A 70,192-nucleotide genomic window follows, 5' to 3' on the forward strand; every position below is an offset into this window, starting at 1 on the left:
CTGGGCTATAAGAGACACAACAACTAAGCAGAATTCAGCCTTAAGCCGCCACCTGGCTTCGGTAGGACTGCCTCGCACTAGTTAATGATGTCGATCCCCCAATGTCTCCGATTGAAGCTGCCTTAAAACCTTGTAGCAGTAGCAATGACGGATTTTCGTAGTTCCATCACGTCGGGCGACTAGCCATGATCATTATCTACATAGAGATGATGGTTGACGAAGAGACTAGCGGACGGGGCAATCCGGGAGACGATTAAGCTATATGGATACGATTTTTAAATTGAAACTAATTAAAAGCACATATTCTTATAAGATTCGACATGTACATAAATGTAGGTGGAGCAAAAAATATAGGCAACTTCAAACGCTATAGGATAATAAAATCCATATGTGACTGAACATACTGCCGCACTGGATGAAGGTATAATAAATGTTCCTGTTGTCCACATCGCTGCTTGAAACGCTATACTTCATATTAAGCGCTATGAAGGTCTAATTATGACGATGACGACGTAAAATCGCTTGACAGATGTCCAACTGAGTGAGAGACGGGTGACTACGAAAGCTCTAAAATTAAATAGGGCTTGGAAAAAATACAATAAATTGTTGTAAAGTACAGCAACCTTGAAAAGCCTTCTCATCTCAATGTTTATATATTTACTTATAGACTCTAGCAGACAAATAGCTGCCGAATCCTAGAATACCAATAGATGTTTGCTGCGCTGAACCTATGAGATTATTATGTTATGTCACTTTGGCCTGTTCATATTCATTCAGCTCTAATGTTCTATCTTATTTTTTGTTTTCCTATACGATTATAGCTATGCAAGGGGAGGAGCTTTGGCATTATTAAGTTGGGTGCGCGAAAAAAAACATATTTGACTGGTCTCAGACGTTTCAAGTACGTTGCACTGCATTACCAATTGGAGTTTACTAACCGTTTGTGTTTCTTTGTTTCGTTGCGGGAAGCTAGCGTACACGAAGCCTGTAAAAGCTACTACAAGTATTCTAAAAGGGCCAACCTGAGCCTTGATGTGTGTCTTCTCCTGCTACGGAAAAGGTCCTTGGTTGGGTCCTGCAGTCGTAAGCTCGCAGCGTGACGGTAGCCGTACTACGTCCAGCTGAAATGACTCGGATGAACTCACTATGGCCCTTGAAAGAACGCTACTGTTCCATCATTGTCCCTAGAATGCAGAGACAAATCAACATTCTGGTCACGTATAATATTACCTGATTTCTAGTTTCACTTTTATATGAGTTCGCCATCAACCTAGCGGTTCTCTGTAGGTTCGTATAGACATACGCTCTCAATCGCTAGTATTTTTCTATTTCTAATTAAGCTTTTCTCAAATCCAAGATTATAGTCTCGTTGCGAACAACAACCGGCCCAGATCACATGCCCACTGTTTAATCAAAGAGAACATGGGAATTTATTGCATGCTCATTGTTTTGGGAATCTCTAATAGCGTAACTATACGTTTCAAACTATGTGTAATGTAAAAATTCAAGATAAGGCTGCAAAAAAGTAAACTAAATAAACTGTTCCACAATGATATCACATCTAAACGAAAAATTGGGTTGGGAAAACAGGTTAGGGCAACAATAAATGAACTTGGAGAAAAGGCGCCGATTGTTTCTCTTCTATGGATGCCATTTATTGCCTGCGTACATGATTAGATAATAAATCGGGTTGTGTGTTGCAGCAATTCATTGAATACAAATCGCTACGCAATACGATCATTTTAATTTCCTTTCTGTACATGTTTATGATGAGCCCATCTATAAATTCCGCAATCTCTTGTTGATGATGTGCCTGTCATCTAGCGGTAGCGTAGAACGACTATCAAACCGAACGAACATCTAGTAGAGCTTCCAATAGGTAAAACGTTGCGACATCTGCTATTTTCCAAACGCAGGGTGTTCACATGTCAGAGTCAAATGCATTCCACGTAGTGGCACAAAACTCAACTGGATTCCAGATGGAGCCATTGGTGAACGGGCGAGCGGAAAAGCCTTAGCAGAGGGGCCATTTCTGCGCGGTCGGAGCATGAGATCAGCGAGTACTGCGAACGAGTACTTCAGCGACTGCTGCGAAAGAAGGTGGGCAAACGCGCTGACTGTGCAGGAGCTTCAGCTGCGTTGGGGAGTCTATGGGGGAGGTGTGGTGTGTGCATAGGTCTCTCGCATGCGCCTCCCACTGGAACCGTGACCGAGTAGGGCGAGAGTTCCGGCGGTGGGTGGTGAGGCTCGAGGTGCTGGAGACAGGGCCTTTCGTGGAGCGGCGCTCAGACTCCAATTGTAGGATGGGGGTGGGGGGTGGGGGGAGGGTAACCCCATTCAAAATCATCGAAATTCAGCCCTTATCATCGCCATCATCATTGTCGTTAGAACTGCCAACTATCTCTGAACGACCAGTCGATAATACCGAACCGTTAGCGCATGGCAACAGCAGAAGCAGCAATAATGCGGGCGCGGTCGTGGCGGCAGCAGCTATTTCTGATGTTGATCATTTTAGTGAGGCAACAGAAACAACAAATTGTTTGCAAAGCAATGTCGGCATTGAAACCGCTCGTGGAACTTCATTGATTTTCGCCAACATTGGGTTCACAGTGCGCTTGGCGACTGCATAGCACCCGATCAGAGAAGTGGATCCAATCGGTTCTTGAGATTACGACGATAGATCGGTAAAGGCAGTCAGCGCCATCGTCGTACGCGAACATTCGAATATATGGCAGAAGCTGCATGATCCTGAATCGATGCCAGACAGCCAGACGTTCAGACTCCAAAGTCGTCGAAAGCATGCGGTTCCAAGCGGACTCGGCCAAGATACTTTGCAAAATGTGTAGCAGGCTTAAGCGTGGTCCCATATCAATGCTTGTTTCTAGTCAGGAATGAGCTGAACGGGTAGGATCAACCAACTAAGACTGAAAAAAAACTGTTAATTCATAAAGGTCAAGCGGGTGGAGGTTTAGATATGCGAAGGCTCTTGGTAGATTAGTGTTTATAGTGAGAGTTCCTTCGTGTGTTTTCCGTCCTCTATCTATTACCGTATTCGTATCCCCCTAGGAAGTAATATTTAGAATGAAGAGAAACGAACCTGAACAGACCGTCCAATTTACTACGGGCAGAGAGATCAACGATTCTACTTCAGGGAACAGTCTCTCTGTAGCCTAATACCCATGCGAAATATCTGTGAATCCAAACATTTTATATATAAATTGTTACGGTCCAGTATTAAATTATTTAGCGTACGTACATTTTTACCGCTGGCTGGCTGGCTGGCTATTGAAAAGCTGATAATGTTATTAGACATATTTCAAATTAAGCAGAAACGTATACGATGACTGATGCTTATTCATATCTTGAAACGTTAAAGGCAACACTTTAATCATTCGATGAGTAATATACTATTAAGTACATTATTTAGTAACTAAACTTCTAATTCACTAACTTTCGTTGTATATTCGACACACCGTTTTCAGCTTTTACCTTTACACTTCATACTCCGTATTGAAAAGTGCAAAGGGTCGGCCAGCGGCATTCTGCCATACGAGTAGTCTAGATAATTTGCCTATTACATTTAATGGTATTTACTTGTGCCGACCCGGCAGCATTACGGGGTTCCGAGCTTGTTTAGAGAACGACCATTGCCACTGGCACCTCGGCAACGGCGATCATCCTAGGAAACCGGAGCAGTTTATCAGAATGGCCTAAAACGTTTCTCACATCGAATATTCCTGCGGTAACGCACGCTTGAGGTCTTACATCGAAACGCTTGAATACTTAGCTTGCTCTAGCTACTGCCTACTAAACTATTATAAACGTAACTTTATGTAATTGGCGCTCTCGCTCTAAAAAGTATCTTCATCAGAAGCATTGTCTTTAGTTGTTTGCCTGATTGTCTTCATGCCATATATCTAATAACAAATCTCGTGGCGGCAGACGTCGCCGAACGGAAATACATAGAAAGCTCATCACTACTATTAGCAAAGTAGCTATATATGTTAAACAATGAAACATACACGTGATATGAACGATGAGTCCTTCCTGAAGGTCGTTCTGTTCACACACGCAAAAACTGGCAACATAGAAATGTGCTAACGGGCTTTAGCTTATTCATTCCTTAACCAATCCAACTTTTACCGACTATAACGTATCGTCGGTGAATATGGGCGTCCTATAAAGAAATGCAGATCCGTACAGACACACAAAGGCCACCAATTGCAACGGGTAACTTTAGTCTAAATACAACCCAGATCGTAGCAGAACTCTAAATAGTAGTAAAGGTAATGGCGGCAGCAGCAGCAGCAACGGTCTGTCCTTAGGTTATTTTCCCTAGAAATCGAAAATCTCCATCTTCCATCCAATGTCTCGACATTGGAGTCGACTGAGTAAGCAACCAGTCAGCGTCGACGAACTGCTCCTCCTACCGTTATCCACTATAATACCAGCAACGACTTCTCAATCCTGACTACTGCCTAATTACAGCATCTCTCTCGATTTGGTAGATTTCGAATTTTTAGGTACGTTCGTCTGGAACTGCCCGTTGGTTGGTTTGGGCAAGCGCATTGGCTCTCCGTTTTCTGAGCTCGAGTCAGCCGATGCAAGCGAAACTAGCGGGGCCGATTTGTTAAATCAGAACGTCAATTTCGCCGGCGGGAGTCAACGCTCCTTGGGGAAGCTTCCAAAGAACTAGATATCCTTGGGGACAATCAGTGTCCTGTTCCTTGCCTCACTATTACCGTACCTTCCGCCTCCCCCTTACGGATGAGCACAGCCACGCCGATAAGGCTTGAGTTGGTTTGGGAACTTTAGCCTGGGAGTTTGGGGCTGAGGCGGTCGCTTGCACCAGAAAAGAACGCAGGCCTTTCCTTTTCCGGATTAATCAGAGAATGCGGCCGAGTTGAACGGTGGCGCTAGCCATTTTAATGAGAAATTGACTCAACGAAAAGCAAAAGTCGCGGCTAAACGTTTCGTTTTTGCTAGCAGTGCACAGAAGAGACTATAGGTGAGGAACGTGAACGGTAGAAGGTCTTGACGTGAAGGCCGTGTTGCGATGTTTCGCAATACTAACTGTTTATTCGATTAGGCATGCGTATTTACTTAGGTATTGGGGTGCTCTCATTTATCCCGGACCTTCATCAACAACCTAAGGACCTCAAAACAGGACACTACAGCGAAGCTGCTAACGCGTAAGTGATCTAAACATAGGTTACGAAAAACAGATGTCCTAGGCGAACCTTTAAAGAAATTGTTTAAAGTTAAGAGGTTTAGTCAGATCCTTATTCACTGGGCTGTCGTTTTTAATAAATCTTGTTCTGGCAACCCGGTCGACCAAATCAGCTCGAGGTTTTATATATATATATATATATATATATATATATATATATATATATATATATATAGAATGGCGGAGCACTTTTGGCTATTGACAGTCGGTCGAGTTGCGTAATTGTAGAACAACCGCTGTTAATCCCATGTGATTTTATTAAGCTTTAAGGGAAATGTCGTACTAGGTTTTACAGAACTAGCTTGCAGACCTGTCAAAAATTTCTGACAAGTTCTAACAGTCAACGAGGTTCGAGTTCCCCTTTGATTGAGAAACGGATCCAGATAAATATAATGGCAGCGGTGGCAGAAACGCAAACAAGAATGTACTCTAGTGTTCGTATATTTACTGTTTTTCATGTTAGTATATCAGTGTGGCCTTATGACCATACGGTGGTGTTAAGCACGGCCTAGTATTAAATTAACAGTGGTTTCGGTATTTTGTTAAGGAACATTCTTTAATCCGCAACCTATCCTGTAGAGGTAGAATCCCTCTGCTGGTGTGCGGAATACTGCTGCTGGAAGCATAATCGATTGTGTACCTGACAATTCCAATCTATACTATACTCTACAGGGTATCGTAACCCTTGAAAATTCATGGTCCTTAGGACGCTTTGCAATTTTTCCTGCACATCTATGAATATCTATTGCTCACTGAAAGAGCAAGCCAAGTAAACATTTTCCGATGTATTGCTGTCATTCTTAGATATTCTTACGGTATTCTTATGACTGATAAATGGATATACATTTTTTAATCTAAACGACTATAAGTAATTATCAGATCAATAAATGGATGTGTTTTTTTTTTTATCTATAGGTTTCAATTCGAAATCAAATCGCGTTCAGGACCTTGTACAAATATTTCGTTTGGTATCTTTGAACGCCTTGTTAACAATGGCAAAAGCGACCGATCTTATCGTTTACAATCCAACAGATCCAAATTTAGCCTGCAAAGCAGTGACAAGTCTGCGTTTAGCCAGTCCTATACACCTTGAAAGCCGGTTCGCCAGATAGATAAATGTCCTACTGCACGATACAGTGGATATCCAGGATTTTATCGCAGTTTTCTGAGTGTCCAAAGAAACCTCTTTGGTAAACGATACGCCTTTCTAAAAAAATATATGGCAATGCGATGCCTCTGTATTCTGACCGATGGCGCTAGCTGGACATTTGGTACTACTTGTAACAGGGGCACTTCCCAGATTACAAGTAACTCAGCGGTTGCTTCTATGGCGAATATACTCTCACTGCTGAAAAATCTAAAATTACCTTTTGAGAATTCAGAAGAAAACACCGATTAGGTCAATTGGCTTTACTTTACTGGGGAAATTTCAATAAGATGAAGCTTACATTTGAGGCTTTCGTAAGCAACGTGAAGCCTCGTATGCACTGCCATGTTGAGTTCGGCGCGATGAAACAACGGTATCGTCTCGACTGTACTTTTTGCAGGCTTTTGAATTAGCTATGTAGTTCTTGAAGACGGCTTCCTGTCATGTTTTGCCCATTCCATCTGGTTCTGTCTTTTCGGCAGATCGCAGTAATTTTCATGCTATAAACAATTTATCTCGTATGATGCGGGAAGTTAATCCAGCGCGAAGGGATTAATAGCAAATTAACGCTTGCTTTCAGCTACAAACAACTTACCAAACTGCATTTAAATATATAGAAAATCCTCTGTATACATTATATAAATAGAACTTTAGATGCGTTTTTATCCTTTAACAGTAGTCGTGTACAGCCATATGGTTAATTGAGTCTGCCGGTAGGCCTAATCCATATTTTTGGGTCGCCCCTCCTTCACTAGCGTGATAATTATCTATTAGACTTTTGCTTGCATGACCTTTCTGACCAGGGACCATGACGCATATTTAGGTGGCTGAACAAAGCTAAGTCGAATTGGAGGCAACATCATCAACGTTTCCCTTATTGTTTTAAAGGGCACATTCTATTTCTTCCACTCTTTGGCTTCTCGTCTCATCGGCACCTTGTCGAAGACCATGAACTGTTGCAAAAGGTGCCTCACTCGAAACATTAGTACTCGACAATCCGACGATCCTTCACCCCTTTGTCTTTGGGTAGGCCCTTAATTACCCACCACGTACGAGGCCCAATCGAACCGCGGGATTGCCGGTTAACGATAGTAATCACGCACACCCTCAATCTCGACTCAGTTTCGTATGACGACGTTTTACTAGGCGGCGACTGCTCCAGTTACAGCAATAACAGAAAAAGCGACTGGACGAATGAAACAGGGTTGTACGAGCTTCTGGCCGTGCATTCAGAGGCCGGCGTGCACCGAAGATCATCGTTGGTTCCTATGTGTGTGAGTATGTGCTTGAACCTGAACATTGTAAGGCGGGGGCGTTACTTTAGAAAAACAGCAGCTGCAGATGAAATAACTTTTCGTTGACAGCTTGGCGAACTCGCATGCGAGTGCAGTGCGGAGACAAGATAATTAGGTGCAAACACAGATGTCGATGCAGTAGCAACGAGTACGCGATATTGTAGTTACGTCTCGCCATCGTAGCATTACCTCAGCGTTTTCCCCAAATCCCATTTATTTGATAAAACCTCCCTTCGCGCTCTATGCCGAGCTAAACTGAAGAATGTTGTGAAGTTTATTGTCACTTGTAACCTATGCGACCATCAGTCGTTTAACTACTTAAATATCCTGTGTTTTTCAGTAAGGTTACAGAGACCGCTCTTCGATTAAATTAGGTCTCTCTGGGAACAGGCTGGTCGCATAAAAACGGGTTAATAAATGAATAGGTACTATTATTTAATAGAAAGCTGGATAACACGATTACCAATGTACCGGATACTGTAATTTAATGAAGTATAAAACATATTTAATTTAGAAGTAAACCTATTAAAAACTATAACGCAAATATCTCATTATCCCTTTCTTGTCGATCCAAATAGGAGGCGACATACACCCCGAGCTACGTAGCCTTTAAGTTGCCAAGACTATACAAATATTAAAAATAGCCGTTACAACTATAGTAGGCCGCACACCCGATCGGCAATAATAATTGCTTGACGTTTAACATCGCCATGCGTAACCATAATAACAACAGCACCGATTACAAGAAAGTAATTGCAGAGAACTGCAACCCCATGTGTGAAAATGGTACCACAGGTTTCGGAACTAACCGCTTTGCAATAGACGTTGGAATTAGCACGCAATACATTTACACAACGTCAAAGGCTTTGCCGACTTGTCCTGTTTAGATATTGGGGGTCAATTAATATTGTCCCCGTCCAACAACTCTCGGACTCCCGACAAGCGCATTCTCTCACAGTCATTCCATTTTATCAGACAACGTTGGCCCGTTGATCAAAAACTCCTAGACGTAGAGCTAAGGAATTCGTGCAGAACGTCCCCTTGGCCCTCGAAGCGGAAATGACGGTGCGGCTTGTACCGGATATGATCAAGCTTTGCGCCTAACCTATGCTGCCTTGCAGCAGCCATACGCCTTTAGATGGAAAGCGGTGACGTTGGTTGCTATGGCATTGAGATATTGGCATCGCATGGGTGAAATGATAATGTAAGAAACACAACACAGTCGATCGTATATATAATACTTAAACCAAGGTAACACGACAAGGATCGTTTGAAACACGCTTAAAGCCTAAGTTTGGGTCAAAGATGAGTTAAGGGTAAACGTGAACATTAGAAAGATCATGCGAATGAGAGGTTTTCCAAATGAAAGGCAGGCATATTGGTGACATTATAAATAGATATATGCCTTACTTGTATCAATCATGTCAGCATGTCTGTGTTTGCTGTCGCTGCTATCACACAGAGCAGCATTGTGACCTGACTTAAGACCGATTCAAGGGCATCCAAATTTTGGTTTTCCATGGACGCTAAAATAGCGGAGTTTTTCCTGGGAAGATTATTGGAGTAAAATTGAAGAACAAGGTCTAAATTTGGAGATAGACATCGGGTGTATTTTTCCTGCGGATACTTTCTATGTTCACTTCGATGGGGAACATTGCGCGGGTTGGACTATTTCACCAAGGTAGCATAATCAAAGCGGATCGAGGGGGTGCGCAGAACATCTAAAAATAGATGCATTTGTAAAATTTATTTTTCTATTGTATTTTAGAAAGGAAGTGGGAATAAAATTGAATTGCTTTTGTCCTTTTATGCGTTTGCCACAATAGTCAAAAGCATACTTGCGTTTATGTTCATGCATGCCCCGGGCAAAATGTAACCCTAACTTACATGAATAGTAATATTTAGAAAGCCTTAAAATAACTTGCGTGGGTTTTTTATTTACACCAAATAGCAAAAAAAAAAAAACTCAACGAAGAAATTTGGTAAACTCTAACAGTAAAGTATTATCTTCCTTTTTTGCACAACGTCTCTCATTAACTATCACTAAACTGCGAATTAATTTATAGGGGTAACAGCCTGACAGATTTTCCTGTTGGCCTCGTCGCTTTACCATGTGCACAGATTCATAGTCATTAAGTGAAGCTGTTTTATTTCACGAGCTGTATAGCTCTATGAGGTACTATAGCCACTTGGCATTGAGTTATAGGACGCTATTTCAACACAATTACAAAATAATATCCAGTCCTATTATACGATGTTAGAAACGTGAAAAGGCACCGTATTCTATTGGGAAGGTGAACGTCCCAAGCTTTCACTAATTCTGGAAGACTGTTTGTCTTGCGCGAATTCAATGATTTATTTTTACTTGTCATATAGTACACGTCTTCTATTTACTTAAAACGTGTGTCTAACTAGACTCTCAAAGAGCGTTTGCTCACCTTTCCCTTTTTTGTTATTTATTATGGTTATTTATGTAACTGTTATTTCAGCAATTCTCTGTTCAGTCAGCTGTTTAGCAGAGAAAGCAGAAACCAAAACGAACCGAAGCTGGATCTTCAAGTCTTATAAGCACAACCTTTGTTTTGTTGTAATTATTGCGCTTGCTAGGCCTGCCTTTTTTCGTGCTCTTGCCGAAACTCAATCAAATTAGAACTCTCTTTCGGTGATGTCGTCGGTGAAGGCCAGAGGCCTTTGCGCGGTCAAAGCCTTTACGAATACCAACCAACGCCAGGCCGCGCCGCAATGGAGGCTGTACACGACAAGAGCTGGCAGCGAGTGCATCATGTAGTTCCTTTATTGTAGCAGTAACAGCAACATTCTCTAAGATGGCGAAGACGGCAGCTGTGTGTCGTTCATCTGACGCGACGTGTGAGGCCAATGGAGTCTCAAATAAATAAACGGCGTACAGATCCTTTCCTGACTTGGCTTTGTCATCTAGTTACCGAACGTACTCGTTCGTCTCAGCGACACTGACAAGGGGCACAACATGACGGCGGCGCCACGCAGGAGGATACTTTGAGGAAAATTCGTGGCAATACGGTAATAAATCACGACGGGTACACACCTAAAACAGGCAAGCAGGTTCAATCTCATAAAATGAAGGGCAAAGGGAGCGTGAGATGGCAGGGCTTTATAAAGCATTCACAATGGCGCTTCAAAGTAGCATTTTATGCCAATCAGTATATTTACATATACGCATACATCCCGGTTAAAGTATAACGGAACGGAATGTTCACTTCACACTGTAAAGCTTTGCTGAAGGCGATGCAGTATTTGTTAAAATGAACGGTACAAAAGGAGTCAGCAAGAAATTACATACTATGTACAAATTAAAAGAGTCCGCAGACTCACAAGCTCGCACCTAGGAGATTTAGTCACCTTCAGAATTAATTGCTGATCAAATGGAATCTTCAGTTGCTTAAGCATAAACATCGTGTTCCTCTAGAACTACTTCAATGTATATAACCTTGTTGTGAAAAAGAAAATCGGATTGGCTTAGTCATTGAATTATTTTTGTTTATATATAGATAGAGCTATTACCTACAAAAGGTTATGTAGTACTAACGTAATTTATAATAAATTCCTTAGAAGGCATTTCCAATTTATTATACTGCATGAGAGAGGACTCGTCGCGAGTCATAAACATTTCGTGGCGCAACTATAACGTTATGAAGGAACACGACTCATGCCTGTTTTTTTAATAAAGGACTTTTATGTTCTACTAAATTCCTGTTTTTATTGGTATTTCTAAAAATTCAATATAGTTCCACTTTTCTACTGAGGTACACATAGTTTTGACCGTTCGCGCATTATTATTCAACTTTACCTAGTGGATAACAATCTAAATGAATTTCATTCCATTCAGGTAAAAAATCGATGAGTGGAGATTTTTTTTATTGCTTTGAGGTTATTCCTTTTTCCTTGTCGCTTCGTATTATCAATCGGCTATTTTCACACATAGTTCTCATTTGATACAACAGATACAACATTTGATATACAGACCGTTACCTATCTATAACTACGGATTATGTGCATTGAGCTCACAATGAGGAGTAACATACACAGTTCTGTCGTTTGTGGCAGCGAGATCTTTTTTTTTTTTCGATGACGCTTTTATCTTGGGCCGGCCTTATCATGACCATGTGATCCTGTGAGTAGCCCTTCTTGAAGGCTCGGAAAATTTCCGGAGCAGCTCGCCTCGGCCTAACTACTACACTCCACTCCACTGCTATCGGCAAGTCGTCGTATAATGCTAGTTCGCAGCTCGAAAATCACTTTGATGTGGGTGAATGAGATTCGCCATTAAGCTTGCAGTTAAACCAGCTATAGTGACTTAACGAGTCCAAACATCTTTAGCAATATAGCATTGCTTCTGTGCTCTTCATTTAGGCTGGTCGATCTGTCTCTTGCCACCAAAAAGAAAGCGCGTTCCCGAGGAACCTTTGCAACTACAATTACACTTCTGTGCTCCTTCTTGATTTAGCTTGGATTTCGCTCGGCTTCCTGCTGATGAAAATTTTCCTGTGGCGTCCTGCAGACCTTGTCTTGTATTACTCCCTTCTTCCTCCGCCCTGTCTAATTATTAATGCCGCACAAATAACTAGTGTTGCTATTACAATTAATCCCATATTCTAGTGGGGGTTATTGTTCCTGCTTGTTGTTATGTTTGTATATCGTTGTTAGTAACTAGCTGCTTGACTGGTACGCAAGCCCGCTGGCGTGCATTTATTAGAATATACATACTCATAGGGTATTTGAATAAATATTGAACACAAAATGGCTAAAGGTCTTACTACTATTATTATATATATACACACGTGGCACAATAAACTAAACAGTGCGGTCACCTTGGACACGACTGCAGGTTTGAGTCACTTGGTGCCAATCGCGTGTTCTATTAAAGCCTGGCCGTAAAATACAAATATTTAATGATGCATTATTTATACGCAAAAGAAAAAAAAAAAAAAAAACTCTCTGCTTTCAAATTGAGTTTATCTATAGTAAACGAGGTGTAGGCGACATTTGTTACTTAGACGACTGTCTATATATAGATTATATATATATAGCTGGCTAAGGCGTATGAATCATCATGTCTCAATCTGCGCTGCTGGTTCGACTCCCCGACGTTCTCTCCTAATGTCCACATCGAGCCTAAGCGTATTTGCTGAGGGAATGTAGCCGCATAACAATAATAGCAATAGTAAAACAATAATGATAACAACAATAGATGAACATATTTTTCATTCATTTTGTTCTAGTTGGGCTGAGAACATAATGGAAAAATAGAAAAAAAGCGGATTTTGCATTGGCGTGAACATTAAGTCGTTGTCCCGAAAAATTCTCGCTCTCACTTGTTCTAAGATTCCTGATAAGACTATATATATATATATATATATATATATATATGGTCTAATTTTTTTGTAAGGGAGTAAAATATATATATTAGGTGACATTACGAAGATAGGCGACAAAACATGGCGGATGCGTCGACGAGGAAGCGTTTTTTTCTACGAAAACACTACGCTTCTGAGGTTTCTGTGTGAACCGATGTTGTCGTTTGATGATGATGATGATGATGTATGCTGAAATTTCCAGCGATGACCAACATGAATAACCTGAAAGCATTAAGTTTTAGGGGGAAGTAAGTTAAGGTAAAGCTACTTAGCTGAGTTTTTGTAGACTGACTGCAATTCTTTAAGCAAATTGTAGATGGGAAACTACTCAACGTTTTAATTTAAAATAAAGCTCGTTTTAATAAATTATTAATTATATAATGGCTCACTTATACAAATTTAGCAAAGGCTTTGCTACGAATGTCATATTGATAATTTCTGGATAAAGTCGTTATTTCTATTGTAACAATATTTATACAGGAATAATATTAACAACAGCAGTTATGAATTAATAGAAAACGCAGATGAGGTTTAGGTACCGAGATTTAACAGCATGTTAGACAGCCACATGACCTTTATTGTAGGACTGATGAAAAGTTCAAGTCTAAACAAACCTTCAGTCAAATCGAACGGCAAAAAGAAGCAGAGGCAATAAAGTCACACATGATTCTGGCTAGCTAATCTCGAATCCAGGTTTTACTTGCAAAAAAAAATTCCTTCAGCTTGGCTTGCTTCTGTCAAATATACAATATTCAAATATATCAATATTGTATGTCAGAAAAAAAAAGTTTTTAATCACATTTTTCTGCTCTTCTATAACCACGAGCATGTTGCATTGTTACCGTTTGTTTTAAAGTGGTGTTTAGAAAAGTCACTAGAAGATTGTTCTCCAATGTAACCGTTAGCTATCGTCAACCAATTTAGGTAGATCTAAACCAAAAAATGCGACAGTTTTAAGTGCACGGTACAGCTTGTCAATCCGGTTCAGCTCACTAACATCGTCCGCCTTCTGAAAGCAAAAGTCATTAATTAGTCTGCTCTAGCGTCTACTTAGATTTTCTAAGTAAGTCTGGAGCAGACTTTTTTCCACTTGTTTACGATCTTGCAAATCACTAACAGTTCCCTGCATTCATTCGTTATGCCCCTGTCTCAGCCCATGCAACGACTGCTGCTGTTCAGCTGACCTCCATTGATGTCTTTTCCGTTTCCACCACTGTGAAGGCCGCTCAACTCCTGCCGCCAGCTAAGTTGTATTGCTCACATGAGCGATTCAATTTCACTCAGTTAGCCTCTTGCTGCTCTACCTATTCGCAGCTATTGCCATATAGCGAAGTCCGTCTTCTCTTTGCGCCTTGACCACCTTCTAGTACTAGTAGACTGAAAAGGATCGACTTTGTCCGAAGCTTGCCGCCTTACCCGACTGACTCCCTCTCTTCCATCATCCCGTGGCTCTCCTTGCGTGTTGTTCTGTAACGATGTGCTTCTTACTACTATACCTCCATTTCGTCTCTATGAGAAACCTAACTAACTATAAATAGAATCACTGAACGGCGGCAGCAATCTCACCAACATCCGCCCTGCCCTAGTGGTACTCGCTGGTACATTTTAGCCGCTGTTACTGCCTCTCGCACGGTATCTGCTGTACTTCGTATGTTTCTCAGCCTATCTCTATCCTTTTTTCTATCTTTTGTTATCTAGCTTGACTTTTTGCTCGTTTCTCTCAGTCCCTTATCTCCTTGTTCAGGACCCGGCCGCTTCACGGTCGACCGGAGACAGAAGGAGGACAGCCAGCGGGCTCTGCTCAGGCCATGTGTCCTGCGAAACGTTAACCAGTGAGCTAGAACCGGCCGGATACCCCACTCCAGTCTGCCCTACTACGCTGGCCCCTTGGCTGCAAAGGCAGTAACAACGGCTGCAGTAAGAATAGCATTGTGTTGATTCCGTCCCCTTCTAGGAGACCTGGCAGGATCGTACAATACAGACCTTCTGTACCGCCGTTACTACTAGTTCGCGGTTGGCCGTTCGCCTTCGTTTCGGCATCTGCTTTCGCTACTGCTGCCGCTGCGTTAAGGATTGTTGGCCCGCGACTCAACTTTGTCTGGCTATTGATCTCGAACAAGGTTCCCTACCCTGATCAGCCTTATGATCCTTTCGTCCTTTTCTCCTCGGCCTCTGAGAGCGGAAGGGGTACAACAAGGCTTTCTGTTGTAGGAACCTCGCTGGCGTATCTACTTACAGTTCATAGAAGGCTTCGCGACAGAAACGAGGTAGCAGACGTTGGCAGCACCGGTAGAGCAACGATACAACGCACTCGTGGATCGCAGCGGGCGGCAATGAGGGAAGCTCTACGGAGAGAAGCAGCGACATCGGAGGAGGGAAGCAGAAAGCGGGTGGGGGTCGTCTATTCGGGCCAGACCTGGTCGAAAGGTTTTCGGGCAGTACTAAAGGGGGTAGGGAAGCAGTAAAGAGAACGAGTAGTCACTGTTCTAGCTGGGTTTCTGGCCAGGCAGGGCAGTGACGAGATTGTAAGCAGGCCATGTTACGAACTTAGATACGACGATTGACAGCTACTGTAGACATGTTCGCCAGGGGCAGTCGCTGCGTTGCTTGGCCTTGTGATGAAGACAAAACACTTCCGTTACTCCGGATCGACAAGCATGCTAAGTTAGTACGTAAGTAACACGTAAAAATGAGGAGATAGAGCCAGGAGACTACAAAAGCCTCCGGTCTCTGTATAAAATGTACAAACCCGAAAAAGGCTCTAACATAGTAACCGAAACACCTAAAAGGCCAGGAGTATCCTCGTTGAGCAAGTAGCCACGTCTGTAACATTAGACTATGACTGTACGAGGGATGTGGCCTTGTTTCGCTTGATCGGCTTCAACACGGGTAGACTGATGTTTTAGAGACAGATTATTATATCGTGTTCTTCTACACCGGAACATCATACGAGCACAATGAGTACCATATGTATACGAAGTGTATGTCATTTAGTGCTTACTATAGTCGCATTAAGGTACAAAAGTCAAGCTACAGAGAAGGAAGCTGTACTACAATAAGAACGAGTCTGTAAGCAGTCAAGAAGTTCGATGGACGTTTACGGGTATAATACCCAAATCGTTTTGAAATAGACTTCTTCTAGTCTAGCCAAATGATACAAAGGAAATGCGATATTTAGGCTTATGCTCTACGGACGCTTTTCCACAGGATGAAGAAATATTGCTGCTTTAAAAGGTTTAATCACGACATCGCCGAATAGGCAGATAGCGACGTCAACGCAACGTTATCTGGCTTCATTCATTAGAACTTGTCTAAAAACATCGTCGTTGGCAACTTTTACTCAGAATGCGTAACTCTTCATATATGGTCTTTCATTACTATTTTTTATAAATAAAAAGCATGTAAATTTATCCACTTGATGGTTCATGTTCTGCAGGAACTTGGTATGATGTCATCGGACATAACTGTTTTTTTTTGCTATTAGCCCACCTATTAGCCAAACTTGGTGTCGCACATTGTCCATTTCGATTTGGTGTTGATTTTGCATCTACTTTATGGCCTATGGCTAGCGATACAAACCAAATTAACCTTGAAGTTTCGAGCAGCCAGTTAGGTAGAGCTAACACTGTAAACGGACGTCAGTATACTAGTAATACGTATGCCTACTCAGTACAAGCTCACTTTGGTGGAGATTATGCCGCCTTCCCTCAAGAGATTCCCTGTTTAGCGCTTCTGACCGAATGCCATTTGTGTCACAGGTGAGTCGTGCTTGCTAAATGTCTTTACGTTCGATGCATCGGTACTTTGTTCTTAAAGATTAGCTTTCTATTCTCAAGGCTGATGTACAAAAAGCGGTACCATCAGTTGCTCTTGTGACACGATCAGGGGGCTCTTTCGTCAATTGTTCAGATTAGATAAGATGGGTTCAAGATAAGATGGGTTTCAAGATAAGATGGGTTTCTAAATGACGTCAATGCATTTTTGTTAAAGCATCGAACATTGTCGATTATTCAGTTTGAAAAAGTTCGCGTAGAAAAACATCCAGGCATCATTTGACCAATATAAAAGTTACTTGCAATCATTGACTACCGAGGCTAGTGGTAATCAATTTTATGATAGACTCCAATGTTAGAAACGCAGAAAATGACTGCCAATGTAAGCTGCGTCTATAGTCGCTTTACCAAACAAGGCAAATAGGTATAGAGACATTTGGATATGACTCTGCAGCATAAAACGACTTTTTTTGGGCTTACATTTACGACAAGAGGTGGCTATTTCTGAATTACATACACATTCGATCACAGCTTAAACCAATAGCTTCAGCTTCGTGTCCTTGTATGTTATAATGCACAATTTCATTTTTCAATTTATTTGCACGGTATTCGTGAGTACTTTCGTAACAGCACATTATACGGGAGGTAATATTACATTGACATTAACATATATGTATAGAGCAAAAGGAAGAGAGACAAAGTCCTTTAGTTTTGCCATTGCTCAAAAGTTAGACTAAGCTTTGATTGTTTACCACGGCATAGTTTAAAGAGAACAGATCCCGATTCAATGGATGTACACAGCAGCGGTTTGGCCTGCGGATCTATATGTGTGTCTCTGTCTAGAAGCGCGGCTATCCTACTACCTCGAACACAGAAGAGTATATCGAATAACTGCAACCGCGTAGAGTTCTTTGGTTGTTTTAGCTGGTTACGATGCTTGACAGCGCCACTAATGGAAACAACGGTAGACAGCCGCTGGTCTCTCGGTGTACCCTCGCCGGGGTGTTATTCCGGAAGAGCATGATTGTTCTCCGACGCATCATCACCACCGATACCCCTAAGGCACCTCACCAACAACAGCTAGCAGTCCTCTGTCTACTACATATACAGTGTGGGGTTGCAACCCCGCAGGCAATGCTGACTCCCAGGGGCCTGAATGCCTAACCGACGCTCATACGCTCATATCCCAATCGACTAAGCGGTCTCCTAGAACAGTCGGGGCCACCGGCCGTGGCCAGAGAAGGAAGCTTTGCTCGTACGCAGCCTTGTGGTACGCAATGTTCATTTCGGGCTGGCTCAACCCCTCAGTTGTATTCGCCTGCACTCCGTGCTCCATCCGCTGTCTCGCTTAGTCCCCGGTGTCATCCAACTCCGAAGCTCGTGAAGTACTGCTATTCGCCAGCAGCTTGGACGCTTCGGTTCTTCTGAAGCCCAAATTAAATTACGCCTACGTCATGCGCCGACGCAGCCACGAACTCGATCGCGTAGACTCGAGACACTCCGAATGTAGCCCAAGCGCTACGTCGTTCTCCCGATGCTCTGGTCGTAGGTTGGGTATAGGCGTAGAAATAGGCAGGCCGGTGTCAAGCTGGAGAATTCGTACGAGGAGAGCAGAAGAGAGGACCGAAGAATGCAGATGGAGGCAAAGTGAGGGCGCGATTTCGGCCTGATCTGAACGACAGTACGTACGATCAACGTCTATGTGGGCGATGGTGGTGCGGTCATAGATGTGAGTCAGGGAGTAGCCGTATATTACGATATAGTTTCGGGCACTGAAGTCTGCTTGTTTTCATTTAGTTCAGCTGAAAAGCAGGCGTCTCCATTAATATTAACGTAATAGAAGTATTTAGAAAGGAAGCAAACCTTATGCGTTAGCCTGTTACCACAACAGACCATACTGATTGCAATGATATACCTTTGTATATCATTACAATCAGTGTGCCAAACGAGAGGTCAAGGGCATTATCGATAAATTCCTTGCCAACGAGTTCCTTTGGCGCAATGTTGCAGATACTCGCTCTGATATTTGTATCTGTAATCTATATAACGAAAAAAATTAAACTAGTATGCTCCAGTAAAGTAAACGTTAGGGCGTTGTAATGCGTAAGTTTAAGGAAAAAGAAGATGGAGAGTCTCGTCGAAATCTTTTTAAGAATTTATCGAAAACCTTTGAGAAAATATTCAAGTTTTCTTCAGACGCCATTATACAACCCACTAATGCCCAAACCGGCGAGCTGTATAATGGCGCTTCAAACGGTGATGATCTGTGCAGGCTGCCATAGTCAACCGGACTCTTGAACACAAAGTATCAAAAGATAGGTAACAGCAAATAATAAAGCACGTTTCTCCGTTTTAACACCGTATGTACTTAGAGATCGAAACCCACTGTCATTCGATTATGTAGGTTACGGGTGTCATAAATTGGTCAAAGATCAGTGCCACCGACAATATCTTATTCAGGTAGATTGGCCTATATTTCGGCGACAGCATCATACCATCCTCTGAGCAACATCGACCGATGCTATTTACGAGGTGTTGCAATGTGGAGCAAGATAGCGAAATAAGACAGATAAGAAATCGCAGAAAACGTCAAGATCGTCAGCGTACCTGAATTGTTTTGCATTCGGCGGCAAGTAGCAGGCTATGTCCTGAGCAAAAATAGCATGTAAAAGGAACGACATGCATCCGCCTGACAGGCTCCGGGAGGCACTAAGAATAACCAGCTTTAGCTAATAGTCCTTCGTTTTTAGCTAATAAAACCTTACAAATAAGGACTAGATCAGTTTACGATGCTTTCATGTTGACCGCCTATCAGTCATGTTGCACAGCAGCAACCTATGACCGATTCAACAAATTGCATTGTTCAAATCTAGAACGAATAGAACAGAAGTTTATCTTGTCATTTGGAAGTATGGTGCACAAGTCTACCAGTTGGAGTTTATATGGCTTCGATTATTATTATTACTGCAGGGCAAATATGTACTCGTTATACAGTTTCCTAGAATTAACTGCGAACGCAAAATTTTTTTTTGAGCTGTCTCCTTCGAAAGGCATCTTTTCTCTATCCGTATCAGGTATACGTTCACAGACGATCACATAGCATGTAAGCGCCACATCGAAAACTAGCTTGTCGAGTCCTAATGGTGTTATTATACAACTCTTCAATGAGATACCGAGCTCGTTCCCTAATTTATCCGGGCCACCAAATTCGCTGTTTCACTGTCCTTGTGTTTTTGTGAGAGTGACGTGTTCTTCTCCTTTGGGAAGAACTCCTCTCTGATTGTGGGGAGGGGGGGGGAGTGAGTTTGTACTACACTTTCCGCAATGGCAGAAGTCGAATTTTCGCCAACATCACGCAGATGAAGTCTTCGTTGCACAACAGCATGGCTTGTGTGCGATGCGGACTCTATATTAGAGTCTAGACGTGCTTCCATTCTATTCCGTCTTATGTGGTAGGTGACATGAACGATAGAGAATACGTAAAAGTTCACGTTTGGATTAGCAGGCGCACGTAGTCCAAAGAAGGTTCTTTCGCGTGCAGTCCGTGTCACATAGCCGCTGATTTGCCAAGACAATCTCGTGCACACCTGGTACATCCTGTAGCAAGTTCCGTCAGGTTAATAATCATCACTAGACAGACGAACAGCCTATGGTCATATCACTGCTAACTTCTCAGATTCAAAACGTAACTAAGCCGAAGAGATTATGTTGAGTAGAAGTTCAATGTAGAAGAATAGCTAGCAGATAATAGATATCCTACTGAACAAATCGTATTATCTCTTAAGTCACTGCTATATTTTTTCTTGTACAGCATATACCTACAGAATTTTCTAGTTACAAGTTTCCAACAAAGCGCGTGGTAACCACCGTTAAAGGTGATCAAACGGACCCCATATTACACTAGGCAAAGATACAGTCAGAACTACGGCAAACGTGCAATCGCTAAGGGTTTTACTGAATAGCACCATACAACGTCCGTCTTGATCGCGACCAATATCAGCTGACATAGTGTCTTATTTACGCGTGCGATTCGAGTTCATGGTAATGTGTTACTGTTATTTATAAGCAAGCTTTAATTAGTCTCGATAGGTAGTAACTCTCAGATATAGATCTGAGAAAGACCTTCTATACTGCCAGGTTCAACACAGTATGCCAGGGATGTTACGCATGGTGATCCTAAATTTTAGCAATCACCTACAACATATCATATGTTTTTCCTTTCTGTTATTCTGTAATTTCTAATATGCTTTCCTTTTTTTGCAAAACTTTGGTTATTAGAAAAACTGTCTTTTTTTCGTCTAGTCGCTATTATAACCAGGTTCTCTATAAGTACTAATCAGAAGGCCTAACCTTTTGCCTGAAAGAACCGGCCTAGCATATTACTTAGATACGCATCAACGGCCGCTCATATATAGGGCATGTGTGAAGTAACTCTAACGCGTCAAAGAATGTTAAGCGACTTGCTACAAAAACAAGACGTAACATTTTTAAAAAGCATATTTTTCAAGCGTGTGCTATCGTTCGGTATAGACGCATTAAAACCTCCAGAGAGTCATCGCTGTTTTATCTGAGAAAGCGTAATTCCTCAATACTGGGCTTTTTCTTAGATGCATTTCATTTTGCATACATTGTTGCAGTACGCTGTCCGCCTATTTAATCTAATCTACGGTGACAGCAGTGGGATATTGAGAGGTATCAAATAAGCTGACGAGGTTCCGCCATCAGTTGCGCTGCATCAGTAGCAGTCATAACCTTGTGTGCAATCGAACAACGCCTTTGAGTCAAGTGGGCACTGCTATTGGCGTGGATGCTCAGTGCCTTTTTTGTCGCACGCTTTTACGTATACGTTCGTGTTACTGCCGCTGGTTAACGGAGTATATCTAACAGTGAACGAAGCAAGTGACAAGTAAAACGCAAGACACGTCTCTAATTATAACACGTCGAAATATTCCGGTGGCTCCACAAGCTTCGCTGACGAACTCTTGCTAAGGATGTGAACAAGGTTCATTCTCGTTCGATTGCTCGCTCACTCTTGTTGCTTCTTCCCATTGCAGAAAACAAGTCCGAGGGCAATGGTGAACCTAGTCAATTTAGCAAACAGAGATGCAGCTTCTGATGCGGGTAGGCCGAAAATAAGACGGAGCGCCTCTTTCTTACTCCAAGTCTTCAGGCATCGATGAAGGAAATTAACAAGATCCCAGAAAAAAGGCCTGTGGTTCATATCCGGGCTGTGGGCAGCAAGGCCATCGACTTGTATGACCGATCGATGACAGCGTCGCAAGAAACATTTCTTCATTCGACTGTTAACTGTCTGCCGACGGAGAACTCCGCTAAATTCGGACTGTTTCCGCCGACGCGGCTTTCAGTTTCTTGCGGCTGGCCGTATTAATTAGTGCAGACACGGTCAGGGAACTTTCATGCATGAATAAAACGACGGCGCCTGTAGCAACAGTAGATCAGTGTGTGCGATTATTAGCATCATGCGTAATGATAATTACGTGGAATTCGACGGCAGATCATCAACACCAGTATCTTCAGACCTACGTAACCGATGAATGATTAGTTATATACGTATGGCACTGTGTGTGCATGAAAAACATCTTATTTCATGAGTTTTATTGTGCAGGAGTAAAAGTCTGCAAGTTTTGAATCGTCAATCTGCTATCGGGGTCTGCTAATCCTTCAATGAGATATTTCGACTCTGAAAAAACAACTCAATAGACAATGCTCTAAAATAAAAAAAAAAGACTCAATTATTTATAAATTACGATTCAAAAGTTCTATAGTATTTTTAGATTCTTTCGTAATTCTATTTCGATGAGCGCTGCTATCATAGATATTGCAGTGCCATGAATTTGACGAACTCAGCAAAAAAACACAGCCCAAGCTCTTAGGTCCTTGCGCATGGCCGAAATTCAAAAGCGAAATTTAGTTATAACATAAATACCGCTTTTCTAAATTTCCTATAAACGAGGTGTATACTATTAGTGTATTATTGTAGAAGCAACAGTTCATGAACCGTTTTGCATGATTGACACAATCGTTACAAGCCGAATGCCTTAGGACACGGTCACCAGAGTCTATGACCTAGTTATGGGATGCAATGCATTCATTGCTTCATCAAAACGGAAGCTCATGCATTTAGCTGTTCCCTGTAGGTAGGCGACTATAATGAAGATGATATTTTTCACTGTCATAACTAATCCCGTCGCTTGTCCTGATAAAATTGGGTTGTTTTTATCAGTCACTGTTACCGAAAGGGGCAAGCCCGCAATGAAGTCTTTTGCTCACTTATTTATTACGGACGATGGATGCATAGATACGTACCTGTCCCACTCCCCTATCATCTACAGGCATTAGAATGCGATTACCTCCGTCCGCCTGACCCCCTTTTATTTGCGCATGAGTTTCCTTTACACACTGATTCATTGTTCATGTTTGTTTGACTTCTGTCTCAATTCTATCTTCTTCTGACAGCTTTCGCTTTTTGTCCTCTTGGACCCACAACCCAGTTCCTGTTCACCTTGCGATACCATGTCCTGTTCACCGACACAGTGAGTGCTTGCTGAGTAAGTTGCCCTCTTCATTGGATGGTGATTTCGGCGGGTTTGCGGCCGTGTTAGCAGCCATTACTGGCGGTAGTGGGGTTCGTCGGACAGCGGTTGCCGTGGATCGAGCCGCTGCCGCTCCGTTGATCGTTTATCTCGATTGCTGTCTTGCTTCCACGCCTCTCCGCCTTCAGCTTCCCGGGATTTGCTTTTCTGGTTACTGTCCGAACACTAGTGCAGGCCGCTGCAGCAGGTTTATCTAGTTGGCCATTGCCCTAGCTCTTTCTAAGTCCTTACCTTCCTATGTTGCTCCTTCCTTTTTTTTTTTTGATTTTTCTTTATTCTTTTTTCCGATCCGCCTTTTTGGACCCTTTCGCTTTTTTGCCCTTGGCAGTGATAAGCATATCCGCCCGCTGACCCGTTCCCGCGCCGGACAAAACGGGAATCCACGACCAGTCTACTCTGCCGGTGAGCTAACAATAGTTTTCGTGCCCTCGGTCCTTAGCTTTCTCAGGGAGAGCCCCCTTTTCGGGCCAGCTTCATTGGCCTGATGGAGTCTCCACCCGCGACGGCCTCTATGGCCACAACTACCACTACGGCCATGACCGCTGGCAATCTGGCAATCCAGCCACTGCAGCTGACTCAATGAACACAACGGTAAGCGACGTTGCCTGTTCGCCACAGCTGGACGAGCTTTAAGTCGAAGCCAGGGTCAAGCTCCCTATCTGGCTGTCCACGACAACTTATTGTAAGCAAGGGGCTGTAGTAGAACAAGCGGCATTAGTACAATGGCGTTCAATCGAGAGTTGCGGGTCGGCGGCCGCCATAACCAAACATTGTGTTTGTGTAGTAATAACACAAATAGAACATACTGACTGACGCACCTTGCCCTGCAACGGTGGGGGACTTTGCTTCTACTGCTGTAACAACGCTATTGCCAATAGTGGCGTTGCTGTTGCTGCGAGATGGTCACTCAGCATGTTTTGTTTGTGGACCTTAAGGCACGGTCGGCGACCAGACGCTGAATGTCATTGCCAACATACAAAAGTGCTGGTCCAATTGGTGTCCAGTACTTCGATCGACCGGGGATAAACCAAGTCGAGGTTTTCGAAGCTTTATTCTGAGGGATCATGCTCCTCGACCATTGGTCAGTGTTATATTTGCTCTATATAGAAGGAACAAGTAGCAGAACACAAGCTATGTGGCGCCAGCAGCCGATTGTTGTGTTCGAAGCCGTGACCAGATCTGAATAGAGCACGAAATCTGAAGTGGGCGAAATATAATATAAGTAAGGTAAGAAGCAAAAATCAAGGAAAAGTTATTTACTGATTATTACTGACTGTTCATGCTGTTGTATCTCTCGTTGCCAGGGCCACTTTCATACAGAACTCGGCGGAGCAATTTGTGTTAGGGAGTGGATTTTCTTAGATAATGGTTGTCGTATCATTTAACGGCTGAAGCTTTCTATGGCCGGGTTGTTGGCCCAGTGGAGGAGATTCATTCGACATTGAACAAGTACTTTCACTTTAAATAACTACTTTAGAGATTAGATAAATTATGCTCAGTTATCTATCGCAATTTTAATCTGTGTCGATAAAAAGATGCAAGAACAAAGCGACTCAAATCGCCGGTCTTCTTGCCGAGGCAAATATATCCAAATAATTAATTATGTTTTGATCGTTAAACTCTTTAGGCTAGTGACAACCTTTGATTGATTATTTTCTAATAAAAGCCCGTGTTCGTTCAAATACATTATGATATATGGCTGCGACTAAAGCATTTCACAGGACCAGAGGCAAATAATTCAGATATGCCCTTTCATCGTTGAATCCAATGACGTTTATTTTCGTAAAACTGAGACGTATAACTTTCGTATAACAAGACTTAGTGTTGTCTTAGCGGCTGCCATAGCCCTCATTCGTTGAGAACGACGTAAAGGAACTTTAGAGAATTATTGTTAAAGCCACTTAAATGACACAACATAAACGATCGAATATATACTGGGACAGACGCATAGAAAAATATTAAGTCCAGGACAATATCACACATATATCCTATATATTACAACTACTTAATTAAAATGTTTTCTACAATCGCTTTCCTATAGTTTAACTGCTTATTTAAACTAAAATAAAATAATGACTGTTTTGGCATTTCCATTGCAAAATGCAGATCTTCACCAGTGTGTCTGCATAAGTGATAAGGACGAAGTAAAAATAGTATAACTTTATCTCAAGAGTAAAGCATGACCTGTTTAACTATTATTAGTTGAGGGAGGCAAATTGGAAGCTTCATTGATTTTCCCTAAACGCCTAATAATCGATCAATTCTATCAATTTCGCATTGCCTGTTATGTTTGACAAATGGGTTAAATGTGACATTATGCGTGTACATGAAGCCTTCATTGAAAAAGTATATCGACCAACATATACGATGCTATTTGCAAGGAAATCCACTTTAGGATGTCTCCACGAGGCCCGCGCTTCCAGCGTTGCGTTATGCCCGCTGGGAAAAGCGCAATGTGTCAAGAAGGTCTCCGCTTCGCGATAACAAGCCGTGGAAATTGATCAGCCTTTGTTGAACGAGACGCAGCTCACTCTCCCATCGTAAATACAATACGGTTTGTTTTTTTTTTTCATTTCACCGGGTAGATGATGAACTTTAACATATCCTTATCTATATATCATATCTATATATAATATAGCATATTGCCAGCAACCATCAGCAAAATGTGGTATGATATAATTCAGCTTTCTTGATGATATTATCAGGGTTAGTGTCTCTTTTGTCAATCGTCTTTATCTTTTCGCCTACTAAAATTAGTCTAATAGACATTTCTCTATATCTCTCACTTTGAGCGCTTTCACGGTGCGGGCAAAACATGCAACGTGCGTACACAGGTCCTTAAAAACTAGCCTGATTGTAAGCTGCTTGAGGAAAACTTACCTAAATATGACCAGCTCCTTTAGAGGCATCGTTAAAAAAAATTAAATTGTAGCACAGTTTTTTTCAAAATTAGACGATTTACTATCAACAGTAGTACTGTATGGATATGGTAAAAAAGGACTCTGTCTGCGATAATGCCTTAGTTTCATATAGGATGATCCTTTTGTTACTTGTTGTGAAAGGGTTCATCCGCGTTGCCCGCTAGCGGTCCACACTATGCCCTAACTTCGAAACTCGTGCCTCCCTCCTTCTTTTCTTGTTCTCACGGTGATCTAAGTTAGATTTCACGGAACCCCGTTGACGAGAAAACACCGGTCGACGCGTGGCCCGTTTGTTGCATGTTTTGGAAGAATGATGACTCTGCCACTCAAGCCGAGCCGCATTAGCTCCTATCTGTTCATTCGTGCTTATTCGCAACCTAGGTGCGTTCTTATTCTTAGTTGCCCTTCACCTATTTTCACTCATCTTACTGCGCGGAAACTGTCTGAATTAAAGGGGGAGTAACGTTGTTGCAAACGACCAGCCAACGGTAGGATCTCCTGGCCCACTGCTTGCCTCTCGATCTGTCTTCCGTGCTGTGGTAAATGTCCTGACCTTATCCCCTTACGCTGCCATGAGACTGAGCTGCCGCGAACGGAGAGAACGGCGGTCAACAACTAAATCGAGAGGATCACGGAATACTCGCTTATTTCGCAGTGCCCCGCAACAGCCTCTGCTACTACGACTTCATACTTGGTTACGCTAAACTAAACCGTCGCTGTAGCTCCCGCTCATTTTTCTTTTACCGAACAGTAGAGTCTTGAACAGGAAGAACCGACACAACAAACACTTGAAGCTTTCCGCTGCATGTTGAACGAAGCCTTAAACACAGGAACAAAGGCGTACGTCGTTTTGAGCAGGAATCCAACATAAGGGGTTGGTAGAAGTCACTCAAGAAGTCTAGTCCTCTTTAAAGGTATCTGTTCTCTGAGGCTACGTTTGAATCGCAGTGGTGTCTGGCGTATGTGCAACTACATATATGGTGAGATTTTTGGAGCACTCCAGTCCCAATGGAAACTCGTTGTACGGGGCTCTGAAAGCAGTTTTGCTAAAACGATGGGTTTCGGAACACGTGTGTAAAAAATTGTTTTGTTTTGGCTCGCCGTGACGTTAGTCTTATTTTAGGGAGTCTGCGGAACAAATAACTCCATTGTTGAACTGTCAAAACACCCAATGTCTAACTCACGCTGGACTTCGTTCGCTTACTATCGCTACTACCAGGTATACTTTTCAAAGAAGATTAATGTCTTCGGCTAGAAGTACTGCTTTTCAATGATACTGGCGAAATGATTTGAGCGCTTACGATTCTACGACAAATTGAAAGATGAGCTAAAGCTTAGTGTGTACATGTAGCAATATATTGCCTTTATCATGTCCACGTCCGCCACGTACATATCCACTTTCTCCTTTATCGAACTGTATCCAATGAACACCGTTGACGTGTTTAAATACTTAATTGAATTGACAAATGGGCAATAATGTATAAAAAGTTAGCTTTCGGTTCATATCATCGTGACAGAGATATCCATCCGCTCGGTATTGCTTTTGTCGGTAACGCTTATGTTCGTTGCTACCATTGAAGCAAAACGCGCTCTTTGGGCATGAGCAACGGCATGAGTGACGAAACCTGTTTTCGAAAACGCTCTAACACCTTCCGTTTTAGGAAACTGTAATATTATGGATTTGACTAATTGGGAACACGTCTAATTTCAAATAAAGGTGTAGTTTTTTATACGACCTATCTTAGCCTTGGTGCAAGAAACTATTGCCATCGCAAACGTTTCGGCCTAAAGCAATAGCAGACGTGCATTACAACAAATACACCTTCACTGCCGACCAAGCTCAGAACTTTCTCAATATTTGAAGATCTCAAGTCGATTTCGAGAACGTTTTGTTTCTCCCAGCTTAATACACACCTATGTGAGATAGTAATAGATTGGCCGGGACTATTCTAATATTTTTGAAGTCGCCATTTCATATATATATATATATAGGAGTGCTTAGTTGTTAGGTGGCTATCTACGCCCAATCCTAATCGATCTTGTGATACCAGCTTTTCTAGTCTAGATTTGCTGGAAAGAAGTAATATTGTACAAATATCATTAGAAATAATTTTTACTTTATTGTGGGCAAGAGTAAAAAGTGTTAAAAAGATGCTGTTAAGTGAGGGTTTATTTCAAATTAAGTGGGACCAGCTGCATTAAGTTATAAGATTGGCTGAAACAATCGTGGCCCGATTTAGAAGGGGTATATCAGAGATGAAAGTAAACCCAATTATTCCGAATTGCTATAACTTCTCATATGTGCCGTTCGCCAACCTGAAATGACAACCTTCTGTTCATATTTATTTTCTACCAATACAATATCAAACGGTTTTATTTATCAAGTGGCGGTTCTTTTAACAAAACGGAAGCATCCTTCACTGTCTCTCTATAGAGAGCACCGATTTGTCAGTTCAACTTCATCTAGTGAGGTGCTTCATAATATTAACCAGAAGTACACTCCAAGCCGTAGTAGGTAATAATAGTAATCTCGATGTGTTGAAAATTAGCCCCACAAAGGATGACGTATCGATGATGCAAGCAATGAATTCAGAGGTCATTATGAGTTGGCCGACATGAACCTTAAACACACATATTTCAGGCTATGTTGCAAAAAAAATTATATTTTTAAAAACTCTATCGCCTCATAATCCGTCGGTATTTATAGATGGAGTTTTCTCTATATTTTATCTGCGCTTTATCATTTTACATTGACCCCGTTCCAAATTTGGTCTCGGATCGGTATGAGTATTTATCTTAGGCTTTTCTGCGCGTCATAAAGCCTTCTGATTCTGCTCCGATACTAATTCCCTTCTCGGTGTTCCTCTAATCAACCAAATAGTATCCCTCAAATACTATTAGTAACACGGCCACCGCTTCCTGGACAAACGGAATCACAAGCACGTTTTTCTACTGGCGCACCGAGGGGGTTGGTTCCAGCTGATCTTTATTCTCGTATCTCTACCCCAAGCTTTTCGTATTTTTCATACACGCGCGCACACTCTGTCTTTTCTATTCCTCCAGAGAATGTTTCATTTCTTTCATCACAATTTTGGTTTGTCGGCAACGACGTGGCCGCTGTTCTTATTATTCCTGGCCGTCACCGTTGTCGCTGGGGGATCGTTATCACTAACTGGCTATGCGGTTATCAATTGCATCGGAGTGCTTACTTCAAGCTGCTTCGCTTGACGTTGTTGTTGTTATTGCTGTAAAGGAGGGAAGTATAGACATCAAAAAGTGAAGGTATGTATCTGATTTCCTTCTCAACCTTTATGTGTGTGTCCTTCTCTCTCGTAGTATGAAGCTTCGCCGTTGGACGCCTCGGTGCTCATTCCTCTTCTACTCATAGACGGCACGCCGGGCTTCGTGCAATTCGGGGTTCTCGCCGGGAAAACTACCGCGCCTTCGATAGAAAGACGTGCCTAGCATGCATCATTTGTACAAAAAAAAAAGCTTACGGTATCTCTTGGCGACAAGCAGGCGACTTGAAGTGTCCCATTTTCCCCCGTTCCGCCTGGCCGCATCCGGCAGTCTCCCGCAAAAGCCTTCTTTGCCACTTTCATTCAGACTACGTTACACCGCCACTGCTTCTGCTGCTGCTGCCGCTCATTGATATCGCGTCGCGTCCACGTACAGAACATACGCAACCATCTAGCAGATCACTGGGGTTTGACTGGGGATCTGCTTAGTTGTTTTGCGGATACGAATGTCACCAATATTATGACCAATAGTACTGCTGTAGCCAACGCCATAGCTTCACCATCGTAAATGTGCGTACCTTACCTTTCTAGTCGACAGCAGCAGTGGACGCAGCCCGGCGTGTCGCGTCTGCTTTTTACTCCTATTTCGCTTCATACAATGCAATAAATAGATCCATAGGCCCTCCAACTTCAACATCAACTCCGCTGGCTACATAGTGCCGGTTTCTTACCCTAACCACAGCAGTACGGAATAGTTTCATTGTTCTTGCTGGCTTTTTGTACCAACCGAACGAAGCCGGAAACGAATCAAAATAGGAGAATGGAGATGCGTGCGTGGTTCTGAGGAAGCTGGCGCTTGCTTCGTAAGAAACAAAGTTGGTACACCCAGCCCAAGATGCCGGCTTTCTGTATGCCGGCAAACAGCGACGCTGTGTCGGACTTCGCGCTTTTTGCGTCGTGTGTTGAACTTCACATCGTCTTGTGTAGACGATGCGTCTCCAAGATGCTACAAACACATCCGCACGTTTGGGAGTCTCTCTTTCTTCTCTATCTTTTTTCTGTCGTCAGGGTGCGTTCTGAGGATGAGCCTTTAGCCAGCGTCTCGACAACTCGGTCCAGGCTTTTCTGTACACCATCAGACGCCTGCCACAACTGTACAAGAATGCTTCCATTCAATACGTTCTCCTGAGCATATTCTATACACATAGTTGGCATACAAACATACGCTATTAGCGTAAAAATGTGTAAATGCTGCCTACTTCACAAGATTCTGCGGATTGTCCGTAAGAAAAGACCAGGGAAGAAATTCAGAATATTTGATCAAACACATCAGGGAGTTGACTTAGTCTGCGTGCGTAGCTTTCTGATTTCACCCTCTCCAATATCTCCCAAGTGTTTGCTCCCCTCTTTAGGCTACCCTTTGCGTGGCCCTTTCACTACAGAGCAGCTTAGCTCAGCCGCTTCCACACTGCTTTTGCACTGCCCAGCGAAAGGTCCACACTCTTTTGAATCAATCCGACGCTAGTTGAGCACTAGAATGGCAGAAAAGACTAGAAGTCGATCCATCTTATAAACCCTTAGATTTCTCGTTACGGAAGGTCTGTCCCCTGATACAACATTTTGCATTCCACTGTTTACGTATTAACCTGGCACAGACGAGTGTAAACTGAACGGATCGCGTTGTTACTCTCGGCTGACGTCGATTGGCATCGGTTCTTTTGTCGACTGTATACTCTTTTCTCTTTAGTAAGAGAAAAGTGGAACTCTTCGAAAGGCAGTCGAGTTGGACAGTTTCAGCCGTGCTTCGGGTCACTTCCTATCGCACACGGAAAAACTCACTGGTCCCACTGACGCTGTCGCTCAGTGCTTTTTTCCGGCGCAGGTGTAAACGCGGACCTGACGATGCCGACGTAGAAGGAAAAGATTGGACGCAGACGATAGTTGTATGGCAAGGAAGGGCAATGTGAACGGGGCTGAGGCCAGTGCTGAATACGAGAAAACCTAAATATACGGCAGTAAAATTGCAAGGCAGTAGAAAGTGAGCTACGATGTATGAGACGGACTGGAGCAACTAAGGGGACATGGTTATGTCCGACCCTGGCCCAGGGGTAGAGATATCGGCCAGCAGCGGGTACACTTGAGGTTACTGTCGACGTATACAGCGCTAGCGCCGTAGTGAAGAGACGTCCTAAGGGAGTATTCACATATCTTGATGAGGACATACGATGAGAAGAGAACGGACGTTTCATCTACTTCATGGCTCCGACACTGGTGAAAGGACTCGCAGTTAGTTCGACCTTCTACGCAAGTACTCTCAAACTCTTCCGACGACAATGATCGTTTTGCCAGCCAAGCTAACGCGGTCGCAGGAAGAGTGAGTGGACTAACGTTGAGTTCAAAGGCGACTGCATGGACCGACTATCTATCGTCCAGCCAGTAGGACAAACTGAGGTGCCCTCCTTTTCGAGGCCCCCCTATTTGCTTGGGGCTTTATTCGCAAAGGAGTAGATGTTTGAGTGCAAGAGTGCAAAGTCGAGTGACAAAGAAATAAAGAAAGGAAAAGTCAACGGTTACTTGCATTATAACCGCTTATAAAGGCCTGTCAAGACCGTAATACGTAGGCCGAACGATATAGCATTGTGAATCGTCAGGGACCTGATCTACCTTTAGCTCGATCTTGCATTGTAGTCTGGGCGGCATATTTAAACAGATCAAATGAAGGGATACATCTCACTACAAGTCTCTAGGCACACGCTGACCTGATTATAGTAGGTTACAAAAAAAGGCTTGACTCAACTAAATTTATGTTACGATCGCTGTTTAAATACAGTCTTCTTTGAAACTGCTGTAAGTTAATTGGGGTAAATAAGAAAATGATTTAATACACATGTCTTGCCTTTGGGTCCTTTTTCAAACTTGTACTACTTCAAAAACGGCATTTGCTATACAGCACTGTAGTATGAAGCGGATATTTAATTTCACAATAAGCTATACGCTCATATATACATATATACGCGTCTGGATAAACGAATTGTTCCTACATCTAGTGCAAATGCCTATAAGCATCATTCCTCACTCTTCAAGGCACTGATAAGTAAGACACAATAGCAATAGTCGCGGAACTAGCTAGCGTATGTCTTCCAGACCCCTCGTAAAAGCTAGCGTATGACCTTATCCCTCTGGCTTCCCGTGATAAAGAAAATAACTCACTTAGAATTGTGGTAACCGCAGTTCGCTAGTTGAATTAATGTTACTGTTACAATGGTCGCGTAATACTTTGCGGTACTGTTTACGTTTGCATGTTGAAACACTTGTGAATGGTAAGGAAAATGTGTTAATGAGGGTACACTTCGAGAAAAATCGTTGCCGTTTCGTAACTTCTAGTGGTTTTCATGGGGTGATAACTGCTGTTTTTTAAAATGGACTACGCCTTGCGCATAACGAAAACAATAATTATCGACAACAAATACTAGCATACTTTCAGGAGATCTGATTGCAGTTTTCCCGTTTCGCCGTATATTTACAGATCCCCCCCCGACTGCCACGATTTCAGCGCGGTTCGCATTAGCTAATCGCTCTAATCCTAATTGGGCATCGTGTTGCTAGCTGGTTTCACTTCCATTTCGTCAGACGAAGCGCATGACCCATTACCATGAGGTAGCACAGGGGACCGTGCCGTGATTACTAAATTATTCTTGCATTTAAAAATCCTTCCTGAACTTAATTCGTCAGTGTCAGATTCAATATCGTCTAGCTCGCCTAATGGTTCACTGCACCTATTTGCATGAACACAGTGTCTTTAATGAGTACTTCTGCTTACCTAGCCGCTCTCCTCCGTTCAGTGTCCTTTTCGTTGCAGTTGTTTCGCCGCGTTCCCTGGTAGCGTACAACATCAAGAACTTGATAGTACCTTTCTATCCTGCAGAGATAATTGTCTGCAGGATAGGTGGTCGCAGCAAATATAGCTATCTCATATTCTTCATAGCCCTCTTGCACAAAAGGATGATTATCGACTTCGTCGATTTTGCTCGCCTCGTTGTTCAGTGGTGCTCCTTCAAATGAGCGTAACTTCTCAGTTAAAAATGGAACAAAAGGCGGACAGCGGAAACAAGTTATTTCTGCTTATGCGACAGATGCATAGGTCGTAAGAACCTTGACACCCTGTGGCCCATAAACCTCTTGCGATATACTTCTAAAGATTAATCACTCCCTGCGCTTATAAAAATTGTTGAAACTAGGTTGCGACGCGTAGATCGATCAGGAGGTGGCCACTGTCTCTGCCAAGCGTACTATACGATATGTAGTCGCAATCATAACGCAGTCATTCTAACACGTTCTAACACCGGCACTGCTCGATGTCGGCCGTCTGCCTTGGCCGCGCTTACCGGACTACGTTGCTGCTAATGCGTCTCCTTGCCGACAAAAAGGCTGTGGTGACAGTCATTCTCCTCCTGCTGCTTGTATCAGCAGTAACAATTTGCACAGATTTCGCATTTATCAACTAATGCGGCGGTCTTTGTCACTTTCCGTCTCGTGATTTTCTCTCCTCTGACCAGCGCGTCATGATGTTTAACATAATTTAGCCATTGAGCAGCCGAACCCATGCGCAAGCTGGCAATCTAACTCTTACGCTGACAAACCGAGCTCCTGAATCCGAGAACGAATCAAGGAAGAAGCGAGAAAAGTCAGGGAAGGAGAAACACAGTGGGGCTCCAATCACCATCACTATATCTATAAGTCTTCCCGAATACTCCTCAGTGTGGTCCACCGATGTCCCAATTCGCGGCTCTCCGACATACAATCGTGTTGTGTCGAGAAGCCCATGCGCTGCAGACGCCCTTTGCCTATATCCTGTGCTGCTGCCGTCGGTGTTCGCTCGGCGTGTCTCAATTCCCTGGAACCGTTCTCAATCGATTTCATATTCGCTAACGACGAAGGTACAGCAGTAGTCGCGGCGGCACCACCACCAGTTTTATCGTCCCATATCACCCTTTTTCTACCAATGTTCTTCTTCTTGCCCTTGAATCAAACGAAGGGGGGGCCAAACTGTTCCTTGCTGGCCTTCTTTTCGCTCCCACCACTCTGAACCTGAAGGAAGAACAACTTAAAAAAAAAAGGCTTAAAAGACGATCAACCAGATGACTCAGTCCTAGTCGTAACACCCCATGTTTCACACCATATCATACCGCGCTCTCTTCCTCTTCTGTGAGCGATCATTTCGGGGGTATGCTGTCCCATTACAGGATCTACTCAAGAATACATGTGCACAGGGTAGGGGATATTAGGGTACTCCCGGGACATAAAAAAATAATATATCCCCATGTAGCGTTATGTATAAGCACCGCAGTGTTATCCCTGCGTCATGCGTAAAGCCGTAACGGGCAAAAGTAACCAACTATATAAATAAGTCTCTCTGCTAGAACGGATGTTTTGGGGCATTAATGCCAATACCGCCTTTTTATACTGATATATTTTGTGTTAATAGGAGCACAAATGTTAAGTAGGGTGGTAGATGAACCGGAGGAAATATTTTTCCGGGCCTAAGGAAAGGTTTGGAAGACGCCTGCTCTTCAGCTCACCAAAAAATGGTTGAAAATTTAAATGAGCGAAAACGTTGTTACTTGCTATAGCCTGTTGAATCATGGAATAGTGATGGATCTAGCCTGAAAGATCTATTGTATTTTGTGCATTTGCTTATTACGCATAAAAACGTTTCTACATCAAGTGTATTACACATGTAAGTAAATGCAGCAAATAGACCGGCTTCGAGCTGCTAATGGCCGAGCGTTTGTCATACCCAAATAAGGGCAAATTCGTTGTATTCATAGGGGCTTGTAAGCAAGCATTCAGTGCTAGACATTTAGACATCTATCGGATAGTAATGGAGCTCTAGACCACTCTTCCATATAGAAAATCGTAGTTAATTTCTTAAGTAATCTTAAGAACGTTCATATTTAGTCTATGTAATTATAGTAACAGATACGGCATACGTCTGCCTGCAGACGATATGAGCAAATTATTTTGTCTCAAGCCGTCAGCGCGTTTGTGTTGCTTAAAAAAATATAGAGAAATCAATCGGAAACCATTGCTACTTTTATTTTCCGTTAATTAGATAACTCTAATTAGATAAATTAATAATTAGATGTAAGAACTATTGTATAGTTCTAATAAGTTTGTGTAGAAGTGTTTGTCTCTTTCACTTATAAGGATCCAAAGAATCTGTGGAAACCCATCTAAGCCGTCTGTCATGCCAACAAACAGCTTAATCTTGTAAAGCAACTTATATATGAACTTACCGAACCAAAATAGTACACTTTATCAGCGAAACATGATGTCCTGATGGTAAATGGGAATAATATGTACAATTAATATAGACATTTGGAACCTATGCGTCTTAATGAAGATCAAGGCAAAACACACGCGTCTACACTTTCCTATCAGACACATTTATGGAACATCTATCAAACACAAATCGAAAGTAATGGAGATCACCAAACATTTACCACATTTTCTCTCTCTCTCTCTCTATACCTAGGCTGTAATTGAGTTTTTTTTTTACATTTTCACCACCTCGATTATAATGTTTATGTCGATGAGCTTACAAAAATGCAAATCATAGATGTCGAGGCTTTACAAACTCAAGGATCATAATGGAAGGATTAGTTAAGCCGACGTTTTAATTCAAGCGTTAAACACAAAAATAAGAGGACCAGCCTCCAAAAGAAGCGATGAGTAAAACGGCTCGTGATCAGAACGAACATTACCACCATAAGTAGATCCATCTTATTCAAGATGACACGAATTTATTAGAAGAATTGTGTTCGCGGATTTCGCGTACGCAAGCTCTCGCATCACGCTTAGACGTATGGTAACGATATACAATTTACCAACAAATGAACCACGGGAAATATGGCAATTTCGAACGGCAACAGGTTTCTTAGACGATATTCAAATTGCGTCCCAGCATCGTAACGTATCACTCGTTGATCTGTTTCGGGGACGTAAACGTTCTACTGACTGTGAAAGTGTTTTTATCCTTACATTCCTCAGGGGCCAAATAGCTCTGAGTGTTTTCGAATCTTCAGTGACAGTTATATAGAAACTTAATAGAGAATAGCTTCGCCTTTGGATATGATGACATAAAGTGACTACGGCTTTTCGACCGCGCGTAGATACAGTTTGTTGACTCAAAGCGATACGTCAATTGTTGCTTTCATGCCGAACTAGGCGGTAACACAGTGCGCCCTCCTTCTATGATTCATCTGGCTTCCGTTCCATGTAAATGTCCATAAACAGCTGCATGAATCAATTGATAACGAAACGCAACATTATATCAGTGGGCTTTTCAGTAGTACTCGGTAAAGGCCAAATGCTACCTTTAACGTTTGGCAATCCGAAAACAAAGGGCGCAAATAACACCACGCAACAGGACGGACCAGAAGCAGCAAATACATTCCTACATTATGCCCGAATATTATGGCGCCTTAAAACATCTTACTATGCTCCATTTGATTCATAATTGTCTGAGTTTCGAGCGAAGGGTGAATACACAAGAGCAACAAGCGCCGCCGTCGCTGAAGCTTTGCGACGTCAACTCGTCCATCTAAAATAATGGGTACAGGGAACACAGGATCCAAACACGCCAGATGCCGCTGCCAAACCGCTTACTGTGATTCAAAACAAAAGTATGAACGAAAAGAGATTTGAAAGGGCAATCGGCGGAAGCCCATTTTGGAAAATCACCAGGCATCACTAGAGATGTCGTTTGCACATACGGATATTCTTCGAGAAGCAACAGCAGGAGCAACTACCGACGATCGACTATGAGTCACCCCCGAGATGACATAATAACACGCAGCAGCCCGCCAAACCCCCATAGCTTTTCGATGTCGCGCTTCAGTCCCCGACAGGAGGGTGAGTTTCGACAAGCAGCGTCTTGCTTGAGGGTGAATGCCCTCCTTTTAAAGCGTGGGATGTCGTCGGCGCCTGAAAACAACATATACATGGATATAACATACACGCAAGGAAATGAAGGCTCGAACAAAAACAAGGTTTGCGAAGTGCGCGTGACGTGTTCCGTTTCAATGCTATCTCTGTCACGGGGAATCAACAGTGAACGCTATTTGGTTTATCCTCACATTTAGACGACACGAAAAAGACGCTGTGGCCAGTTCGGTCGAAAAGCAGTTATCAGCAGGCAAACAAAGAGCTCATACAGCTCATGGAGAATGGTGGACAGTATATGCATAAGATAATATCAATTAAATAGCTGTTAAATTCCCTATTGTTGCAAAGAGGGGGTTAGCTACGTGCATCTATTTCAAAAAAAGATTACGTTCCACGTTGTCGCTGCAGATCAATGTCGTCATGGCCTCAGGTCGTTAATCCACGCATAATAAATGACAACGTATTAAGCGAGCTTCAACTGAGATATTACATTTTCGAACAACTTCAAGTCAAACTTCAGAGTACTTACTTTGATATTTAAGATTTCAAAGGAACTTAAGACATTTAATATTGCAACTAATCATTTTTTACAACGCCAAGAGTACATCGACGTGATTGGCGTTTAACTCAAATCGATGCTCTTCTTCAGCAGCTTTGCTCGGTCAACCCCTCTAATTGTCACCTTCCTATGCTGAGTTTTGTTGTCGTCGATCTGTCGATCAAAACCTTCTCGCGCCTTAACGAATGTAACGTCAGTGATGTCTGGTCTGTCTAATGCAAGAAAAGGAAGACTCCCTTTTTACTCCCGCGACACCTCTTAAACTCGGGTATGTAGCAATTGACGCTGATGTCTGTTGATCTTTACTTCCACTAGCGGCTCAGAAAACCACCGCCACAACTCGCCCCTAAATAGCTAGCTTCTTACTTCTTTCTTGCTAAAGCGCCTTCTGCCCGTTATTTTTAGCTCTTAATTTTCTCTTTTTCCTGTTTCACCGTATTTTGAAAAAACGCGCCGGACTGCTCTCTGTCCGTACTTCACTCTCGTCATCTGTCGTTATCTTTGTGTTACGACGAGCGATCTGCCCGCCACTTGTCGAGAAAAGCAAAATGGCTGAGTAAGGGCATCATCAACGGCAAAGGGAAGCAGCAGCAGCAGCAGGCGGCGACAGTGTGCAAGTACCAGAGAAGTGGTTCGAGAACAGCTTTCATCTACTTGAAGGTAGACGGACAGAGACACATTGATGTTCGCGCACTGCTCGCTCACACAGACACGAAGAGCGCCCTCAAACTGAACAGTCCTACAAGCCCTTTCTTTTTCTTTGCTTCTCTCTCCATTTTCCTTGTTCTTGTCTCCCGAGCGACCTGATGGGATCAAAAACGTTGGGCAAATCGCGAAACATCAAAGTGAGCGCTGGGTGGAGGGAGCTGCTAGAAGATAAAAGTATGAGAAGAAAACTGAGCGCCAATGGGCCTTAAGCGCGGGAGGAAGCAAGTGCAGAACGCGGAAAGCGACAGACCTTTTCTTGAGGGTAGGAGTAGTAGGGCTTTTCTTTTGTCGTGCTTGTGTTACTTCTTTTCCTCTTGTTCATGTAGACAAAAGCTGTCGACAAATAGAGAAATGTCGAATGTGTGTATAAGTGAGAGGTCGTTGGGTCTCTCTGTGGATGACAGTAGCGGGACAGAGTCGCGGACGATGTTAGCTCTTGCGGGCGTCGGAACAAGCCACTGAACAGAGTAGCGGCCTAGGTAAATTCGGGGAAAAGGAAGACCGAGCTAGAGCAACTTAGCGACAGCGTCAGTATGAGAGCTGAATGACGAATGTGAAGCATGAGCCTGGTCCTGTAGCGCTAACAGCAGTGCCTTATTCGGCCCATTGCAACCAAGTGGCAAGACCGGATGGAGCTGAAAAGAAAACTCTAGGAGGAGCTTTATTGATGAAAGGTATCGGTTAGAGACGGAAAAAAGCCACATTGTTCCAAAATACGGGAGTATCGGGATCGAGACGAAGCAAAAGCTCAAATTTGTCTCCGACGGAAGCCCTTGCCTCGCTCTTCATATCCCCCCCCCCCCCCTATTATCCTCTCTCACTGCGCTTTAGCCATATCTTGGAGTAGGCTCAGGGACAGGACTTTCAATATAGGGGGATCAACATGATATGTTGATTGGGCATACGAAATTCGCTCGCTCGCTTGCTGGACGAAAAGGGGCTATTGAACTCGCTTGTATTTACTTTGGCTTGCCTCCCACGCCTCTTCTACTTAGTTCTGTGGCCTTTCGCTATCCCCGAAGGTTGCCCAAAGATAAGACAACATAAAGGTTCAACCCCGTCGCGACGCGTCTTGGCGAGTGGACAAGGTTTACTTTACGAAAACCAACCTCGAGCCTCGATGAAGCTCAGTCACCGAATCCGACGACTAGACTGACGATGGACCAATTCCTTTCTTCGTTTCGTCTGTTTTCTATTTTGAAAAGGATGTAATTGAATGGGTTGATGGCTGTAGCAATCACATTAGTACATATAGCAGCACCCAATTGTTTCGAGTGGTAGCCACACGGTGCGAATCGGTGCAGCGACACGTGCTTGATGTGCTACTACTTTGTATGCTTGCATAGACATATGTATGTAGTCGTTTATCTAAAGAAGGCGGTGTGCACGGGATAGAAGCGGAAGATCCCAGCGGCCCTCTTCTATTTTGGAGGGATCGCGCACAGCGCCGATTGCCGCTGGCAGCCGCACGAAGCAGAGGGAACTTGTCCTCGTGCTGCGCTTCATTAAACTAATAGTTGCCAGTAGAGTCTGGCTGTTGCCCTCGTAACACATTGGTTGGTAGTCCTATACAGTAGATGTCATTCTTCATCAACATTGGCCTGAATAGTGATGAATATGGACCAATACCTAAAGCGGCGAGGATTATTATAACGGCATCGGATATAATGGTCTGGCTGCTGTTAACGAAGAGCGCGGTTTACACGAATGACTGATCGAAAGCGACCGCATTAATGCAGATAACAAGATAGATAGCGCCATTTTCGTGCGATCGTTACTAGTTGGTCAATCCCGAATTATAAATATATCGGTTTATTGTAGAATAACTTTGTCAAAAAGTTTCTAACTTTTAAAGAATTGCTATTGGACGTCGTGCTACAGTGAATTGAACTATCTATAATAACTAAGATAAAATAGTCCTATTTTTAGAAGTCTGTTTGTCAAGTTCGCTATTCAAAGTTCCAATGTTATTTATAATGGATATTGATGGATTACACAATCTGAGGTGTACAAGAAGATTGCGTAACATTATGCCTCGAAGCTAGAAGCACACATCCACCTTTTACATCTATTTCAACTTTCAAAAGCTATTTTCCTTTTGCGAAACATAAGTCACGAATCAAATGATAAGAAATAAAGCCCTACCACTAAAGTACGCATATTCAATTTAGCTAAATATGAGAATTTGTCCTGGCATTAGCCTACGTCAAAGCTGACAGAAACCGAATATTAGGTGATTGGTTTTGGGTTAAGGGTTCGAGCTTCGAAGAGGGGAGGAAGATTCTCGATCTAGTTGTTGTGGCCTTTGCGTTGGATTTAGTTGTGAAATTTGATTACGGAACACAACTATTACTGATGGGACTGCTAACCCAGTGACGCGGTATGGGTCGAGCACAGAGACGGAACATGTTGCACATGACCGCTAACCGTATCAGATGATGATTTGTTTACTTTGTGCAATGGGTAAAAATCTGTTTCAAAAGAAAAAAAAAAACAACAACATCACTGCTTTGTACATTTATAGCAAAGGACACATATAGTCAGCATAAACATACGCTCGTTTATGTAGCAACCTGTTGGAGAGTACGGCGGGTGTGAGTTACAACCATCTGATAATGAGAATAACAACATTACTATAAAAAGGAAATATTTTTAAAAAATAACAACGTTAAACTCGGCTCAAATCGTTGGCAGTACAAATATCACCGACTGAAGATATTTTATTGTTTTCATTAAAACTTAGTTGCCCTGTTTTCGAACGAAAGGCTTAAACCCGCGTCGAACAATTTGGACCATCCGTAACAACACGCGTATACGATTTTATATGAAATGACCGTAATGTTGCCTCGAGACTGTACAATATGCCTAGGTTACAGCCATGTTTGCGTAATGGAAATTTGTAGACTCTGTGAGATTTCGAATTCGGGATTTAGAGCTATCTCGGTCGCTGTTTACAGATGCTTTAGCTGGTCCATATTGTAGAACCTTTTTGGGGTCACGATCGAAGCCACCACTAATAATAGTCTCATAACTGACCTACGTCTGATCAGTAATTTCATTCAATGCTAATTCGTGATCTATACGCTATACTTCTGCGAGTCAAACCCTTTGTCAAAACTCGGAGTTCACAACAGAAGAGAGACACCCCTCAAATAGTTGCTATTGGTCATATTAGCTTTACGTCCAGTACCGTTTCAGACGTCTAGCCGTTCTAGTACAAATTCGTGAGCGTCGATTTCGAACTTAGCCAACCATATGTCTTTGCTATATAATCGCGAAAATGGCTATAACCGTCCAGCTTTCAGTGCTGTCCTACCATTACCGAATTCCTATCGAACAAAAATATGTTCACACATCGTGACATACATAACAGAGTAGCTATGATTAAATAAAGAAACAAGTATACAGTATTAGGAAATGGAGTAATTGTCCTACTGGTCCTAATTTAAATTCCTCTGATTTTCGGTTTATCCAGTTTTTCCGCAGACACCAAGGTAAAATCACAATTATTGCTGACTGCGACTTACAAGGCCTTATTAGCAAGGCTAGCTGTGACGTTCGGTTGATGTCCTTACGTATTTATCGGTATCTTATTTTGCGATTTGAAAACGAGCATTTGTGAACGGGATACATTTCTGGTCTGTAGAAGCTGCTTTACGCCTCCCTATGGAAGAGCAACGGACGTTTCAAAGAAAATGTAGAATTTGTTTGTATTTTATATCACTTGAATCCGTATCCAGACAACAGAATTTATTTGAGATAAAAAAAGAGAAATAGATGTATCTTGAAGAATGTATATTACTCACGCCTTTATCAACGGGTGAAACTTCAACTCTACAAGATATTTATTTTGAGTGACTTTATTTATTTTTTCTATGTAATTTATGAAATAAGACAAACATAAATTGTACCTTTGAAACAGTCAGATTTATTACTTGCTTTAGGGTTCCAAGCGGTCAACACGCAGCTAGCTAATAAAGATGATTGATTTATAACGATTCATGCTATCTGTAGTTTAGAGCTTCGGCAGACCGAACATGTAAGCATGTAATTTTTTTTAGTAAATTGGTAACTGCCAGACGATACTTCCGAGCGTAGCCGATATACATAGAGCTTTGATCAACGAATGCAAACAAGATTAAGTCCTATCCCAGATTTTCGAAAAGAAAAAATAAAATAAAAAAAAAATTTGGAGCTTTGAAATTTAGCACCTAGGAGTATAGTGAACCGTCGTATAAGTACGACTGTATCTTCAGTCACTATATAGGTGTACTTACGCCTGATTACGATACATTAATAAATGACTAGTGAGTTTATTCAGCGCCCTGAAGATGATGTTTCCCTTAGTAAATGGTTAGAGAAATATATGTCCGTAATTAATTGTAAACTCAAAGGATTCTCACCGGTGGTAGAGCAGCGTGCCCCCTTATTAATAGACAGTGCTCTTTCTTCGAAATACATTAAAGTAGTAGTATTCCATAAATAGCAATAATAATTGTTACAGTTATATATGACAAAACCATGCTGTTCGTATTCTATCAAATCGTTTTATTAATTATATTCCACTATGACGAAATTATCCGTGTGCATTTATTTACGAAAATAAATCGGCTTTAAATGATCAGCTAAAATGATTCTAATTTATTCTCATAAAATAATTTCTTCTTAGTAATAGTCTTCAGTTGTCTGTCACACTTTTTCAGTAGTCTTCTAAAAAGACTGGACTTCGATTTCCAATCGCTGAGCAAAATTGAGGTCGTAAATTCTTCTACAGCTCTGGTTTTAATGAAAATAATTACGTTTTCACCGAAACTTGTATCCATAAAGTATCATAGCAAATTAATCTAATGTCGAAATCTTGCGATTTCTTAAATCATACAAATACGTACAAACTAAACTATGAGAAGTTGAACGAAATTTGCTCGTACCGCACGCCCGGGCGATTTATTTACTTATAACAAAAAAACGGAAACCGGAAAACGGAACCAAAAACATGCAGTATCGTAGATATTGATAGGAGAAAAATGAGTGTCGCATAAAGGACTCGGCCATACGAGAAAACGTAGCGTTGCAGATAACTGCTACACCTACGACTTGCTCGCGGCATATACAGGTACAGGTACATGTGTCCATATATATAACCTTAATTTTACCTAATCAGTGTCAGAGGAAAGAAGAAATGAAACAATCAAACACATTTCTATTAAATAGCTTTAATGGCTTCATTAGTTTACGAGAAAGTAGCAATTATGTCGTTGGTTCGAGTTGCTCTAGGAAGTGGGGTTAGGTGAGCCGTAAATTGGGCTTAGATCCGTGTATATGCGAAAATATTAAAGCAAAGTTAAAAGGAAAAAACGTACTGAAAAGACAATGATTCCGGTTGAATACGGCTTGAAAAATATGAATTTTTAGTGTGCTATTGCGCAGTGTAAGCTAGACGTCGTGCCTGTATTACACACATATGATTTCGTAGACTTCGTATTTCGCCATTATCGCTATTACCATTACGATAAATAGGCATACATTTGTACCAGCTGATACCTATCTATTCCTATGTATCAATTTGGTCGTAGTTAAAAACATGCTTTTGTGGGCCTCCCCTGAGCTGCACAAATTTGGGCTGTGAAGACATTTCAGACAAACCGTGGGGTGCGTAATAAGTGGGGCGTGGTTTAAATATTTTTTGTTAGCTGACCCGGGGCTTAGGGCGCCTCGCAACTTTCGGCTCTGAAGGCTCTTGGGACACAACGACAGGTACCGAAAGACGCACTTTTTTTTGATCGTGATTGCTTCCGCCGAGCTGTCGTAAACTGTCTTTTTAAAATTTTTCCGCCATATTCAATTATAAGCAGATTAGACACAGGAACGGCATATCTCTAATTTCGATCAAAATGATTAGAGAATTTTGTCCCCACCCAGAAGACCCTTCGCAACAGCTTCGTAGGACAAGCGTACTTGCTATCACTCATTTCAGTGTATCCATGCACTACCCTAGTTGGCCTCTCTGAGTACGCAAAGGATACTGCGAAAATCTATCTACTTATATACGGCTCTAAAATGATATATCTTCAGAAACTGATACTTGAGTGTAATATATGAGCTAATATTGTTGGAGTGCTTTCATTCGGACTTGACATAGAGTGTCGTAAAGCTAGATGAAATCTGCAAAAATTTACCATTTTTTACAACTCTATTACGATAAAGGCATAAATGTTGGCCAGGCTTACGAAAAAAATTGTTCTGTCATCTTCGTTTTGGAAATTTCGATGTGAAAGATACACCCCATAGTTATCGGCCTATTATGAATATAGTTGGTGAAATTATTGTGAAAATTGAACAGTAAGTGGCCATGACGGCTAAGAGACTAAACAGTCATCACCGGGCAAACTAGCTACAAAAAAAGGGTCTGGATATTAGAGTAGCACACGAATACATACGAAAGAGTGTACTCGGTCGTATTTCCATTTGCGAAACTCTAGAGGAATATTAAAAAAATCACATGTGCAAATTAAAAAATTTAGGAACGTGAGCTCTACAGTTTGTGGCAAAGTTCAGACAAACGCCAAAGACGGTTATGTCACGTGTTCCGTGGGACTGAAAGGGCATCGTACATTACACGTTGTTGTTGCTGGCTGAAGAACCACTAATTTGCACCTCTACTGCCAACAGCTGACAAAGCTCAAACAACAAACCACTGAAAAAATAGAGGAAAAAACATCGTCTTTTATCGTGATAGTATTGGACCACATATGTGATTACCTGCCCGGCAGAAATTAGATAGGAAACATTAATACACTGATCGTATAGCGTGGATGTTGCACCTTCCGACTATTATCTGTTTTGAACAATGGTGCTGGTTTAGCTTCATTGAAGGTAACAATTTTTCGCCGAGAAATCACAGAATTTCTACAATGTGATAATTATTCTTTCACTAAAATGTCATCGACCGAAACAGCGCATATTTAACTTAGTAGTATTAATTTAAAATATAGAAAAGTACTTGTTTCTTTTTGGCTCAAAAAGGAGTCAATGTTTTTTTGACTACATATATGTAGACCAACAATCAGTGTCACGTCCTAACGTTTTGTAGCAAATGGTGGGCCACAAATATGGATAGTTATCGGGAAGACAGGACTGACTACATACGGGCGCGAGACCGCCATGTGGCTACGAGTAGTGCCTGGAGGAGTTAACGGTAATTTGTTAGGTGGGTGGCAGTTAGCATAGTTAGCCATGTCAAATATACTGAGCGAAGGTTAGACGGGACTAGTCCTTCAACTTACCATGTCTACCTAGATGTTCAGCCACTGTAAATCGCCAAATAAAGCGGGCTGCAGATGAAGCCGAACTAAGCGCTACAATCGGGCAAGTCAGTGTCTAATACGAATGGTTAAGATGATTAAAACCTCCTTATTCTTCCACTGTTTATCTTAGAAATAGGCCTCACTACATATACCCAACCTGTTAATAATCCATGTTCTGCATGGCGCAGCCGTATAGTGGCTTATACACTATTATTGTACTAAAAATGGATTTAAATACCATATAATTTAAATTGTCTGTAACTACGATGCCACGACAACGACTAGTTTACATGATTCTCGTTTATTAAATGCTAGACACTGCGAAAACTTTTTCGGGGCTTTGGGATTTTATCACAGAAATGACCTTTAGTAGTATCAATTAATGGCCAAATCGCAACAGATCTAGTTTAACAAAGAAAATTGATTTATGTCCATGGACCATCGTCTGCTGCATTTCATTAAACCGACGCGTAATGTACATTTCCATTTTAGTCGAAGACACAAGGGCGCTTTTTGTTAACGTATATTCCTGTATTCGAACAAAAAATGGACAGCATTTTCTTATGAGACACTTACGCATAGAATGGTTTTTGTCTGAACAAAACACGCTCTACCTTTATGTGGGGACATCTCGGGTTCCTTAGGGGTGCGCCATATCAATTCTCTGTAACACGTATACGATCGCAACTACTTGGCTTCCTGCATTTGCAACAATTGAGCATATTTGTCAGATTAGCTTTCTCACAGGCGCCGGCCCAAGATGGCCTTTGAATATTGGGACAACGTACAGGATTTCCAGATAGAGGTGATAATTGCTTCAATTTAAATAGTACGCCTGGCTCCACCTTGATTTCTCACGTAGCTAGATTTTGAAGTGAGGCTGTTATGTGGGGAGCAGTAGTAAAAGCAGCTGGTTTAATAGTTGCCTTTCTGGCGATAAAACGATGAGAAAGCGATATGTATCAGCGTTGCGTTTTACGTAGCACGAGGGCAGACGATTTCGCTAGCCAGAGCGACCCGTGTGTGAGTGTGACAAAACCTAAAGGCAGTTCGGTAGTGATTTTTTGCATGTTTCCGAGGCTGATACCTTTCCATAGGCTAGGTAGCATGTTCATCCCTGTAGCTTGACTAGAATTACCACTGCGGCATCCACAAATGCCCAACGCAATTCAGCAAACTGTAGAGGAAGTGTCAAATTTTCGCTCATGGACTTTGAATCTATTTGTACACGGACCCTTTTAGCATGTAGCATTGGATTTCTGTTTAGACTTCCAGGATGAAGTCATTTTGATTAAGAGTTTCTTGTTGTGTAGCTACACTCGTCTGCATACCGGATATCAATCGCGTATTCTCAATACTGTCGATCGACATCCAACCTGTTCCCTGGGGGTCGCAGTCGAAGAGGACGGGAAAATTTTGGCAAGAAAAACGGTGATTAGCTAAACGCGATTTCTGCATTAGCTACTATGCCCTTTTTATTTGGTTTGTCGAAGGAATCATAAGTCCAAGATAAAAAATAAAGATACAAGAGCCGGTCTAGCTCTTGATGCTGGACTGTATATTGTAGATAAATAGAAAGACACATGTAGTCTATATAGGTCTCAAGCACGACCGCTACCGGTATTTATGTTTGCGGCACGTGCTAAACGTTGACACGTAGACACGTTTTAATACGCATCATTTGCTCATGGCTAAAATTGTCAGGGTTCTCTAAATTTCATCAACCGAGCTCATACTTACATCTGACCCATATCAACACATGTGCATGACTGTTACCTTGTTACTGGGTGTAGCTGCTCGGCCAGCGGCTCGCAGTCGAATGTCACATGATTCATTATTAATAAAAGAGGTGTATGCATACTAGAACCCCGTTAACTGTGCGTAGGGGCGTGGTTTGATCGTGCGAGCTTTGTCGGTACGTTGCTGGGTTCGAACGGAGGAAAGGCCATCAGTGTGGCATCGATTCAGGCTGTTCTTCATATGGGGTGGATGCTCCCATCAATTGCATTCTTAACTTCTTCTTACAAATAATCGAAATGTTAGTGCATTGGCATCCTCGTGTAATTTCTTGGTAGATAGTTTGATATAGATATTTAACCAAGTTCACAAATGCTAATAGTCGCCGGTAGCTTTAGCGTAACGCGCGTCGTAACGCCGTTTTGTTCCATTTTGGGGGCCGCTAAGTGTGAGTTAAGCTGAAATCGAGCATAATCGACTGTTACTCTCTGTCATGGTTTTAGTCGACATTGCGGAACACTGCCGTTCAGTTTAGCGCTAACTACAGCGGTAATTGAGCAGGCATACAGTCTGTTCAAGTAATTCATTGACGCGATTGTTTTGTATTTTCTGCCACAGGCTCTTCACGCACATTACGAAAAGGTACGAAAGGGTCGCCTTTTCAGTCGCATACTGGGTAAGCATTAGTCTGAACCACTGAGGCGAGCACTGTCCACCATAAGAACCATGGAATTGCGTCCAAAAGTCCGTACTGGGCCTTTCTGTTTACTGATCGCGACGTCACAATCCGCTGAGGAGCTTTGTCGTCACTTTAGTTTACCATCAACTTCAGCGTTTTAAAGAACATGGCAAAACGGAAACGAAAATTTGCGGAGATCGATGCCAAGTTCTGTTCACCAGAAGGGCCATGGGGGCGAGAGCTGGAAAAAAGTCGACATGTTTAACAGGCATGCAGTACTCTATATAGCTCACAGTTTCCATCATGGTCTATACAGGGACAGGAGCTTCGTGAACTTGTGTTTGTAGTAGGTACAAGCAATTTTGTAATAGGTGTGGTACTTCCCATTGTCCATCGGTCCAATCGCTGGGCAGCGTCGCTCGGTGACAAACTGATGAATAGGGTTAACGTAGTGTATGATGCAATCATTGGTATGCCATACATCATCCTGTGTATCCCTTAACCGATTGCTCCGGGAACCTTAGTCTTATAAATTTAACTTTAATCCGGCACACTGTAGTATATTATGTTTATTACAGATGACATGAATATATGTATGTAATTCATGCATTTGAATACAATATAATACAGGTGAATAAATGAGCTTGATTGATTGCCAGACACCTGATTTTGCGCACGCACATACACACAGGTAAATTTTGGGCAGAAGCGCGTGCATGATTATATCTGTCTGTAAGTGTTAGGAGAGGCTTCACGATAATCCAGTGATACCGCGCGCAGTTGCTGCAGTTAAGCAGGGAACGTGCGTGGGCGAAACCGAATAGATGCTCGTACTTTGCTAAACCTGGTCGTCACTACTCTGGGAAAGTCTCTGGTGGCTGACAAACTTATATCCTTGAGGATGTGATCTCTTAGCCGGTTCAATTGTCTCGTTTGTGTAAAGGGTCACTTACCGGCCCAGTAATAGTAAAAATCGTTGGTTAATTAGTTAAAAATCACTAGTTCAAGCTTGAGCTACTGTGGCACCAGTGGCGGTGGACTGGAACACAGTATGTGAGGTCTTGAAGATAGCAAATTTTGACGTTCTAATTTGCTATCCATTTACGGGAAACCGTTCCAGGGTTAGTAGATCAGCCCTGAGAGGTTTACTAGAACGAAATCGATCAACAGAATTCGTGCGAAAAATTAGGAAATGGTTATCAGTAATGTCATTCTTCGGCTGCCCGCACTGACAGCTCGTTTTCCATTGTTTGATAGTTAATAAATAAAAGAAGATGTCGTCGGCCTCTCGCACACGATCGATCGATATTTGGAACCATGCAGATATTTATAATTGAAACTTATTGGCGATTATTCAAATTATTGATAAAGATCTGAAGTGCTGCTTAGGTTCCGCTCAGTCTGCAATGACTATACCACAACAGTATGCATACTAAAATATGATTAGAGTGTATTTAGGAAGTGGTTTATCGAAGAAGAACCTCTGGGCGCCGTAAATTATTTGACAAGTATTAAGAGAAAATGGATCCATTTTACAGAGATATCTGTTTAAGCAAGCGTAGCTGTGAATTGAGTAATCTTTGAGCGACTGAATATTCCCTGGTGTCAGTGTCTTCTAGTCGTCAATAGGCGTGGTTTCCAGCTGCCGGCATGACGAAGTGATTCGACATGATCTTTTTGGCTCACTTGTCGGCTCCGGTAAAATCGATCGAAAGTCGGCCTAATCAGCTCTGATTTACTGTTCAGTTAGCATTTTGGTAGTTCATTCTAGTACAAAGATAACTGATGGAATATATGATGACTGGTAAAAAAATATTTCTAGCTGGTTTCACTAGGTGTAAACTCGATAAAATGATCAATCGAAATAATCATAGGTCGATCAACACAGTAGGACCGTCTTTTTGTGGTACGCGTCAGCGTCAGTGTCTAATTATGTGGTGCTTTATTGAAAATGGATCCTCCGCCAAAACAGCTCATTCTAGCTCTCGTTCAGTCAAAGGCTTCGCCAACGCCAACGAAGTCAAACATAAAAAGGAAGAAACTGTAAAGTTAGTTTTATGTTGACGTTACCCACAAGAATAGTAGAGGAGTTGATTACGTTGGCTTTATCTATTTTCGTTACAAAAGGGCCACATGAAAAAGCCTAGTTAGAAAGGCGCTTCTTAATGTATAAAGTAGGAGTGTGAAAAGTATATTTTTGTGCGATGTCTATTTTTGCCGATAATCAATTCCGACTAGTAAGACAAACTTTTATTAGCCTTAAAGTAATACTTTAGTAATTTTGATTCGCTATTGAGAAAATGAAACAGACCAACACATTTCTGTATTCTGGTATGTTCTTCTAAAATAGGGGTAGCTTTGCTGTCCGACTTCTCCATTGTGATCGTTCGTGACATTTCGTATTAAGTCAAGATTATTTATCAGTCAAGTTGAGCCTATGCCAAGTTCAACTAAGACGTAGAGAGCCATTGGCCTAGACTGCAGCAGCAGTTTTTCGTCCGTATGGGGCTATTAGGGTTCAGTCGAGGTAACGAAAGGAGTGATCCCAAACCGTAGTACTCCTGGTAAAAAAAATGCTTGAATAAAATGGGACGCGTCTTATACCGCTATCAACAATAGTAACATTGTTAGATTGTTAATCCACACAGCTTCCTTCTTCTCTTTTCTCCATCATCTACAAAGCTACTGCGCATAGAGAAGTTATATAAGCTAAGAATTTTTAAGAGTTTATGCGTACATGGAAGAAAAGTAAGATAAGTTAGACCAGTTTAATCAATTACTTGGCAAATCTTATTTATTATAATTATGAAATGAGACCTGTGGCGTAATGCATTTATACATGTTGCAAAACCATCGCATGTTTCAAAGACGTGTAGGCTAGCCGTGATTAAAAGTAACTGCGAAGGAAAGAGTGCTCCCTAAATTTTCTGCCCTGTCTATCAGTTCCAATAAGTTCTGTTTTTCTTTATTTTTTTCGAAAAGGAAGTACCCAATTAAAAACTACTTACATATACCCTAAAAATATATAGAGAAGCTAAGGTGTTGCACTACATCTGTTAAGCTATTGTATATCCTACTATAATATGGTGTGAGGAGGCCACACACAGTTATAGTGTGTGAAGCAGCCACTAAGCACATCATCACATATCTTCAAAGGTAACAATAAATCAGACTTCCTCTGACATTGTATTCCAGGCTGTAGCGTGGCGACATTCTAACACGTATACACAATTATAGCGTTTCGTATGTGAAGCTGGGTTTATTTCCTTTGTTCATGCACAACATACCTTACTAGTTAAATAGAAGCTGGACTCATTCTTTTTATTCTACTATGGTCGTCCTAGTTTTTCGAGTTAAATTTAAATATGACTAGAATTAGGAGATAGTTGCAAAAATGAGAAAAGCCAAGAAACTGGACGGCTTTTTGTGGCTAGCGTATGGCTATGAATAATATTTCTGGATAAAGTACCACACTGAATTTAACAAAAAATAGTTGCATTAATTTACCTCTTAAGAATACTGATTCAGCGCCACATGGGAAAATAGTTTTGTAATAGCCGATGTAACGTACCCTGTAGAACAATTAGCATATTCCGATCGTTAAATATTCCCATAAATACCTGTTCCTCATTTACTGCTCTACATGCTGTATACTTCCGGAGATATCAGCGCTAAATAGCTGCCTGTCATACATCGCTGAATTAGTTTTGTCTAGTCATCTTCATATGCTAATTTCACACCATCATACTGCACGTAAGTGTTCAACCACGAATCTTTCGTCCATACCTACTCCGTGCCTAACTCTTCCTTGGCTTCATCGCTGTCGTCATCTTTGCCGGCAAAGCAGCTGCGTACATATCGTGCCCATAAAACTGTCTGTGTATATATGATTGTGTGTGCAGGTTTGCCTGTCCCTGCGCCGAAGACCGCCCGAGCAAATTTTCCGTTCTCTTACTAGCGTTCATTCCTTCTTTTTCATCCTCCGTTTTGCTTTTCGCCTTCACGGCTCTGCTCGAGGAACATAGGCCGACATCCTCAGTCTCGCCATACATACAACCAGTGCACCCAAAGCGCTTACGGATAGACGCTCGCGTTTGTTCTCGGCTTGAGCTTTCTTCCTGTCTTTTCGTTGGGCTGGTTATTGTCGTTCCTTAGAAACCCAAAACTGGAGAATGTCTTGATTTCTCTAATGCCAGCGGCAATGATGCCGAAAGTCGATGTACCTGCCTCTGTCCCAACACCAGCACTGCTGGCCTGCCGCTCGCCAGCCTTATGTCTTTGCTTTTTGCTTAGTTTCAACGTTTTTTTCCTCTTTTCTCGCGACCTATTTTTGCCTGACGTCTGCTCCTTCTCTATTTCCTTATCACCGTGTCGCCTATCACCAGCGGATGACTTCAGTGCGCATTGGCGAAGATGAACGCTTTTCCCCTTTCATTGCCGCTGGTACCCGTTGATCCGCTACCGTTTATATGTCCGCGTGTGCAGATGTCTCCTGGTTCTGCAATAGGCGTAGCGCTAAACTAAAGCCTGTGTCTGCCAAGCTATACTAATGACGTCATGAGGACAAAGCGACGCAGGTGTCGGTTGCTTGGCCGGTTTGGTGGCTGCGAAAGCTGGACACTACGACGGAATAAGAGGAATTGACTAGAGACGAGATTCCGACGCATAGGAGAGAGAAAGCGCCAGTCAGACATGCCGAGACGCGCCAGGCCGGAGAGAAGCGAAGGTTGTTCATAATCTATTCATTCATTGTCCATTGTCCTTAATGCTGCTCCTGCCAGAAGAAAGCAGCCAAGCAAAGTAGGAAAGAAACCATGAAGTGGAGAAGCTGTCTCCTGATTGTCCTGATTCTCCATGGACGGCCCGCGTACAGATCGCAGGTCCGATGATGCGGGTGTCGCGCTCCTAGTCATCGGCTACGGTAACACCACTCGTCGCTGGGCTCAGCTTCAAGTCAGCCCCCCCGCCTCTTGCAACACACGCCGCCAGTTCGTCTGAGCTGCGAAAAAGACGCGTAGACAGAGACAGAAAAAGAAAGCGACGAATAAAGATAAGAGAAGAGAGGAAAGCTGAGACGCAATCAAGGCGGCGAAGCGTAAAACGGGAAATTTCGCTTCGCTACTGGTCGGTCCTCGGCTCGCACAACGGCCGTCAGTGGGCGACTGAAAAAGAAGAGCTCTGTTTCACTCGTAGCTCCACTTACCCGTCCGACTTATCGACAGACGCCAGGCGAAAGGGATCGAGGTATAGCAGGGGATTCTGACCTCCAGACCGACGTAGTACAGACAGGACGTCAAGCAGAGCTGATGCCGGGTAATGGTAATACAAATTAGATACACATGGACATATATGTAAAGACTGGGAAAGGACCGCGTTTCTAACAGCAGAAGCCTCACGCACTGGTTGTCGAAAGCAATCTCAAAAACATCTCACGGTAGTCATACGATGCATACGTCAGTATTATAGGAGGAAGAAAGCAGACACGAGAAAGTGAACGAAGAGAAAATGAGTTTTAAGCTGTAATGCCCTTGGCCTAGCTATATCCTCCATGCAAGACTGCAAAGGTTCGGCTTTCGCTATAGGAAGCTTTGCAGCAAATTATCTTTTTGGCTGTAGGTATATGGACAAATATAACTAGATTTTCCATTTCTGTAAGAGACGCCCTGCACGCGATTGTGATGACGTTCTTTAATGATTAATTAAACACAATTGATTGTCTATTTAACGTAACATCCACATCTCTTGTATTTCATGAAAAAAAGTGGCAAACGGTTACCGGGCCGGATTTACGTGGCGGATGTGGTCTGTTCACTTCTGAATCACAAAAGCTACACTAAGTCTTTACTGACCTACACCGTTGTACTAACCTATGAGACACGAAGGCAAAGTGGCAACGAAAAGTAGCAGTATTTTGGTAATTCACACGAATCCTGCACGAGCACTACAAGTTTATCGAGATTAAAGGTACGAAATTTAGAGCGATAACAAAGTAATTCTACTAGTACGCCATTTTTTGGGAAACAAATGATGCTCAGTGGAAATCACCTTCTATGTTAAAGAGGCAACACCAGGAAAACGGTGGGGTTCGAAGGACCCCCATGCTAGTGTTATGTTTGGGGCACAGCGGTTTGGTCCATTTTCCCTTGTTCCGTTCTAGTTTCACAGAATGAATTGGCTGGCTCCTATAGGTGTACTACGCTAGATGCAGGAGTGTGTCAAGAATCAATGCAGTGAAATGTTCATTAAAGATTGGAAAGATTAAGGCGTATAATCTCAGTTATGAAGACAATTTTTGCGTCCATCAAATTGTCGATATTTTACGGAAACAAGCAAAAGTAAAATAAAAGTATTCATGTTTAGGCTACATAATTGTGTTAAATGGCAACTCTCGTTACTTTACCAAACTTTCCTATCATTCGATCTCCCATTGTTTTGTAAAACGGTCAAGTACGGCAAGCAATTTTAGCAACACTTAGGAATTGAACGATTCTCAACGTGAAAAAGTTCACATGCTTAATGTTGGTAACTTTCCTCGACCTCCTATCAATCGAAGGTAACTTCGATTTACTACACCATAAAATGTGCTTATATAAATCGCTACGGCATAAATGTTAGCATAGTTATTGTCGTTCTTAGTTGAAATTATTTATCTATCTCCATTAGCTATCACCAAAAACTCAACATGGACACCCATTTTAGCCCGACCTCTGAACAATAAAGAAGCAAGTACTCGCCACCGTGTAGACCTTCGAACCCGCTTATACGTAAATATGCTGCAGCAATCCTTTATTAGGCTTGCTGAGGCGATGGACATAAGATGAGGCTAGAGCAAAAGGCTAGAGAAATCGTCTCGAAGCCTCGAAGGAAAGCAAACAAGATAAAACGGCCCAACTTCTTCAGAGAACCTCGGCAAACGGCGCAGCTATTGTAAGCGATGAAGTGTAAAGGGCTTACGCACTGTCGCAAGGCTATAGAGCGGCTACTCTTCTTGGTACCCTTCCCTATCAGTGAATGTTTTCTTAATGCACTGCTAGCTGCGTGGTAAGAACGGCGGCAACCTAAGTCACCACGTACGCGCCTCCTTGATGGGCCGGCCCGTCGGTCCGCTGCGAGGAACAAGCCTGTGTGATAGTCGAAGGCTACTCGGCCGTCACCGTACGCTAAGGCAACTTGACTCTGTATCTTTGCTTCTTGATTTTTCTGGATCACTCTCTCTTTCTTTATTTTGCCGTGTAATGATAATATAGAGAAGCGCACGCTAAGAAGAGACCGGACGGATAGACAGGCTCAAGTCGAGCCCCATACACGTCTTTTGTCTCGTCCTTCATATTTTAGTATTACCTCAGATCTCTGATCTCTGTTGTCCTTTGTCTGTTCCTCCTCTTTTTCATATCTATCTCCGCTTCTGTGTTTCGGTACGCAAAGGTCCCTTGCCGGACTATCAGCCGCCTTTGCGTATAAGAACGGACCGCAAGCGCGTGATGGAACGAAACGGACCTAGAGAACAACACAGCCTGAGCAAAAGAGCAAAACGACGGTGGCGGATGGCGTCGTCGGATCGGCAAGACTGCCATGATCGTGAACGAGCTCGGGTTCTCTCTTCGTTTTTCTATTCCAAACGGCGGGCCCTGATACCAATGAAAGCTTGGTAAGTATGGCGCGAGTTGAGTTTTTGGGTGGATAGCACCCATCGTGCGGGAGGGGGTACAGACAATCCTCCTACCGGTGAGCAGGGGAGCAGCAGGACGTGTGGGAGTGTCTCATTGTGTTTGCTCGGGGTCTATATTTGGGTACGTGTGTACGCTATCAGCTGCACAGCGTGCTCACAGAAGGTCTCCATCGTCTTTTCTTCCACCGGTTACTTCGGCGGCCGCTGGCAGTGTTGCTGGCATCGTTTGAAAAACGAAACGTGTTCTGCATCGATGAGTGAGCAATCTGACGCGAATCTATTTATTTGAAACAACAAATTATAAAATTGTTTTTAATAAGTTCTTAGAGAAGGGATAGTGAAATAAGTTCTATTAGCTGAGCAAAAGGGATACAAGTCTCCTTAAAATTTACTGTAGTTCCTGCAAGAGTTGATAATGATAAATAAAGAAAGAAAACTAGGGTCTCTTCTGACATAAAAAATGATTTCACCTCGCCTACGAGAGGTGTATGTTTGGTATCACGTGTTTTTTTTTTCTTTATCAAAATTAGATGTCACCCTAAGTTTAGCTCAGTGAAGTTGGTAAGTTTTTTTTTTCTTTTTTTGATGACAATACTTTTGCAAGTAGAGGCCTGAGATGATTCCACTTGGATTTCTGCTATTAGTAGATATGCATCGCACCCTGTTCTACTGGTCAATCATTTTCAGTTGTGTTTGGCATTACCAGATGGCAGAGTTATAACTGAGATGCGGACGGCTCTCTATATTAGAATGAGCGTGTACAAAAATCTAACGAATATACAGAAAGCATAACTTTTGTGCTTAAAACCGTAGGAAATAAAGATTTTGTAATGTGGGTTTAGTACATATATGGCTGTTCACCTATAGAGGCGTGCATGAGAATGGCGCGATTAGTAAAAAGAAAAAAAAGTTGTCCCAGAACATTCGATTAAACAATGTTTCAAAAATGACTGGCTGACAGTACTAAATGCTCCGTTGGGTAGAAAAATATTTCTCATTTTATGACATTCAGATTTAAAAAATTACAATATTCCATTATACATTGTCCTGATACATTTGAAGGTCGACACTGAATTATGTGGTCATTTCTAGGTACTTGACGGCTTCCGCAAGGAAATGTCTCGGATTAGCTTCAGGACTATTTAGGACATCTATCACGAAAACGAGATTCATGTTGAACATATATCTTTATTCGTTCCTGCACGGCTTTACTTACCGTTAGGCCAAACGATTCTACCATCATTGTTTTCATATAGCGCAAGTCCAGGATATCCAATCCATTCAATCACCTGCTTGTTGTCGTTGAAAGTTGTCGAAGTGGAAAACGTATCGAACGTGCTCAGCATGACACCCATTCAGGCCATCATATCGTTACAAAAAACACATTTTTCAAATTTGTGTTTTTGACACGGTTCACGTGGCCTAGCATAACGTTGGAGGTTGCCCTTCGCGTTTTTCACTGTTATGAAAAAAAACCCGTACTCTTGTGGGTTAGGGATAATTTTCATGGTTACCATTTAATTCAGGCTAGTCAAAACTTCTTTTTTGCCAGAACCACATACATATCTTATACACGTTTGCTAGTTACAGCTAAGTTTTGATTTTAATTACCACCTACCCTCGAACTTGGTCTCTTTTTACCTATAAGTCGGAAAACTTCGATATCAAAAAATATATGAAATGATCTGTATTATGTAACATTGAAAATGCGTTTTCGGTGTATAGAAAAGTTTATCAACCGCATCTATTAGCCTTTGCTAGATCACTATATAAACTACATCAGTACTTTTGGTATTTCCCATAGACATAATGATAAGTATTTAATACGTCGAATATCTACCATTTGTTGCTAGGCGTCTATTCGTTTTGGACCGTATATATAGAGCAGATAGTTGTGCATATCTGCTTTTCTCTACGAAATCAGTAATGTAGTAGCACCTATTTTTAGCCCTTCTGTTACGACAAGCAATCTTTTGAAGCTAATGAACAGAGGCTGTCTAGCAAAACTTCACTTCGTTACCCTTTGCTACCTCCAATAACTAGTAGTTGTCGCTTACCAGGCTGGAAAGCTCGCTGCAGGTAGCAGTTATGGGCCTTAGCAGGTGTGCCGTTTTTCATTTCTAACCTGGCGACTGTCGCTCACACCAGACCAAGTTGCATGCCGTAGTAGCAGCGACAGAGATGTACGACACCATGGCACACCAGAACTTACTACGCCCTACAATCCAGGTCACCATTCACTATTCAAGGTAAAAAGCCTGATGACGCTATCCAACTGCGACCAAGCGAAAAGCACTCAGGATTCTTGGCGATACTGTTCCGTCCTTTTGTGGCCTGTACACAGGCAACTATTGCCCCTGCTACCGCCAACGCTAAAAACCGAACTCCTACGTGAAGTCCGCAAGCAACCCGAGCATTTTCCCTAATATATGTGTGTCTGCAAGGGCAACAAATGGACCATCCTGGCTCGAGCTGCCGTTATTGTCGCCATCTTCGAGTGGGCCTCTCGACAGCATCCCTAAGCTTCTCCTCCAATGCGCACGCCAACCCCCTGGTAGCCATAATGTATCCAGTAGCAACCAGTTGTTGGCTTCGAGCTGCTGGCTGCTGAGAAGACCCGAGGAGAAAAGCCATAGTATCATGCGAAGCATATTGTTTAGCCAAGCCACACGGCAAGCAATGCTGAGCCTGCGTCAGCCATTGGGTCCTTAACGGATCGAGTAGGGTAGGCACACGACGATAGCAATGCTGTTTGCCTTAATCGCAGTCCTAGTTGTGGAGCTTGTTAGTGGTGATGGTAGCGGCATAGACCTTTCAAGACTGCGTGAGCGAGCTATGCCGCTGGTGTTATTGCATGCTGCGCGGGACAAATAGCTTACACAACGGCGAGCATGTGTCGGTATCGTTGTTGTGGTCTCCTCTATGCGACAAGTCTTACCTACGGCGTATTACTCTAAAGAGAGCGACTGCTAACACGCACCCAGGCCCCCAGTCACGTCGTGTATCACATAGTGTCTATTGACGTGGTTAATTCTGTTATCACGGCTGCAACTCAGTGTCTTCGACGGCACCAGCGTTAACCTACAATGGACCTGATATCTGTCAGCAACGGTGACGCAATCTTTCGTTCTGTTCAGCGTGTTGTATGTGAATCAAAGCTATTGGTCACTTGGCGCTGAAGGACAGTTTATATCATATAGAAATAAGGCAATACGGCCTGGAAGCAGCGTTCTGTCTAATAGATTAAGCCGGTATCGTTGAAGAATACGCTGTTTTCGAATCTATTCGTTACGGAATCCATCATAATATAGATTAGATTATAATTTACGCTGTTCGTCCAATAATTCGACAAAATCGTTCAGGTGCTTCTAACTTTAACACCATCTCAAAACGTATTTGGTAATGTTTCTTTACGCCATCAGATATCTATCGTCGTTGACGCCTTATATCTACCTGTTGACTTACCGAGCGATACGAGAGAAGCCGAAAGGTCGTGAGACAAAAGGGTGGTCGTCATAATGACAAATACATAGTAGGAGGTGACACCAACAGCAGAATCGTGGGACAATTTATTTTTATTTATTTATTAATTTGTTCGTTGAACTTAGTAAGGTTTTACCGAAGTGAAAATGTAACTTACTGCAATAATGGCTCAAGTAAAACCAAGATGATTCGCTAATTTTTCAAATCTAAACAACAACAAATGCTTGAGATGGCGAATACCGCTATAAGAAACTGCTGCAATTAAGCGTTACAGAGTTAATAGTCTATTTTCCTTTTGAAATTTGTTCAGATCAAATTATTTGTATTGCGTATCCTGTTGGTTATTTTACATTTTCTAGGTACTCTATAGTGCATGTATATATATCTATATCAGCAACTACGTATCGATACGAAAGCGCTGTCGTCTGGTTAGCTAGTGCCCATCTTTTTGGGTTTGTTATTAGGGCAGCCCTGAATATGTAGCCATTATTAATTCAGACTCAGACAAATGGTTACCAGATCGTCTTTATACCGTTTGCTAGGTATTCTGGAAGAAAGAAAAACTCTAAATTTAGAGTCCAGCAACGGTTGGATTTTCAAGTGAAACCGAATTTTTCACATTATACCTACATTAGGTAATTCGAACAAGAATTCCGTCGAAGAAGGAAATAAACTGCGTATATAATCATAGAGCACACAAATCCATAACTCTTAACAGACAGTAGGATAGATGCTTGAGCATGTGTTGAAATACGTTATGTGGCTAGCTCTCCAACACCGGATTTAAATTACGCTCAGGGTTGTTGAATTTTCACGTAACAGTGTATTTGGTGACGATAACTCTGCAGTCTGTAGGCATGCATAGGAAAACTGTGTGTTGTGCACATATTCATATGTTATAATGATGTAGCCTGGCCACGTTTCTTTTGCAAGCTGTCTAATCTGACAGACAACTTAAGCAAAAGATGAAACCTGCAGTGCCTTCATGTCTCCTTACGTAGTTTCTATGTTTCATCCTATTTCTGTCGACCACCGACCTGCCTCGGCTGAATCCGTCTCTTAACTGCTTAAAGCACCTTTCTATCTTGACGGATGCCACTACCGGCTTTTCCCCTCTCGTAACTGTGGCTCCAATTTGTCTCGCGTCAACCAAATGTCCCATTCGACCGAGCGACCCAGCAAATCTGGGCCCAAGTTTTTAAACCCTACCCATTAGCCCGTCTTTGTTCAACCCAGGCCGCTTAAGTCGGCCTTGGCTGTGCTTTCCTTTGACGTGCACACTCATAGACATATGCTCACATCATTGATAACTTGATTGAAATGAAACTAGAGGCTTCACTCGCCGCTTTAGGAAGCCAGTCTACACAAGGTAAGATAGGATAAGGGACGTATGGGTGTATGAGGGTGAATGACTTACAATTTAACTTCGATTTGTCTGTGTCGCTTTGTGTATTCATCTACTAGCGATGTTCCCCCACCTTAGCTTCCGCACGAACGTTTTCACTGGCGTTTCTTCACTGCGTCGCTTCTGCTGCTCTTGCGCAATTCGCCGAAAGAAAAACCAAAGGACGTCAAGGGCCCCGGATGGTTACTTGGCGGCCTCGAACTTGTAAGTCACTCGAATCGAAAGCTGAATATTATTATAGTCTACAGGATCTGCCAGGAGCCAGGTGTTCAGAAAGCGGGGGTGGGTGGCAAAGGGCCGAGCCACTTCTCCAAATCTCACTGAAGTGTGCCGGTAGCTTTCTTTCTGAGCGCGTCGCGTCTCTTTATGAGGTAGCGAGATGTAGATAAGTGGCGAAAAAAGATAGCGAAAGCACACAGCACAAAGGGATGAACTACGTAGAAATTGCTCGATCGCCTTCGCTAGTAATGATAGCAGTGGTCGAATTCGAACTGGGGCTCGCTGCCAACATCGACAAGATTTCCGTCATCGTCGTTGTGAGCAGTGGCAGGAGCACTAAGTAGGACTACAGCAACAGCAGCGCACGTAGAACCTCTGCCGAATGCTGCTCTTTCGTTGCGGATTGGGAACGACGGGAAATAAATGCAGCGAACTTGTTCCTGCCAGCAGCTTTGCCGTGTCCTTTTATCTCCGTTCAACCCTGTCTTTAGCCGGCAAATTGCTACAGCTCGTCTTCGCCTGTTCTGCCGGTTTTCGTTGGTACTGACTTTTTTGAGGGTTGCCGCTCGTAAGGAACCGGCAGGATAAAAACGAAAGTCAAAAACGACTCCTTCTCTTGCTTGCTAGCCGTGCCTAGCAGGCCGCAGAAGGACCCGGCCAACTAGCGACTCGGGTCCGCAGAGGGAAGCCGTTAGATAGGATAAGGAATCAAAAAATAAGGAAAAGAAATAGCAGCGCCGCGATATCTTTGCCGGCTACTGAGGCGGAAATTTAAAAGCTTCCAATGCTGTTCTCTACATATACGCTTGAACAGACTAAGGATTGCTTTCTGCAAAGGTAATGTAAACTAAACCTTGCATATATATGCCCCATTGATATACGATGAGACCCCCAAAGATATCGACTGCGAACAGCCGCTTTTGCTAGCGTGCGCAGATGTTCGGGGGTGTGAATAGCGTAAGAATGTTTTTGTTGCGTATTGTTTTTGCTGGTTTCATGCTTGGCTTGCTAGGTTCACTTAAAATGTCATTTAGTCAATCTACTTTTTGGGTAAAAATGGAAGTTGGAATGTTCTTCTTCAAAGTAAATCTATGCGCAATACTTGCTTGGTTTGACTTGCCGAGTGAAGTTATTCTTAAAGGATTTGCCGTTTTCAAACAAATTTGTGATTACAAATTACTGTTTGGAAAATAGTTGTGTAAAAGATTAACTTTTGCTTTAATCAAAAAGCATCACCGATAGCCTGTTTCTTAAGGTTAATCAAATACATCAGAGGCCTAAAGGCGTACCTTGAACGGATTGCTTTCTTTCCAGCCTCTTTCATCATCTAGTAATATTAAAGGTCAGGTTGGCAAAATGTTTTCTACCTTTCGAAGACCTTGAACTCTTTTTATCGTCATTCAATATTCTTTCCACGTCGTTTCTACTCCCATATTGGTTATTATATGCTTGGTTACCACTACCGTTTACTGCTATACCTAGTGTGTGTGTACTTCCATACCAAAAACGATATTCCTTCATAGGAGTGGTTTTTTATACGTGTTTTTCTAGTGAGATCTACGTGTCTGTCTGTATCTACCGGTGCCGCGGCACTTGAATACCCAACCGTCGATGCTCAATCAAAGAAAACCCACGATGCAAGGTTCGCTATCCATTAATCCTGTCTACAGAGGTCATTCTATTATTGGGCCGCTCGGCTGCCAATACCACAAACGTAACAACGATCCTCTGTTGTGTATAGCCTGTGGTCTGCTATCGGCATTTGACGACAAAGTCTTCGCCCTCTCTTTTGGTTCCTTTGCGCTGTTCCGTATGGCTCTGGATTCTGCATAGTGAGATCCGCCTTCCAATAGCAAACAACTATGGACAGTTGTAAGTCTACAGGAACTTACGATCCTACAAAACTTTGCTACTACTGCATATCGTTCGTCATTTTACCCTACATTCGCCTCTTCAAGACGTTACCATTGTTTTTCACACGCTTACACGGCAAGAAATGGCTCATCCATTGCTGTACGGCCATCTCGTATCAGTCACTGTACAACTTCACCTGCGATTGTAGCCTTCCCGGAGAATCTTTCTGACGAGCTGATGCACCTACAGCTTATATCTGCATGCTTATATGCTCACATGCAGCATACGTAGTAGCATAAGTCATTATCATTAATATTTTTGTATACTAACATATTACAGTATTCATACCCAGTTTGCTCTCCTTAGATCTTCTTGTTTCCGCATGTTAGGTTCTGCCGTCAACATAAACACAAACCTGACCGTACTAGAACATCGGCTAAGCCGCAAGAGCTATTTTCGACCAACAACACCGCCTGCTACTTAGGTAAGTTATAGAAATGTAAACAAGCGTAAGCTACAGTAAAGAACGGGTACGAAATGGTAGTGTCGCGTCAGAAGCCCTGGATATACGCGTGGCCACCGATTATCACCGTCGCTGTTGCTGCCAACCAATGTCGGTGGCCGTGGGTAATCCTTCAATTTTGCCGTTTAGCGGTACGTTACCTCTGCTTCTTCTGAATTCTTCTGTTGTGCTGCGAGCTCCTATTTATCTGTTGCGATCCCGGCACTAAGCGCGTCCGAGTGAGGCCCACGATACGAAGGCTTGAACGCGCCTCTTTTTCTGATCATGCCGAACGAAACCTGATCGACGAACGAGTAGGGTAGAACTCTTTTGTCAACGGCTCCGTCAGTCTTCTTGCTTGCCTCGTATGCTTCCTTCTTTCACAGACTGACCACCGTTCACCCCTGGGTCCGTCTAGTCCTGCGCCTCAATAGACGTAAAGCCAGAAAAAGGTTTCTTCCATTACAAATTTATTGCATCAGCTGCGTAGAAGGCAACTAAAGTGCAAACCGTAAGAAGTCGGCTCGATATACAGCCTGGTCAAGCGGACTTGAGAGCAGAGAGAAGGGCCAATACGCACAATATGTATAGAAGGCAATATGGGTAGAGAGCTATACGTACATTATAGCAGGAACGCAATAGAACATCTAAACAGTTGATGGATTGGGCACTAGCGGCAGCCGAAGAACAAAGACAAAACAAGGGAGTCGGTGCTCCCCCGAAGCGCTAACAGTCATTTCATGTATCACATTGTGTATGCATGCAAAATGAGCTATAACGAAAATAGTTAATACTTCTTTACGCTATAACTTAAGTTGGATTGTTGTGATTATGATATCGATTACTTAGAGAATAATATTCTCTTTTCTTGGAACCGTCTCATCTAATAATCGTTTCACCTATTAAGTGAAGGTTACGGTAACAGCAACTTTTCGTACTTGAAAGCAGCAATGCCGAATTCAACAACCAAGGTATTGATGTATATAGTTAAACAATTTGTGACGTGTAACCTTAAAACTGTCCGAACTTATAAGTATTGAGTCAAGGTCTTGCTCAATACAAGCCTAGCAAGCTACGTTTCCGTCCTGTCCTAATTCTTTTTCTGCGTGCGTTCATTTTCGCCTACGACCTGACAACTTCGTATCAGAGAATGTAGCCCACGCATTGTCTAGCACATCCAGCTTCAACAAAGTCCGCAGTGAAGCGACGACAGCAAACGTGCCCAAGAACGTTTGCGCCTGATTAATAAACTGAAAGTAAGTACGCGACATGGAGGTCGACTCCATTGCGTCTAGCCTTTTTTATATCACTGTTTCTCTAAAGCCTTGTGCAATCCAACTTACTAGCTTTCGCACTCGGACAAAACTTCCCCGGCAAAGTTGGCCGCGGAAGATCTTCAATATAAAATAGGTATAGTAGTAGAGTAGTTAACGAACGTCCGCAAATCAAGCTGCAATCAAAAGCCAAAATAGAAAAAGCTATGACCGAGCGTTCGTGTTGATCTACTTGTTCACAGGGTACACTGAATACGTAAACGTATCACTCATATTTGGAGTGGGTGAACAGTATCTAAAGCATTCAGTTACCATAGAGGTCTGCTATCAGCAAGTATTTTGATGTACAGCTACAAAATACGGATAGCTAGACAATTTATTGGAATCGGTGTAGAAGTACTTCTTTGCACATATACCACAAATGCGTACGAATATAAAAAAAGTTACCTGTTAAATACTTTATCAAGTACCTATGGTAGATTGTAACTTTATAGTCTTAAAGTTATGCAAATGTTCACTTTTGATTCTAGAGAGGACGGCTAGGAAGAACTCGTGTTTATTTAGAGGTGTTAGGGGAGCTAAACATCGCATAGAACGCATAGATTAGCTAGCCAGAAAACAAATCTAGGTACCTAAAAATACGATTGAAAGAGGCAGCGATATAATAGCAATGTTCCTAGTCAAATTTTTCCTGAATGAATTCAATTTAAATGTTACTTAATTGGAGAAGATATTTAACGATCACTTATAAATAGCTGTCGCTTTCCGGTCATGCACAAAAAAATCGTCTAGCGCGACAAGAGATATATATATGTGCATTTTATCACCGTCCTTAGCGACTAATTAAACAATTCGTAGTTACTTTAAGCGGGAAAGATATGGGGAGTTGGGGTCACACATCCTGGAGCGGAAATGTTAATTTGCATACTCTGTCCTGTTTGTTATCATGATCAGTATAGGCCGCATTTAGAACGCAGCGATAGGAACGTACATATGATAAAATGTATAAAGTAAGCGTGGCATGAACATTGCCCTCTGCGGATGTTAAATGTCACAGGGTCTGCTTTGAACAATTGAGTTTCAATGAATATCGTTTTGCGCTGCAGAAGAATAGACGGTATATTAATATCAAACCTGTAAAGATGCTGTACCCGACTGATTTTTCATGGACGGGATTACTGTGCAGACATTTTCTGAGCTACCCTGTTGATTATTATGTTCATCGAAAATGAAATTATTCATCAATTTATAATGGCACAATAGGTGTCCACAAACCTACCCCACTAAGGGGGAACTTAGGTCAGAAATCTGAGGCGTTATTACTCAATTTCTTACGAGCCTGATTGAGAAAAATAAGCATTTGTTTAAGCACTGTGTATTCAACAAATACCTATACGAGGTTGAAGACGGATCGACATAATATTTGCTGAAACTTACACTTTTAGAAACATGTAACACTGTCGTCTGTGATGAAAGGAAATTTCATAGGAAAGCTGGTTTCGAAAACCCAAAAAGGACTGATTCATAGAAGAACCAACACTGACTCCTTTAGAAGATAGTTGAAGTTATATGAGACTTCCAGATAAGAGCCCACAATGGCATTCTCATCAGAATCATCTCCTTACCTAGCATTTGGTCTGTCAACCTCATAATTTCAGTTATCTATTAATTACTACTGCGGTTTGTTTTTTTCTCTCAATAGAAACAGTTGGTATTATCTTCCATTACTACCTCTACCATCAAAATATTTCATTCTTATGCGGGTTGTGTAATAACGTGTGCTAGAAATTACTGAAGACAGATATCGAACGACCTCTACTTTTTCTCCCGATCAACACAAATATATCAAACTCGACTTGCTACATTAAATTGAAATTTGCCGTATTCCCAAATTTTGTTGTAAAAAATAATTCCTCTAGTGTCCGGAAGATGTTACATATACGAGGCGTATAGGCCTCCTATGCCACCAACAACATCGGCTTTCAAAATGTCAAAATAAGACGCTATAAGAACGGCTTTTTTCTACTTAGCCATAACAACAGTTTACTTAACGACTCAATGCAATACACGAGCGCCGCGGGCATAAGATAACGTAGATACGTATATTTGATTATGGTCGGAATACCTGCGTCCTACTTTCTATCTAACATACTATGCCTGTGAGAGTTGTGGTATAGTGAACCATGTACACTGCCCAAGTCAGCGCCTAATGTTATCCGAGCAGCTTAAAAGTATCTACATGTTTACTATAAATGAGGTAGTTCTATAACTATGGCGGCGTCAACGAAGGTTAGATTAAGTCAAATTTGATAAATTAACTTTTAACTAAGAAAATGTTGCAGATTGCATGACCAAAGGCATTTTTCAACCATTTATCATGCTCTATTTACAATCCTAGAAATACTGGAGCCTAAACACATTGTAGATATTCCTATTGAATATTTGAGTCTATAATACATCGAGTAAAGGAAAATTTCCTTACGCATGTGTACTACTTTGATAGAAAAAAAAAGAAAAACAAAGTTTGTATTTATGTAGAGTGTCATATGTTTATATATATATACAAAGTGGAGCATCTACTTCTGGAGTGTTTCTTGTAAGTTGTTTCTAGCTTCTGAGCAAAAAAATTAGTATATAATACGACGGTTTTCTCTGTTTCTGCTACAAGCGGCATTTTTAACAAATTCGTTAATTTAATATAGCCATCATTCACAATAATTACAGGTTTAACTCAGGACCTAGTTGGTTATTTTCAAAATATTTTTTCCTTAATCGGCAAATAATCTCTTAGTAGTAACCGTGTATCAAACGATATTGGTAGGTATAAGCTCACTGTAGTGCCGCTCAAATACGGTTTCAGAATACGCTCAGATACAAAAAGTTGATCAGGTGAAAAAAGGCATAAAAATGTCCTAAAAATAATAACTATTAGGGCCTATATCGGTGACCTAATTGCTAATTGATAGTCTCACCTTTAAAATGGCCATCAATTTCAGTACCAAAAATCGATTTTTAACGAATCTATCATTTAATGAGTTTTCTAGCCTCTTAGATTTAAACTCTGTTGAGGTTTGTCCGCCTTATTTTATTAGTCGTCCTTAAATTTCGCAGAAGCTGCATAAAAACGTTGCAAAATTGTCGATTTTAGCCAAAAAAATGTTTGATCCTGACAAGAGGTCGTTCACCGCCCGTAACTTGGATAATCAATGTTTTTCACTTATAATTTTGATAATAACACATTGTTTCGTTAGAAGGAGTTTTCTGTATTACTCTGGAGAGAATTGGTGTACTTTCGGTAACAAAAATAGTGGTTCTAAAAAACGTATGCTCGCTACGAGTATGTTAAGTATGTGTAGATTTAGACGATCCAGTTATGCGTATATATATATATATATATATATATATCTATATATATATATATAGATATATGATATATATGATATATAGATATAGGCCTGATTTGTATCGACAGCCGGTCACATTGCGCAACTACATATGGAATGAAATAAAAAGCCTTTATTTAATAAATTAATTTGAAATATGTGCCCGTACAATACCTAGAATATGAACACATATTACTTAATAATTTCTATCAAATAGTCTAAAAACATATTTTACGCAAGGAAAAATTTGGTACATATATGAAATAATTCATTTGTTTGCCTCTCACTTCTCAAGTTGAACTTTTTTGTAATAATTTTTCTCAAGTAAATTGTTTTCTCTTTGAGCACATATGAGCTTTTTACTAAAAACTGCACTCTATTTTGGCCGATGGCTCAACAGTCGCAGGCTCTGTTAAAGCTAAGATTCTTTTTTGTCTTCTATAAGAGTTTTCTATGGCATGTCTGACCAAACGCTGGGGTTCATTTACAAGGACGTTCATGTGTGTGACATGGTTCTATCGTAACAACTTCTAAAAGAACAATTGTCCTGTTCATTTCTTGCATTATTTTCTATGACCCTGGCGAAGATTTCCTTTCCGGAAAATGTGTTCTTCACAATGGGTCTTACGGCGCCCTCAGCCGGTCGCCGGTCTCAACTCCCTAAACGTGGAGGTCCATAGCCTTGAGATCCGTCTCTTTACTTATACATAACATCACCCAATTGTGCGACAACGGAATGAAGCTCCTCTTTGACTGGCACAATCTGAACGTTTCAACTCGGCAGCCGACACGGTTTTAGCAACCTAGGTGAGAGAACAAAGGTTCAAATTCGTAAGAGTCATTTGCTTGACTTTCGGTGTTCATTTACAAATAAATGGTCGTTAAAGCTCGCATTAATTAGCTTTTTAAGAGCCAGAAGTATGTAAATAGAGGTATATGAAACGATAGCTCTATGTACGTATTCACTTTGGCGGCAAACGCGCTTTTCAGTGACAGGTACGGACACGAGTCCTGTGTCTTGCACACAGTAAGTCGAAATTGGGTTGGTGTCGCTTTAAGCCGTTTAGTGTTTTAACTTAGTTTGTGAGTCACTTTGGAAAATAGGTGCGACATTACTACTACATCGTATAATTCATAAGTTAATTCGCTGATGGAACTTGTCCCTAGCGGTCAGCCAATCAGACTAAAATCGCGTCACCCGTCATGTCGTTGCAACTGGAATTTAACCCAGCTTACAATAAATGTACTATTTATTTAGAATTCAAATCTATTAAGTTAAGTTATGATATACACTTGGCTGATATTTGATGTGATACACCGAAATTTTATAACGTATTAGGCATGTTATTTCTAAGACATTATATGGTACCAAGTTCCATTGCAGCAGTTATTTTTAGTAAACTAAACGGATCCATTACTTCGATAATCATCTTCATTACAATATTGGTGCACCGTAGGACTAACATCGAGCTCGAGACTAGAGTCGAAAAGCCGGCTAAAGATCGTTTTGGCAAATGGTGTTGAATTGGGAGCTCGCTAAGACGTTGGCGAGCTTGGGCAGGGCAGCGCGGCGCTCAGAACGGATTTGGAAACAGACCAGAAACTGGTTGATGAACGGGCAAAGCTGTTGGCCTCCCATATGTTTAGCACACAAATGTATGAATGAGATCCTCTTCAGCAGCACTGGACAGGCGGCTAGACCACAACTGGGGGTCCATAGGGGCCCTAGGGGATAGAGGGGCTTCAAACTGGTAGGGTTTCTATTTCAAGAGATGACCTCAACAGCAGAAATTGGAGGCAACCATCTAAGTACTGGTAGGATTTCAAAATCTTACACATTTCTACTTCCACAAAGAA

General features: G+C 42.1%; 1 long non-coding RNA gene across 1 annotated transcript; it reads right to left on the reverse strand.

The window, feature by feature from the left end:
- Positions 1 to 11,336: 11,336 nt before the first annotated feature.
- LOC111270460 (uncharacterized) lies at positions 11,337 to 59,648 on the reverse strand. The gene is made up of 3 exons (XR_002686306.2): positions 58,273 to 59,648; positions 57,432 to 57,674; positions 11,337 to 13,287 (listed from the first exon to the last, which is right to left on the reverse strand). It is a non-coding gene; the product is annotated as an uncharacterized LOC111270460 (long non-coding RNA).
- Positions 59,649 to 70,192: the final 10,544 nt, after the last annotated feature.

Source organism: Varroa jacobsoni, unplaced genomic scaffold, assembly GCF_002532875.2.
Source record: "Varroa jacobsoni isolate VJ856 unplaced genomic scaffold, vjacob_1.0 scaffold_1474, whole genome shotgun sequence".
Taxonomy (NCBI): domain Eukaryota; kingdom Metazoa; phylum Arthropoda; class Arachnida; order Mesostigmata; family Varroidae; genus Varroa; species Varroa jacobsoni.